The sequence below is a fragment of the Musca vetustissima genome, unplaced genomic scaffold, assembly GCF_032173495.1.
Source record: "Musca vetustissima isolate MV318-11 ecotype Yass unplaced genomic scaffold, APGP_CSIRO_Mvet_v1 utg10372, whole genome shotgun sequence".
Lineage (NCBI taxonomy): Eukaryota > Metazoa > Arthropoda > Insecta > Diptera > Muscidae > Musca > Musca vetustissima.
The window spans coordinates 1-51389 of NW_026883650.1; the positions used below are offsets into that span (position 1 = coordinate 1).

Consider the following 51389-nt stretch of genomic DNA (forward strand, 5'->3'; position numbering starts at 1 on the left):
TGTTTAACTTCTAATAGCTGTCATAGTCTGACCGATGAAAGGAACATTTTTGTTGTTTTTGAGGAGATAAAATAAAAATCAAAACCTGATTTTTTTGAGGATTCGGAAAAAAATCTGGCGTATGTACATTTTATCTGAGCAGGATTACATCAATGTTACCATTATATGGTAACTAAACATTTTATGTTTTGATAAAAATTTAACTGGCCTTTTTTTTGTCTAGACTTCGTATATCCATTTCAACTAATTTCCTTAAACTTATTCTAAGTAAATTTATTGCCTATATCTTTTGTATGTCACAATGACTTAACCTTACCTTAAATATTTACAAATTGAAAATTATATGAAAAATTAAGTAATTCTCAACAATTATACCACAAAATGATTTCATTAATAGCACATATAATTCACATTAATTTATGTCAATTGGGGCGAGTTTAAAGCAATCCATGTCGTAGGAAAAGTAATTCATTAGCAAAAATACTTATTTGAATCTGGCCAACAAATCAAATGGGAATAACAGTCATCTAGTAATTTATATGTGGCTTGATAACAAACCACACACACACGCGCACACAACGACAACAACACATAATTGTAGTTTAGAAAAGCCACAATCGCACACACACAAAATATCAATTTCAATTAATATTTCATTTTAATTTTCTCTAATGAAAGTTTATTGCGTCAGAATATAATTGCAATTAGTGTTTATGTGTGCGTGTGTTACTACGAGAACTACTATTCAGCAGAACAGTGGCACAGATAAGGCTTTCTGTGTAGAAGGCGAAATTTATGAAACCCATAGAAAGACTTTAGCTTATATTTTATGAAATGTGCCTAATCCTCTTTGCCAAAAATAAGCTTTCTACGCCACTTCAGTAAGTCAAGGTAAAAATGATGTCATATCTATGCCACAAAGATTTCCTACTAATAACCTGATTTAAATCTTAAATCATATATGCCCACACATACACACACCCATGCATACAGTCACACAGAAGGTTAAGAACAATGAAATTGTCAAGACATTGTAGCATCAAGATTACTTGAGAAGAAGACAAAAAAAACTTCAAGGTATTTCCCATGAAATTAAATTCCATTAAATTGAAATTCTTGGAAAAGTGCCTAGAAACACACATACACACTCACTCACACCGAACTTTTCTCTCTATTTTCATTTGCAAGAATTCAAATTCAATTAAGATTTTGCACCTGTTTTAAGTTGTTTCGAGATTTGTTCATTTCTAAGTCTATGACAAGGTTTTTGAGCATGTAAAGTTGTGTTGTTTTTTTATTGTTGTTGTTCGTGTAACAAAAGAGGCTGTGTTCTTTCAGACAAATTTTACTTCTGTCTAAAGTTGACCAAGCATTGTCCTTTAAATGTCCAATTTATAGTTATGTAGGTTAGCTTTGAGGTTGCTGCTGTTGTGTTACTATTGTTCTCATTGTTGTTGTTATTGTCAATGCTGGTCCTTGGTTAAACTTAAATGTTGTGCAACAATTACTCTTTTGTCTTATCATCATCGTCGTCATATGTATCCTGGTGTTGTCATTAACATTGTCGTTCTCCTGCTGGTAATGTCCTACTAGAGTGCCTTTAATTCGTTTGTGTGTATAGGTGATTATACATGCGTGTGAGTTTTAAAGGTATTATGCATGTTGCTTAACCTGAATGTGTCAACACCTGATAAACATCTATGCTGTAGCTTATGTGCAGTAGAAGTTGTATGTAGTAAAATATATATACAGTACTTAATTCTTGTATAGGGCTTCGAAAGGCAGATATAGAGAATGAGGTAGAATGTTTGAGAAATTGGGTAATTGATGTAAAGAATATTTTTTCACGAAAATGTAAAGAATATTTATTTAAAAAAACTAATTGAATATTGGTGATATTAATAAAATTGACACCATACCACATTAGTTAGTCAAAATTTAATTTTGGAAGGACTAACAATATTTTTTAATAATTTAGTTAAGATATGCTGGGTTTTTGGTTTTTAAAGGATATATATGGATTTTAAGAGAATACGTGGATATTTTAACAAGTGTTGATATTTTTATTCAAAGGACCAACCATTTTGGATTTTTAAAGAATATATTTTTAAGAGCCAAAATTTAAATCCGTTCTTTTACTGGATTTGGTTGTATGTGCAAAATTCCCTGTCAAATGGACGGACGTGAACAATATCGTATTAAACCTCAAATAAATCTTTAAAATATTTGTTAAAAACAATTTCTATTATCAATTGAATATAAATCGATTTTTGGCATTCCCAAATACCGAATATTCCATAGGGAAGTTTTAAAGCCTAGAATGATAAAATTACAGTTAATTTAGTTTAAACTGTTCAAACTTTCGAAATATTTACATTCCAAACAACTTTGTCTTTGAAAATATTTTCCATAAAAACCCATGCTTCAATTGATCCTTCAACAAATATTCATAAAAAATCCACGCCTCTCGTTGGTCTTGATAAATGTTATTTTTAAAAAGTTTGTTACTTAAAAATATATTGTATAAAACTCCATACCTAAATTGGCCTTTGAAAAAATAGTCTTCTAAAATACACGCCTCCCTTTGGCCTTGAACAATTTGACTTTAAAACCAGTAAGGAAAGTAGTAAAGTCGGACGGGGCCGACTATATGATACCCTTCACCACTATGGGTATATTAAACAGGGCTATTAATATGAAATTGGATGATATAAAATATGTGATATTTATCTAAATGTGAATCCACCTAGATCTATCCATAAAGTATGTAAATCGACTTCAAACAAATATAAATAGGTCATCCGTTGGGCTATGTCTGTACTTCTAGAAAACGCAACTACGTAATTCTATGCTCAATTTTGTACGTTGTGCAAAATTTGCTGTCAATCTGACATCAATCGGGCGAAAATATATATGGAAGCTCTATCCAAATATTAAACGATTTCAAACAAATTTGTCACAGGTTAGGTTATACTAATTTCAGAACGTTTTGTTCCTATTTGTTCCTTGGTGCGTCAATTACTTAAAATCAATCTATAATAAAAGGGAGCTATATCTAAATCTGGACCGATTTTCACGAAACAAGGCAGACATCACTCTAGGCTCAATTCAGTACGTTCTGCCAAATTTCGTGCAAATCGAAAGATATATAGGGACTTTGGTGCACCATTTACATGAAATCGGACGAAACTATATGTGGGAGCTATATAGAAATCTGGACCGATGTTCTCGAAACCTTGCAGACATCACTCTAGGCTCAATTCAGTACGTTATGCCAAATTTCGTGCAAATCGAAAGATATATAGGGCCTTTGGTGCACCATTTACATGAAATCGGACGAAATTATATATGGGAGCTATATCTAAATCTGGACCGATTTTCTCGAAACATCTAGGCTCAATTCAGTACGTTCTGCCAAATTTCATGCAAATCGAAATGTATATACGAAATTTGGTGCTCCATAGAATCGGACAAAACTATGTATGGGAGCTATATTTAAATCTGAAACGATTTTCTCGAAACATGGCACACATCATTCTCGACCTAATTTAGTACTCAATGGCAAATTTCGTGCAAATCGAATGATTTATAGGGACTTTGGTGCACCATTTACTTTAAATCGGACGAAACTATATATGGGAGCTATATCTAAATCAGGATCGATTTTCATGAAACTTGGTAGACATCATTCTAGGCTCAATTAAGTACGTTATGCCAAATTTCGTGCAAGTCGAAGGATATATAGGGACTTTGGTGCACCATTTACATGAAATCGGACGAAACTATATATGGGAGCTATATCTAAATCTGGACCGATTTTCTCGAAACTTGGCAGACATCATTCAGCACCTAATTCAGTACTCTATGCCAAATTTCATGCAAATCGAAACATATAGAAGGACTTTGGTGCACCATTACCTTAAATCGGACGAAACTATATATGGGAGCTATATCTAAATCTGAACCGATTTTTCCGAATTTCAATAGGATTCGTCATTGGACCAAATTAGTGACTTGTGCCAAATTTCATCCAAATCGGATCATAAATGCGACCTGTACTTTGTTTACAATTTAACATCTACAGACGGATGGACATGCATAAATCGACTCAGAAAGTAATTCTATGCATATTCTCAAAAGGAACCATGTGTCTATCTCGTTTCCTTTTGCCTGTTACAAACATATGCACAAAGACATAATACCCTGTACCACAGTGTGGTGAAGGGTATAAATATTTTAAAGGTGTTGGTCATTAGTCATTAAAAAGTGGTCATTAAAAAATCCTTTTAAAATCTTCTTTTTTAATCTACGCCTCCATTGGCCACTTACAAATATTCCGACAGCCACTTACAAAAACATCCCACTAAGCAAACTAAACTTGGGTTTTATAAAATATTTTCTATAAAATATCCAAATCTCTGTTTAAAAATCCACTATTTATGATGGGTGTTCAAATTGCTTTCTGAGACAAATAAACCAAAAATTAGGAAAATATTTTTCAAATGGCAAAAAACTTATTTTTTTTTTAAATTACAAATCTCTGCCACCTACCTTTTTCGTCCAATATATAGATGGTACTGGATTGCCAGATCCTTTACATTCCATTGTGACGGGGCCACCTTTGCGAGCTTGTAAATTACCCGAGGTGGGTGTGGCACGAACACTAGGTGGTACTGAAAAAAATACACGGAGAAAAATTTATATTTTCAAATACATATAACAATTCTATCTTCGTTTTGTTTAGTTTTCAAATACATATAACAGTTCTATTTTCATTTTGCTTTTTTATTATTTTGTTCCGTACTTACCCAATATTTCCACAGTATGCACTTGATCACGATTTACTTTGTCACTAATTTGACACACATAATCACCGGCATCTTGTGGCTCCAAATCGGATATTTCTAAGTTATAACCATCTATCAGTCTTATACGTTCATCCCGTGTCACCATTATGTTGGAGGCTGTTAGGACATTAATGCCACGACGCCACAATAACACAAAGTTTCCTGTAAGAAGTGAAAAAAACAAGGACGATAGTCAGCATTAAAATCTCATGTGATTTATGGGAAGGAGACAAAAAGAGGGATATTTGTAGTTTTTGGAATTTATTTTCTTATAAGAATAATATGTGATATTGGATAGTTAGATATAAATGTGTTGTTTGTGATGATAGTTACAAGCCTGGCGATAACATAAGGGAAAGGCGGCTAGTAAAATAAATCCCAGGACGAAAATATGTGTTGAGAATATTTATGTCGTACAGATGTTAAGGAGTATGTTTTCCTTCAGCAATCCATGGAGTAAATGGTAAAAAGAATCGTATTATTTTTTTACTTGATAAAATATTCTTTAAGAATCCTAGGCCGATGTTAGTTTTAGGAAAATATTCTTAAAAATCTAGCCTTCGGCTTGTTTCCTAAACAAATTTTTGTTTTGGCCCCTGAATAAAAAAATACTTTACCCCGGCCATTATACACAACCATAAGGAAGAGTAAATTTGAAGACAATGACTCCATTGTCAAAAGGAGCTCCGGACAATAAAATACAAATTAATTTAATGCGCTATTAAATGAGGCAAATAAAATTGGCCATTCGGTGGTACATAAAATGTGAAACCGAAAATAATTTCTAAATCGAATGAAAGAAATAAAGGCGATTAAAGGTCAGTGTTTAATTTCCTGCTACACTTTATTTTAAATTCCACACTTTATTTAAATATCTCACACTTTTCCCTATTACCCCCATCAACCATTGATTCCGCTCTCTCGACTTCCTCATTATTTGTGCAATTAATACTAGCTAAATAGAAATTAAAACCAAAAGATAGACACGGATAAACAAAGCATGAAAAGTATTAAATTTCATTAAAATCCAATTTATAGTCGTACAATTGTAGAAGTACAACAAAAAAAAGAAAAGCTACGCGGAAGCAAAATACCATATCCCCTCCTCAACCCATCACACTCGACCCGCAACAAGCTTAAGCTTATGAAAAACCCATAGAAAAACAAATAAAAAAGTCGGCAGTGAGGGATAGAAATCTTCACGATTTGTTGAATTAAAAACACATAAAAAAGGATTTACATGATGGTCATTTTATATCCTCTATTTTATTCCCTGTGTTTACTTTACAGTTTATACTGGTAAAAATGTGTACACAAAAAAAAAGAAGAGAAATCAATGATTTTTTGTCTCCTTCCATTCGCCTTTATCTTTGTTTGCATTAAAAACTAATAAAAGTATTGAATTGTAAAATAGCTAACAAAACGGGTTTGGGTCATAATTCTAGGAAGTCACTCACACCATTTCCTCCGTCTACCATTACAACTCAAAGGGGTAAACAGATAAACAAACAAACCGTGAGGGCGTGGGTGTATTTGTAGTTTGTCTTTGTATTTAATTTCTATATTTGACATTTAATTTGTTTTATTGGATTAAATTGCATTGCAGCCAGTCAGGTGAAATAAAACAGACGCGAACAATGGCCAAACTATTAGCAATGCTTCCCTACATGTTTATTTATAACTCTAAAAGTCATTATCTAGTGTAGGCAGACATAAGTTGTTGGTGTTGTTTTGGTCTTTATATGTTTTAAGTTGTTCTTTTTTCAAAATAAAACGAATCGTTTCTAGTAAACGTATTCTAATTGTCCTTCAAAAAATATTCTTTAAAAAATCTATTTTACGCTTCAAATAATCCTTAAGACTTCAACGCTATAAATAGTCCTTGAAAAAGATGCTTTAAAAAACTACGCTTTTTTTTTTGAAAAAATATTCTTTAAATAATCAACGCTTCATGTAGTCCCTAAAAATATATTATTTAAAAAAAATAATCATTGAAAACTATTCTTCAAAAAATATACGCTGCAAGTAGTCCTGTAGAAAATATTCTTTAAAAATTTTACGCTTCAAATAGTCCTTGAAAAATATTTTTAAATCAGTGAGCGGAACAGTATAGTCGGACGGGTCCGACCATACGATACCCTACACAACTATATATTGACTTCAAAAAAACACAAAAAATTAACTTTTCCGCCAACTTCATCTCAAAATTATTATCTGACCGTAATCGAAAATTATAGGCTTTGTCCTTGACCATATCTGGAACCTCATGGAAAATTTCAAAGCGATTAGCGCTATATTTCCGTCCTCTAGTGTGGTAATGGGTTACTAAATAATCCGATTACATACGATTATATAATTGGTATCAATTTAAAGGCCAAGCACTCCTCTTGGATATACTATAAACTTCTCGGGTCTATGTCCTTCAGGAGTAAATATATACGCTATAGAATACAAATTTTGTAATTTTTCCCACAAAAGTCAGGGTCCTTTTGACCCACTAAATATTGACCGATCTTTATGAAAACAGGCATGCTTATTCTTTGGCCCGATCCCCTTTCTCCATGCAAAAATTCGCGGTGTGTGGGCCATAATTGCGGCCTCTGGAGCGACCAGAAAAGCCGACAAAAAAGTTTTTGTTCCGTTTCGTCCCCTTAATATGAACCGATCTTTACCAAAAACAATAGGGGTCTTCATTGGCCAGAACCGATCCTACATGCAAAATTTCGTGAAGACTGGTCCATAACTGTGGACTGTATCGTGTTTACAAATTATAATGGACAGACGGACGGACACACATGTCTAGATCGAAGCAGCTAGTCGAGATATGACGATCGGTATACTTAAAGGTAGGTCTAGCTCCAATATTTCGCGGCGTTACACACTTTTGACAACATAGTTGTGTAGGATAAAAAAAACTACACTTCAAATAGTCATTCAAAAAACATTCCTTAAAAATCTACGATTCAAATAGTCCTTTAAAACATCTACTTTTTAAATAGTCCTTGAAAACATATTCTTTAAAAAATCTACACTTCAAATAGACCCTAGAAACATATTCTTTAATTTAAAAGCTTTAAATCAGTGAAAACAGAAAAAATTGAATTTGAAAATTTTTCACAAAATAAACGATGCTTCTGTTTGAGCTTGTTTCTTTCGTCTCTGAAAAATATTCATAAAAATAAAGGCTTCAGCTTGACCCTTGAAAAAAATACGCCTACAAAATATTCTTAAAGGATTTATTTTTTTCTTTTAATTCAATCTTCTTTCTAAATCTGACTCGATTTTCTTGAATTTCAATAGGGTTCGCCATTGGGCCGAATAAGTGACTTGTACCAAATTTTATCCCAATCGGATCATAAATGCGACCTGTACCATGTTTACCATTTAAAATCTACAGACGGACGGACAGACGGACGGACATGCATACATCGACTTAAAAAGTGATTCTATGCATATTCTCAAAAGGAACCATGGGTCTATCTCGTTTCATTTTGCCTGTTACAAACATATGCACAAAGACATAATACCCTGTACCACAGTGTGGTGAAAGGTATAAAAATATATGCTCCTGTTTGGTCTCAGGAAAATATATTATTGTGGTCTTTGGAAAAATGTGCCTATGTGTGATCCTTGAAACAATAATCTTATAAAAATCCACGCCTATTTTTGATCCATGAAGCAATAATCTTTTAAAAAAATCCATGATTCTTTTTTGAATCCTTGAAACAATAAGCTTTAAAAAATCCCAGTCTCTTTCTGATTCTTGAAACAATAATCTATAAAAAATCCACGCCTCTTCTTGATCGTTGAAGCAATAATCTTTAAAAAAATCCATGCCTCTTTTTGACCCATGAAACAAAAATCTGTGTGGATCTTAAAAAAATATGCTGTAAAAATCCCAAATATTTAAAAAGTCCATGTCGCTGTTTGGTCTTTAATCCTCCCAAATATTTAAAAAATAATACAAAATAAAAACATTCACGATTCAGTTTGTTCCTGGAAAATATCCTTCTTGATTTTTGTGTTTAGAAATACATTGGCCTCTTTATTATTGAATTTTATGGTCAATTAGTTTGCTGGTCTCAAATCATTTACAAATACTCTCTCGTTACTTTTATGTGGCAGTTTAATGGTCGTAATTCTTGTTTCTTAGCAATAAATGGTAAGAGCTATTGCTTTATTGATGCTTCTGAAAATGTGTGTCTAAAACATGTTGTTCAACTCACTCCCCTCCCTCCTGGCCTTCTCTCTTAAAACCATATTAAAATACTTGTTTATAGTTGCTACTGTTACACACTAAATACATTTAACTCGTACTTTTTATTTAGTTTTCCTGGTTATACAAATCTTCTACTACTTTTATTTCATTCATTTCATTTATTTGTACATTTGATTGTATTCATTCTCTATACTTCAACCAGAAGAAGTACCCTTTTGATTCTTTAATTTCATTAGATTTCTTGTTATTGTTTTTTCTAAAGTTTTTTTTCTGTTTTTTTTTTTATATTTTCCTACTCTACTCTCATGATTGGCAGTTCAGGTTGATTTTTCTAATACCAGTTTCAGGTTGTTGTTTTTTTTTTCTTCCAGGCATTTCTTGAAAAAACAAAAAAAGCAGGAAAAAAAGAGTTGATTTGATTAAAAGTTAATCTTGAGTGTAAAGCAAAAGAATCAAATTGTATTGTTTTAACTAATCCTTTTAAGCTCAATGGCAATGTGTGTGTGTGCGTGTATGTGTGTATTTTCTTGATTACTTAGGTGCTGATGTATGGTGATTTGTTTTCTATAGCAGAAATCAGAGCAAAAAGGAAATGAAAGGATATAGTTTGATTGATTAGTGCTGCTCTGAGTCAACTATTCATCTTAAATCATCGGTGAAAGAAACTCAATTGGGTAAATTTTTTAGCTTCGTAGAAAATGCACATTGAAAGATTTGTTTCGTTTGAAGAATTGATTTTTATGTTGTAAATTGAATTTTATATAAATATATACAGTGAGTGTAATAAGTATTTTGCCTCAATAAAAATTTGAAAAAAAATCCAATATATACGCCTAAAGCCAGCAAACTAAATATGTAAAATGAATGTATAATGGAGTATGTTTGTGGACATATTTAGATCGTATTTCTGCAAGAATCACTGCGAAAGACCTATTGGTCTCGAAGATATCGGCCGAAATATATAACAATCCAAAAATGTTTATCACAAAAAAGTATTTTGCTTTTTATTATTATTTTAGAAAAAATTGTTACATAGAACACGTTTGGTCTTTTTGTGGTTACCATTGCGGGTATACTATAAGCGATTTGGCAACGATTCCAATAAACGACGTCATTTTTCGCGAGTATTTTCTCACATTTACGTTCAATACATTCTGCAGCAACATTTCATTCAATATTTGGTAATTTCTCGTCCTAATCTCAAAATCAGAGCATTAAATATAGTCGTCGGGGCTTCAAAACACCCCAAATATGTTAAGAATAATAAAACGGAGGTTTTACAAAATATATCGCGAGGACAGGACCTTAAAAACTATTAAAACCAAAATCCGACAAACAAATTTTTTAAAAAAATATCGCGAAACCCCATTTTTCTAACTTCGAAAACTTTATGGTTCATTTTTATTGATCTAGGAACCAAAATATACGATGAAAATAGCGATAAGGAGGTCAGATTCAAATATATGGACAGTTTTCTGGCAATAGAAATACATCTTATTTCGAAAAAAAATACATCGACCCGTTTATTCCCTACTGCATTTTATTCGCAACTGATGGTGTTAATCGGAGATAAAATATAGAATGCGTATTCGCTACCAGCAACCAGAGTTTTTCAGAAGACAATAGGATTTGACGAATAATGATGTTTTATCCCAACTTCATGTATTGGTTTTTATTACTATTGCTTTAGAACTGTTCATATCTTTGAATCTGACCCACTTATTGGTATTTACATTGCATATATTGGTTCCTAGATCAATATTACTGGACCATACAAATTTCGAAGTCAAAAAATTTGAGTTTCGCGAATTTTTTTTAAATAATTTGTTTGTCGGATTTTGGTTTTTATAGTTTTTAAGGTTCTGTCCTCGCGTTATATTTTGCAAAACCTCTTCTTTATTATTCTAAACATATTTGGGAAGTTTTGAAGCCCCAATGACTATGTTTAATACTCTCATCTTAAGATTAGGACGAGAAAATACCAAATATTAAATGAAATACTGATGGAGAATGTATTGAATGTAAATGTGAGAAAATACCCACGAAAAAATGCCGTAATGTAATGAAATCGTGGTCAAATCGCTTATAGTATGTGGTTAACCGCAATTGTAACTATAAAAAGACCAAACGTGTCCAATGTAACAATTTTTTCTAAAATAATAATAAAAAGCAAAATATTTTTTTGTGATAAACATTTTTGGATTATTATATATTTCGGCCGATATCTTCGAGACCAATAGGTCTTTCGCTGTGATTCTTGCAGAAATACGATCTAAATATGTCCACAAATGTACTCCATCATATCTAAGTCATTTTACATCTTTAGTTTGCTGGCTTCAGACGTATATATTAGAATTTTTTCAAATTTTTATTGAGGCAAAATACTTTTTACACTCACTGTATGTCAATTGATGGTAATCAACTTCGTTTGGAAAATGTCAATTCATACACTAGAGCAGGAAAGAAAAATCGACACTTTTATTCGAAAATAAATGTTAAATTAAAAAAGGGTCATTTTTATAAGAATATTTTTCAAGGACCAAAAAGAAGCAGTGGTTTATAAAGAACCCTTTTCCAATAACCACTTAAATTTAGAGAATATTTTTTTTAATAACTTAATAGGGGTGTAAATTTTTTAAAGCATATTTTTTCAAGGACTATTTGAATCGTAAATTGTATAAAGAATATATTTTTAAGGAATATTTGAAGCGTAGATTTTATATTTTTAGGGAGTATTTGAAGCATTGAAATTATAAAGAATATTTTTCAAATGACTGTTTGGAGCGCATATTTTTTATTTAAAGAATATTTTTTCAAGGACATTTTTTAAAGAATATCTTTTCACGGACTATTTGAAGCGTAGATTTTTTAAATAATTCTTTTTTTAAGGACTATGTGAAGCGTACATTTTTTAAAGAATATTTTTTAAGGACTATTGGAAGCGAAGATTTTTTAAAGAATATTTTTTAAGAACTACGTAAAACGAAGATTTTTTAAAAAATATTTTTCAAGGACTATTTGAAGCGTATCATTTCTAAAGAATATTTTTCAAGGACTATTTGAAGCGTAGAATTTTTAAAGAATATTTGTTTAAGGACTATATGAAGCGTATTTTTTTAAAGAATATTTTTCATGGACTATATGAAGCGTAGATTTTTTAAAGAATATTTTTCAAGGACTATATGAAGCGAAATTTTGGTCCTAGACCCACCTTTTAATATACCGATCGAGATATCTCGACTAGCTGAGTCGATCTAGATATGTGTGTCCGTCCGTCCATCTGTCATTGGTTATTGGTAAAGATCAGTTAATATTAAGGGGATGAAATGGCCCAAAAACTAAATTTTTGTCTGATTTTCTGCCAGCGGCCTCAATTATGGCCAAAACACCGCGAATTTTTACATGGGGAAGGTGAATGGGCCAAGAATAAACATGCCTGTTTTGATAAAGATCGGTCAATATGTAGCTGGTCAAATGGACCCTGATTTTTGTGTAAACAATTACAAAATTTGTATTCTATAGCGTATATATTTACCCCTGAAGGACATAGACCCAAGAAATTGAAAATATACCCAAGAGGAGTGGTTGACCTTTAAATTTATACCAATTATATTGACGAATGTACTCGGATGTGGGAGTTACACTTAAATATTTACAGGTGCTTACGTATTCATATATTATTTAGTAACCCATTACCACACTAGAGGTCGAAAATATAGTGCTGGTCGCATTGCCGTTTTCCATGAGGGTCCAAGTCCAGATCCATGATCAGATAATAATTTTGGGATGAAGTGGGGGAAAACTTAAATTTGTGTGTGTTTTCGAGTCGGTGAAAATGAAGGGAATTTGGAAAATTAATTAGAAGGGCTGTACTGAATATTAGTAATACTCGGAAAATATGTCATTGTAAGGAGGAGGTGCTGTTGACCTCTAATCGGAAATGAGATGAAAATATCAAGAAATGTTGTCCAGGCTCGGAATAAAAATCCACAGAAAGTTAGAGCTCCGTGGTAGTTGTGTAGGGTATAGTATGGTTGGCCCCGTCCGACTATACTGGTCCGCTCACTGGTTAAAAATCTTTTTTCTATGACCATCATAAGCGTATATATTTAAAAATCGTTTATTCTAAGACCATCATAAGCTTAATTTTTTAACTCATTTTTTAGGAACCCACACGACACAATTAAAGTAAAATTTTTAACGAATATTTTTTCTGTAACTATTGGAATCAAAGATTTTTAAGGAATACTTTTTCAATGACTTAAAAGACTAGATATTTTAAGCATGCATTTTTAAAGGCCGTATAGGACCTAGAACTATTGGAAGTGAACATTTTTTAAAGAATATTTTGTCAATAACTATTAGAAGTCTAGACATTTTAAGAATATAATTTCAAAGGCCGAACATGAGCGCAGATTATCTAAAAATTTTTTAAAGGACCAAACATAAGCGTAGATTCATTAGAGAATATTTTTCAAGGACCATACGATTTTTTAAGTACTATTTGTTCAGAAACCATAGAGAAGCGTAATTTTCTGAACCAATTTTCTGTTTAGACCATTTATATCGAATAGCCATTATTATTTGCCACATTTAATAGAACATTAAATTAATTTGTATTTTATTACCCTAAACTCCATTCTGCAATTAATATATTGCCTGACCTTTTACTTTCACTAATGGTCTAATGAAGATTTGTACAATGGCTGTGGTAAATTTATTGAAAGATTTCGATTTCTATTTTCTCTTCTTTTGCTTCCTAAATGTATTTCTGTGTATGGTGGTTGCTGTTAATTTGTTTTTATGGTCAATTAAAAATTAATTATAATGTATTACTTTTTTTCTGTACAACAAATCATTGTCCATTAGAAACATTTTGTTTTAAAGCTATTTAATTTTTTCAAATCTAAAAATCTTTAATTCCGTCCCTTTTCCATAAATGTGAATCAGAGTCTTAAAATGGAAAAAGCTTTTCCCCGGAATTCATCATCATCATTATTACGCACAAATGAATTGCAGTTTGCCAAATAATAGCTTCTCTTTCTCTGGTTCTCTTCTGCAATGTTCTTGAGAATATTAACTCTTGTACTGCTTGGGGCAATGCCAACGAAATTTCAATGGAATGCTTCGAACGAGTCATAAGCGCATACACTAGATGATGTTAGTGGCATACATACATTCAAACATACACATACATGTGCAGATACAACTGTTCATGCTATTGCATTCTGTCTTTATTGCGTTTGTATTTGCTCTTGCGTGTGTCCTTTTATTAAGTTCCATGTATGGATGTACGTCTAAGTCCTAGTGAAAAATGTCCTTGCCTTTGCGTACACATTTAGACTCAACAGGAAAAAAAGGAATGATACAAAAAATACTTGGCCATCTTTAATACCATTGTTTTTTCGTTGTTGCTGCTGTAGATTTTCCATCACTGCAGATGAACTCCTGTGAAAATGGCAATCATTCATTTCGTTTGTTTATGGAAACGGAAAAGATATTAAGGCAAATTGAACTACTTCTAGCTAACAATTGACTTCCGGAATTCAGGGGGAAAAGGGGACAGCAAAAAAAAAGGAAGCCAGAAGGGAGCAGGAGAGACCTGAAGGAAAAAATGTATCGAAATAGGATACTTTTCAAGGGATCATTTAAAAATATTTTAAAGGACTTGCTAAGAAATAATTTTCAAGGACTATCAAAAACACGGGCGAAGATTTTTTGCGGAGCAATTTTTCAACGAATATGACATGGATTTTTAAAAATAAGGCGTGGATTTAAAAAAAATATTTTTTCAACAACCATTACAAGACATGAATTTTTTAAATAATATATTTTCAGTGACCAATATTTATTTAACCATATGTTTTCATAACCTAAAAATTTATTCTGCCATTATTCTCTGCATTTTGTATAATTTAACCGCAAAACTAAAATTGTAATGTCAATTTAACAAATAACCACATTCTGCATGTCAATCACAAAACAATTGCCAACCAACCAATCTGACGGCCAGCCAGGCTGCAAGCCAACAATCAACTGACCAGCTGTCCAACTACCAAAGTTCACTAAACTGCTAAACTAATCATGGTCATTGATATTAATAGGAAAATTAGTTATGTACTTTAGACGACGACCATCCATTCATTCAACAATCCATTTAGTCGTATTCAGCTTGGAAGTTCCATTTTTTCACAACTTCTAGCCGCAGCAGTTATACAAATTGAATGCAATAACTAACCCACTGGGTCAACCCGCCCTGCCATTCAGCAAGCAAACCAATCATGCTGGCAAATCATTTTGAAATAAGAGATTAACGCGAATTGTAATGACGCAGAAATATTTTAGAATCCATTGTTTTTGTTTTTGTGTAATGGTCCATTTGGAATATATTTGTGTGTGTGTATTTATTCCAAATTGAAAAATGACATCAGACGACTGTAATGTGCTTATCAAGCTTCTAAAGAGAGAAACAGTAAAACACTGTGATATTGGGAAGATTGTCAAAAAGTGAATATGAGCATATATCCTTGAGAAAAATATTCGACGAGAGAATTGAGATTGAGAAAAATGTTCGACGATCTGTCAAAGTCGTGATTCTATATATCCCTCCTTAAGATTTCGAAGTCATTAAAAATTCCTTACAAAAATATTTTCAGATTTTTTTGAAGGGCTTCCTAATGTCTCAGCCCATTACTGTATACTCCAAGAAATATTGCCAACAAATTGTGAAATATATTCTCTATGAAAACCAAAGAAAAACTGGAAAACTTGTTAAGAAAAAGAGGAAACTACTCAACCATACATAACTATAGTAGGACAGAAGAAATACCCATACAAAACAATTGGCTGAGGCAGAGACGGCGAAAAGGGGCAGGCCAGTACTACCATGCAGAACAATGAACTCGAAAAAACTGTACACATAACCACACACACACAAACATATTGACATCCATACAGCACATAAAAACTGGCATTTGTCACTTAACCAAAAAGGAAACGGAAATTTAATACGCAGTCATATCCAATGCACAGTCAAAGTGCATTTTAAGATAATAGATCCCTTAAGACCTGTGACTGGGAGAGAAGAACAGAAAAAAGGCTAGAAAAACAAAACAAAGAAATACACACTCAAACACACTCCCATTAAGAAAAAGGCGTGTAAAACATAAACTAAGAAAACATCATCATATGAATAACCATGAAGACGAAAGAAACGCCACAGAGAGAGATTGAAAGGTATTTAAACATTTTGTGCAATTTTGTTGCATGTCTTTCGTTATGGAATTTGTGTTTTTTTCGTTTTTCTCCATTCTAGACAAAATATATGCACCTCCATTGTTTCTAAGGGTTATGAGTGCAACGGTAGCTGGCATTGGAGACATCAGACACATTATCATCACAAGAAAAAGCATAAAATGGCAAGAATGGTCTATTAACATGGTTCACAACGTATGACATGTTGAATGACATTCAATGTTTCAACACAGAAAGAGAGAGAAAAATTGTCATACACAGAACACAAAAGAGAAAGGAAAGGAACAGGTGGAAGGGGTAAAACTGACTGATTAACACACTGGAACCAAGAGTACAACTGGGTGAGTATTAAGATCTTAAGAGAGGCACCAAATTCAAGTGAACTTGGAGAAAAGGTTAATGATTTAGCCACAACAGTTTAAATACATCTGCCTGTTCAAAGATTAACAGACCACAAAGCGAGGATTATAAACAATATTTTTTATACCTAAGAAAAATATACGGTTGGTTATTAACACAACGCTCTTAAAATCTAACAAAACAAATAGTGCTGTAGGGACTTAGAGACGCAAGACGTGGATCATGGATTTCATGGATCACCATAAGGCGTGGATTTTTTACGGATAATATTTTCATGGACCACCATAAGACGTGGATTTTTTAAGGATAATATTTTCATGGACCACCATAAGGCGTGGATTTTTTAAGGATAATATTTTCAAGGGCCACCATAAGGCGTGGATTTTTTAAAGAATATTTTCATGGACCACCATAAGGCGTGGATTTTTTTAATTTAAAGAATATTTTCATGGACCACCATAAGGCGTGGATTTTTTTTTTTATTTTCAGGACCACCATAGGCGTGGATTTTTTTTTTAAAGGGCCACCATAGGGCGTGGATTTTTTGAGGATAATATTTTCATGGACCACCATAAGGCGTAGATTTTTCTAAAGATAAAATTTTCATGGACCACCATAAGGTTTAGGTTTTTTGAAGTTAACATTTTCATGGACCACCATAAGTCGTAGATTTTTTTAAGGATAAAATTTTCATGGACCACCATAAGGCGTAGGTTTTTTTAAAGAAAAAAATTTCATGGACCACCATAAGGCGTAGATTTTTTAAAGATACAATTTTTATGGACCACCATACGGCTTAGGTTTTTTAAAGATAAAATTTTCATGGACCACCATAAGGCGTAGATTTTTTTAAAGATACAATTTTCATGGACCACCATAAGGTGTTTTTAAGGATATTTATACCCTTCACCACACTGTGGTAAGGGTAGATTTTTTTAAAGATAAAATTTTAAACCCATGGTTCCAGAATATGCATAGAATTTTTTAAGGATATTTACCCGTTATTCTGTACCACACTGTTCATGTATTTTTGTAAACAAATTACAGGTTGCAATTATGATCCAATTTGGATGAAATTTGGCACATGTCACTTATTTGGCCCAAGGACAAATTGGAATTGGAGAAAATCGGTTCAGATTTAGATTACGCTCCCATATATAGTTTCGTCCGATTTTATGTAAATAGAGCACCATACTGCCAATATTTGTCCGATTGAGACAAAAGATTGATGAACGTGAAGTTTTGTTGAAATCGGTTCAGATTTAGATAGAGCTCTCATATACAGTTTACTCCGATTTTGTGTAAATTGTGCACCATACTATCGATGTTTGTCCGATTGAGGCAACATTTTGCACAGAGTACTGGATTATGTCCAGATTACTGTGTGCGAAGTTTTGTTGGAATCGGTTCAGATTTAGATGTAACTCCCATATATAGTTTCGTGCGATTTTAGGTAAATTGTGCACCGAACTGAAAATGTTTGCCCGATTGGGGCAAAATTTTCCACAGAAAAATTTGCTGAAATCGGTCCAGATTTATATATAGCTCCCATATATATTTTCGTCTGATTTTGGGTAAATAGTGCACTAAACTCCCAACATTTGTCCGATTGAGACAACATTTTGCACAACATACTGAATTAATTCCAGTTTGATGTATGTGAAGTTTTGCTGAAATTGGTTCAGATTTGCATATAGCTCCCATACAAAATTTTGCCGGACTTCATACAAATGTTACACCAAAAATTCAAGTTTGCTCGATTGTCATGCAATTTTTTATCGATTTCAGAATATAGTTTTTATTGGTTCAAATATCAATGTAGATCATATTTGTTTTTTACCCGATCCAAATATGGTGTGTTTCTTTTATCAAAAGGATATTGTACACATTATCATTTCTTGTTTGTACCCAAGTGGTGAAGGGTATCATATAGCCGACCCCGTCCGACTTTTGAACTTTCCTTATTGGTTCTTAAATATTTGTTAAAGGACATTCATAGGCGTGGGTTTGTATTTTCATAATTTTTTACTGGGTTTTCATTGGTGTGGTTTTTGTAAAGGACATTCATGGGCGTGAGTTTTTAATTAATTAAGACTCATAGCGTGGATCTTTCTTAAATATTTTTTAAAGGACATTCATAGACGTGGGTTTTTATTTAAATAATTTTGAAAGAACTTTTATAATTTTTAGAGGACCTTAATAGGAATGTCTTCATATTTATAAAATGACCTTCATAAGCGTGGCTTTTAATAAAAATTTTCTGTAATGGACGTTCATAGGATTTTTTTAATATTTTTAAAGGATTTTCCGACTTCCGAAAGAGTGTTTTTAGGAAATTAATAGTTTGGGCATTTTTAAAGAACTTTCAGAGCTGTAGAATATCTTGCTTAAGATACTCACAGTTTTAAATGAGGATTTTTAGAAACAATTTTATCGACAGGATAATAACAATGAATTTTAAGAAAAATGTGTTGTTCTTTAACAAAAATATAACGACCTTCATGATCTTAAGACTATTTTACCATGAGTGTGGATTTTTTAAATTATAAAATCAAGACTTATATTCTTTTAATTCTTGTTATGTATCAAAAATGTTTCAGTTTTAGTCACTGTGATCATCCTCATCCACGTTATCCTAATGAAGACGTTGAAAATAACAGCAACATTAAACTTGCAAAAAAAAAAAAAAGACAAAACGTCCAACAAAAAAAGAGTAGAAACCGTTGAAATTGTTACGTGTCATTTAATGTGATGGTGGCAGATGACTGCTGAAATGCATAACATCAAATGCAAATTCACAATTGTTAGCATAAGAATATAAATATAACGAAACAAAAAAAATAATAGAAGAAAAAATACAATATAAAATTACATGAACGACTGCGGAACATACAGCCACACTCACACACAACCACATCAACTTAAATATATGCATAGCTGACCACATTATACCCGTATCCACTGGCGCGCACACACACACACACTCATATACATATATGTAAAGCCACCTGCAAACATTGTTACAATGTGTTTAAACTTCAACTGATGTTAACCCGGCAGTGCGGTGCTATCCTAGATAGGTCACAACCAGTTAGCCATCCATTTATTTTAACATTTTCTGCACCCATGTTTTATTATATTTCTAATGGTTTTCTATAAATAACGTGATGCACAATTATGTATGTATATACATACAGAGACACTTTATATTTTATATATGTTGCACAGTTTTTTCTTCTTCTTTCTTTTCCATATATTTTATAATATGTATAAACGAAAAGAGAAGGAGAGAGGAAAAATACAACAAATTGATATCCATGCATGAGTGTATGCAACATGTGTTACTGTCATACTAAACTGTGCTGGTCATGTCCATGGACATGCTTGAAATAGGTTTTTATTCCCAGTAGTTAGCATTTTAACAATAGTGACAGCAGGTGTATTAAACCAACAACAACAAAAACAAACGATCTAACGAACAACTGACTGAACATTGTTCAATGTGTATGTATGTGTGTGGCCAATGAAGTGTGTCGATGTGTGCGCATTGAGAATTTTATATATTCCATCATCATTACTTTTTTCGTTGTAGTAGTGTTGTTGTTGTTGGTGTGGGAGGTGTGTTTGTTTCTCTCTTCAAATAGTGCATTTTGTTGGATATGACATAGCATATTATTATTATTTAAATGTACGTGTTAATTTGCTTTTAAATAAATTGATGTAATGTTAAATGTATGATGTTCGTTAATTTAAGGATATGTCGGGTATACTTTTCCATAGACTGTTCAGTTGTCCACACACCATATATAATTGCGGTAAAATATCAATATATCATTTTATTTTGACAGGGTATAATACAACAGTAGAAATATTTTCAGTATTTCAATGGATTGATTTAGGCATACATATACTTCAAGGACTGTCACAAGCGTAGATTTGAAACAACTATTTGAAACGTATATATCATAAAGAATTCAAGGGCCAATACAAGGCGTTGATTTAAAAAAAAAAACATTTTCAAGGACCAATAAAAGGCGTGGATTTTTAAAAAAGCATTTTCAAGGACCAATACATGGCGTGGATTTTTAAAAGAGCATTTTCAACTGACTGAACATTGTTCAATGTGTATGTATGTGTGTGGCCAATGAAGTGTGTCGATGTGTGCGCATTGAGAATTTTATATATTCCATCATCATTACTTTTTTCGTTGTAGTAGTGTTGAGGTGTGTTTGTTTCTCTCTTCAAATAGTGCATTTTGTTGGATATGACATAGCATATTATTATTTAAATGTACGTGTTAATTTGCTTTTAAATAAATTGATGTAATGTTAAATGTATGATGTTCGTTAATTTAAGGATATGTCGGGTATACTTTTCCATAGACTGTTCAGTTGTCCACACACCATATATAATTGCGGTAAAATATCAATATATCATTTTATTTTGACAGGGTATAATACAACAGTAGAAATATTTTCAGTATTTCAATGGATTGATTTAGGCATACATATACTTCAAGGACTGTCACAAGCGTAGATTTGAAACAACTATTTGAAACGTATATATCATAAAGAATTCAAGGGCCAATACAAGGCGTTGATTTAAAAAAAAAAAACATTTTCAAGGACCAATAAAAGGCGTGGATTTTTAAAAGAGCATTTTCAAGGACCAATACATGGCGTGGATTTTTAAAAGAGCATTTTCAAGGACCAATACATGGCGTGGATTTTTAAAAGAGCATTTTCAAGGACCAATACATGGCGTGGATTTTTAAAAGAGCATTTTCAAGGACCAATACATGGCGTGGATTTTTAAAAGAGCATTTTCAATTTTTTAAAGAATATTTTTTTACACAACCAACACAACGCGTAGATTTTTAAAAGATTTTTAGGAACAAATGCACTTTACGGGCACCTTTCAGATAATTTTGAAATTTTTACCATAGGTAGCCGTTCTGATGCCGATTATAGCAACATACATTTTTTCGGGGGGAAATCAGTACTTCCCGAGATATGGGGTTCCAAAGTTCAAAAAATACCCCCACTTTTTATTAAATATATTTAAGAATACCACTCCGAAACGTTTAAATTTTTTACAGCACATAGTCCTTTTGAAGCTGATTACAACCACATAATTTTTTTTTTTTTTTTGGTGAGAACTTCGTACTTCCGGAAATATGGAGTATCAAAATGTAATAAAAACCTACATTTTATACCCTTACTTATTATCCGACAACAAATTGAGTAATGAGAACAAAATTTTCTTTAAATTTCAATTTTTCCTGAATAGCCGGCCTTCGGCCGGGGATTTAAGACTTTGTCCTATGGACAGGTGGGAAATTGGGCTACGCGAGCAGAATTCTCTTTTAATTTAAATTTGTTTAAATAGCCGGCCTTCGGCCGGGTATTTGAGACTTTCTCCTATGCACATGTGGAAAATTGGGCTACGCGAGCAGAATTCTCATTTAATTTCAATTTTTTCTAAATGATTTCCCCCCGAAAAAACGTATGTTGCTGTAATCAGCATCAGAAGGACTAACTATGATAAACATTTCAAAATGATCTGAGAGGTGTCCGTAAAGTGCATTTAAGCCGATTTTTATACCCTTCACCACACTGTGGTACAGGGTATTATGTCTTTGTGCATATGTTTGTAACAGGCAAAAGGAATCGATATAGACCCATGGATCCTCATGGAAAATTTCAAAGCGATCAGCGCTATATTTCCGCCCTCAAGTGTGGCAATGTGTTTCTAAATAATATCTCAATACGTAAGCACCTGTAAATATTTTAGTGTAACTCCCACATCCGAGTACATACGACAATATAATTGGTATCAATTTAAAGGTCAACTACTCCTCTTGGATATACTATCAACTTCTCGGGCATATGTCCTTCAGGATCAAGTATATAGGCCCTAGAATAAAAATTTTGTAATTTTGCACACAAAAGTCAGGGTCCATTTGACCCGCTAAATTTTGACAGATCTTTATCAAAACAATCATGCTTATTCTTCGAACCCCTTCTCCATGTAAAATTTCACGATGTTCGGATCATAATTTCGGCCGCTGGAGCGACCAGAAAAATCGACAAAAATTTAGTATTTGGTCCATTTCATTCCCTTAATATTATTCGATCTTTACCAAAAACAATAGGGGTCTTCATTGGCCAGAACACGTCCTACATGCAAAAGATTGGTCCATAACTGTGGCCTGTATCGTGTTTACAAATTATAATGGACAGACGGACGGACACACATGTCTAGATCGTCTCAGCTAGTCGAGATATGACGATCGGTATAATTAAAGGTGGGTCTAGGACCAATATTTCGCGGCGTTGCAAACTTTTGGGCCTCCACAAAGCTATAATACCCTGACAACATAGTTGTGTAGGGTATAAAAATCCGGACCACAATTGACGATCGAATTTTTCTTATTTTACACCTTGACTTCGGTCTTGTATACCTTTTAAAAATAAGGTTGACGCCAGTGCCGTTTCCGTCCTAAACTATGTCCTAAGAGGATTTAGTTTAGCAAAATTTTAAGAAAAGCTTATTTTCAATTTAATTTTGAAATTTTGTAGCTATTAATGAGGTTTTATTATGGTCCTTTTAAGGAAAAATCACAGGTATCAGTATGAAATTATAAAATGTATATCTGGCGGACTAACTGAGATATATTTAAGAACCGGATCGTTATTTAGGCAGTAGATGTATAACATTAAAATATGAAAAACTATAATTCTAATCGGTTCCAAAAAGATCTTTAGGTGATATGGTAATATTTCTCAAATATATTGTACATTTTATATTAAATATTTTTTTAAAAACTATTAAAGAATATTGTAAGGATATTTTGGGAACGTAGACACTTTCTTAATTATTTTTTAAGGAACTAGAGATTTTACGTATGACCCACATCTCTCACAGTTGACAGTTGAGATCAGAACGAAAAGTTTAAAAATTTTGTGATCGTTTTTCGACAAACTTCAAATGATTGTTATTCATCGTACATTTAATTTTGAAACGAATTGTGTTTAAATGGGAACTGGTAATAGTAGAAAGTACACACATAGTTAAACATTTTCGTTGAAGAGGTAACAAATTCTCTACATAGGGAACTGGTCATACCAATACATTGGCTATATAGATATATGGTTTTTCAGACAGTTAAAGCTACCTATGAATATCAGCTCTTTGTCAAATTACTTTGCAAAACATTTCAACTTATTACAAATTCATATTAAAATTACAACATTGATTTATATATTCTCTCTGGAATATATGGAACCGAAATTTGCTTTTGACATCCCGTTGTTAAGTTTTCATCAAATATAAGTTTCAACATTTCAACATCTACTCTAATTCCTATTGAACACATTTTACATCAAATCTTGCCAATAATTCATTATCATTATTAGGAACATCATAATAATTACATTTATTTAACACACATTCACACAATTCATATTTTTAATAACAATAATGTATTTCAACAACAACCACTGGCTGCTATTCAATTCCATCATCATAATTATTATTAGTCAACAATTAAAGACCATTAACATTTACACAAAAAATAAATGTTTATAAAATGAAAATGAAATTCCCATAGAGATATAGAATATATACAACTAATATACATATGTATTTAAACTCTTTACATGTTATGTGTTTGGTAAACACGCATACATGCCCAGTAAATTACTGGCCATACCAACATTTAAGAGGGAACAATATAATACCATTGTGGTAGTTGGTGGAATTAAAACATCTGGTGGCTATCTGACAGACAAACTGACTATATGGCTCTCTTTGTCCATGTAAAAGTTACCAAAAATGCATTTGAATTATCGCAGCTAGTACGTATTGTTTAAATAATTGTGTTTATTGATGATAGTTTGTTGTCGATGTTGTTGTAGTTTTTGTTGTTGTGTATATGATAATGTTAAACGTGTGACCGAAATTTAGTGTAGGTTTATGATGTTGGTTTGTTTCTGCTTTCTGGGTAAAATGGTACTCACCTAAATTTTCCACTTGGCATGGGAGAACCAATGTATCACCCACAACAGCCCGATATGTATGTCCTCGCGATAGAAAACGTGGCTGATTACCCGATACAGTTTGTGGTGAATTGTTAAGCGGCCGTAGATTAGTGGCTGTAAATAGATAAACAAAATTTAAAATGGGGAAATTAATTTATAATGTTTAGCACATTGAAATGCTATTAAGAGCTATTTAAATAATAAAACATGTTAAATTAATTGATTTTATGGGGGAATTTGAAGAGAACATGCTATAAAACAATAATAGTTTATTAGTGTGTTAATTATTTCATTTGAAGTTAGTTTATTACACCAATTTTATACGGGGGAGTCTCCATAGAATAACTTAATAGAAGAGCAGAAAGTAATCTTCATAGACCAGCTGAAAGGAGTTTCAATATACGAGGTAAAGGGAGTTTCTGAATGAATTCTTTGATAGACGAGCTGAAGGGAGTCCTTCATAGACGATCTGAAAGAAGTCCTTATAGGGTTGAAGGGAAGGCTTTTTTGACGACGTGAAGGGAGTCTATCATAGACCAGTTAAAAGGAGTTTTTTTAGTCTACTTGAAGAGAGTTTTTATTGACGAGCTGAAGGGAATTTTCATAGACAAGCCTCTAAGGACGAGCAAACATGAGTTATTATGGACGTGCTGTAGAGAGTCTTCATAGAAGAGCCGTAGAAAGTTTATAAAATCGTAGATTTTTTACAGAATATTTTTTCAAGGGCCAAACAGAAGCGTCGATTTTTTAAAGAATATTTCTTTAAAGGAACAACACAAGACGTATATTTCTTAAAGGATATATTTTAAAAAATCTAAGCCTGTTGGTTCTTAAATAATATTCTTTAAAAAAGCCTTGGGTTGGTCCTTATAAAAATGTTCTTGCAAAAATCTAAGCCTTCTGTTGGTCATTGAAAAAATATCCTATAAAAAACTAAGCCTTGTGTTGGTTCTTGAAAAATGTTTCTTACAAAATTTGACGCTTCAGTGTGGTCTATGAAAAAAATATTATTTAAAAAATCACACAAGGCCTAGATTTGTTAAAGAATATTTTTTCAAGGGCAAAAGACAAGACGTAAATTTCTTAAAGAATATTTTTATAAGGACCAACCAAAGGCTTAGATATTTTAAATAATCTTTTTTCAAAGACCAACACAAGGCGTAGATATTTTAAAGAATATTTTTCAAGGATAAAAATATATTTTTCGAAGAACTATTAGAGGCAAAGGCGTATATTTTTGAAGGACATTTATCCATGAAGAGACTAAGAGTGGACATTTTCCAAGAGTCTATGAGAACCATAAAGGTGAGTATTTAAAGTATATGTTGAAAACATTAACCGTGAATTTTGTAAAGGATATTTGTCAAAGGCCCATGAGAGGCTAGGATTGGGTTTTTTCAACGACCAACACATGACTTAGACATTTTAAAGAATATTTTTTCAAGGATAAACATATATTTTTCGAAGAACTGTGAGAGGCATAGGCGTATATTTTTTAATGCTAATTTGTCAAAGGCCATTGAGAGACTAGGAGTGGATTCATAAAGGACATTTTTCAAGAGTCTATGAGAGCCATAAAAGTGTTTTTTACAGGATATTTTGAAAGCATTAACCGTGAATTTTGTAAAGGATATTTGTCGAAGGCCCTTGAGAGACTAAAAGTGGGGTTTTTTAATGCACTCTTTTGAAAAGCCATAAACGTGGATTTTTAAAGGATATTTTGTGAAGGACTATCAACTGTAAGTGGTGATTTTTCAAAAAATATTTTACTATGGACTATCAGAACTATAGGCTTATATTTTTAAAGGATATTTTTCGACGGACTATGAGAGCCATAGGGTAGAATTTTTGAAAGGATATTTTTCGAAAGGCAATGAAAGCCATAACGATTTTGTGAAGAACTATCAACCGAAAAGGCGGTGATTTTTCAAAGAATATTTTACGAAGGACTATCAGACCGATAGGAGTGGATTTTTTAAAGGCTATTTTAGAAGGACTATAAGAGCCATAAGTGCAGATTTTTCAAGAATATTTTTCTGATCTTTTCGGGCTGTAGGGAGTGGAGTCCTTAGTATATAATTTTTTATTGAATGCTTCTTTTTTTTTCACCTTTTCCTATATACCCTGGTTCGTGTTCACAAAAAAATATATTCTTTTATTTTTCTTTCATCTCCATAAAACTTAAAATATTATTAAATATTTATTTATTTACTTTATGTGCAGCAATTTTCTTCTTCGTCTTCCTCTTCGCTTTCATTTTGCGAATGGAAAAGTTGTAAATGCAAACAAATACAAAAATTATGCGGGAAGGAAAGCAACGACAAAATATTTAACTTTACGTTAAGTGAAATAGTTTAGTGACCCAATTTCGGGTGCAGTTTCAACGAAACAATGCACAATTCATTTTTGCGTTATGGAGGAGAGGGGAGCGCTCGGTAAGGGCCTTAAGCCTTGAAACAACAGCGAACAGTTAGTTCAGTTTGTGTGTTCAAGTAAGTAATCAACAAAAATCTGAGGCAGTAAAAAAATAACAACAACACCAACTGAAACTGAAAATAACAACAGCAGCAATGTCAACCACCATCAACAGTGGAGGAAAAAAGATTTTTAACCATAATTTCTGGCCCTAAAACTATGCATAACTGGTTGAGGGCATTAAACGCTGGAGAGGGGTTTGGAGGGATTGTCATAAATAGGGCGACTTTATTGTTGGGAGACATAGCATTGTGAATCATGGCGGCAATCCTGCTGTTGATGATGATGAAGACAACCGTTGATAGCTATGAGACAAAAGCCGAAAGGGAAATGAATAAAAAAAAACATGATGAAGACATAAAAATGTTTTTAATAGTCAAGGACAAGCTGTGCAGAAGCACCACAAAAAAAAAAAATTCGAGAAAAAAATGGTTTGAAAAAAGCACGAAGATTTATTTCCCATGAAGAAAAAACAACCAACAACTACTACAACAACAAAAATAGGAAGTGCATTTAATATTAAAAATATTTCACTTAAGCTAAATTGCTGCACCTTCTTCCTTTCCTTTGACAACATCTTCAACATCGACTATTCTGAGTAGTCGGTGGAAACCTTTTAGGTCAGCAGTCATCCTTTTGATGATAGATAACAATTTCCATGCAAGCACTTAAACCTGACATGACATAGGAAGAAGTTCTGTTAATGGATGATGAATTTAATCAAAAGCTTTAAAAATAGGAAATAAGAAGAAGCTGAAACTCAGTTCTACCAAATGGACTTCGACTGCGTGGCGTGCTTGGATTATTTTTAAGCTAAAAGATACTTTTTTTCAATTTTCAGGTGTTTTCCTTCGTTTTGGTTTTCTTTTTTCCGCTTCTTGAACAAATAATTCCTTATCTATTTAAGATTTATTTTTATTGCAGAATTTTACAAGTCCTTTAAAATTTAACAACCCTGAAAATGCACATTTTCACAGATTATTATGTTTTTGTTATTATTGTCATTATTGTGGAAAATCCTTTGGGTATTTTATGTATGCGCTCGGATAGTTTTATTGCACACCATGGGAGAGGGGGCTGCTGCATGTGTGACAATCAAGATTACAGGGAATTGAAAATATTTTGAGATTGGAAAAATTTATGAAAATCAAAAATCGAGGGGAGGGAGAAATTTGCTAAAAACTGGGATGTAAAGCAGCTAAATTAGGTTCCTTTAATGCTCTAAAGGTATTTTTTAAAGACGAGATGAAGGGAGGAGCTGAAGCTGCAAACAAGCTGCAGGAAGTTTTTATAGACGAGCTGAAGGGAGATTTTCATAGCAGAGCTGAAGGGAGACTTTCATAGCCGAGCTAAGGGGAGACTTTCATAGAATCGTCTATAGATGAGAAGAAGGGAGTTTCCTATAGACGAGCAGAAGGGAGTCTTCTATAGATGAGCAGAAGGGAGTCTTCGATAGATGAGCAGAAGGGAGTATTCTATAGATGCGCAGAAGGGAATCTTTCGTAGAATAGCAAAAAGGATTCTTTTAAGGGAGTCTTTTTAGACGAGCCGAATGCAGTCTTCTTAGACGAGCTGAAAGGAGTCTTCCATAGACGAGCTGAAGGGAGTCTTCCATAGACGAGCTGCAGGGAGTCTTCCATAGACGAGCTGAAGGAGTCCATAGACGTGCTGAAGGGAGTCTTCTATAGACGAGCTGAAGGGAGTCTTCTATAGACGAGCTGAAGGGAGTCTTCTATAGACGAGCTGAAGGGAGTCTTCTATAGACGAGCTGAAGGGAGTCTTCTATAGACGAGCTGAAGGGAGTCTTCTATAGACGAGCTGAAGGGAGTCTTCTATAGACGAGCTGAAGGGAGTCTTCTATAGACGAGCTGAAGGGAGTCTTTATAGACGAGCAGAAGGGAACCTTTATAGACGAGCTAAAGGGAGCTTTTCGTGTTAAAGGGAGTCTTTCATAGACGAACTGAAGGGATTCTTATACAGAAGAACCAAGAGACTGAAATTAGTATTTATAGGCTGGCCGGAAGGACAAGTAGAAAGGGAGTCTTACTAGAGCGAGCTGAACGAAGGCTGCATATTCTAGCTGAATGAAGCCTTAATGGCGAGATGATGGGATCCTCTTAAGGGGCTGAAGGAAGTCTCCAAAGCCGAGCTTTAATATGATGATCTGATGGGATTATTGTAGCATTTATCTATGGCATTTTGTATAAGCGAGCCATAATCTATATGATTCCAGTTTCCTTCCCCACCCTCGTTAGTGACACCGTTTAATTCCGCTGATTTCAAATGACTGTTATTGAGAACAGGTTACAAATACACACACAAACACACCTACTATGTGACAATCCAAAACCCAAGCATAAACTGAAACTTAAATTGCGACAAGAAAATCAGAGCAAAAGAAACCATAAAATACATTTTTCACTCTCACCCCAAACCTTTCTCCCTCCAAAAAAAACCGACTACCTTTAATGGCCCTTCGAAGCGAAAAAACGCACAGCACACGCACTCAAGGGAGATGAAGCCAAACGTACAAAAGCACACCAAATTGCTGCGATTGCAACTATGCCATGGTAATGGCAAATAACAAGAAAAAATCCGCTGGAAACCGGATAAAAGTCATGATACAAGTCGCCGGAATATTAAGAAAATCTTCACAAGCAGACAATAGTCACAAACGCTCACCAAGGTGCTCTTTAGCCAAAGATGCAATCCGGAACAATAAAAAAACTGCTTGACTTTCTTACTCTTTGGTGGCTCGTTGACTGCGTGGCTTACACACGGAATGGCAGGAAATGTCGAAGGGAAGAGAAAGGGAGGAAATGTTAAAAACGCAATGGCTATAAATGTCACCAAATGAACATTAAAGTAATTTTTCTTCTACTGCTGTTGTTTTTTTCGTTTTCTTCTTCTTTTACTATAGCATTGCAATCAAGCGTTACTGGCCCTTTTGTCCAAAGATGTTTGCTTTTCTATGGATATACCCTGTTCTCTCTTGGCTGCTTGTTGTCCTTTTGCTTACGTGTCCTGGTCCATTTGTGTGTGTGTTCCTTACTGCATTTCAGATAAGATAAGCGGGGTGTGTTAATGTTGCTCTTTAACAATTTGACAGTTTACACTTTAAAAGTGATTTCCGAAATTTGTTAAAATTAAATTTTTTAACAGATTTAAACCCCTTTATCTGGGATATCTTCTTGAATTGTTTTACCAATAAAAACTATGCCAACAATTTTGGCAAACAAATTTACATATTATTTTCATTGTTTATGCAGAATGTAAAGCAAAAATATTTTTGCACAAAAATTATGTAAAATTGAGATTTTGTATTCCTGTTTATGTTATGTTTAACACACTAATACACACACAGATGTGGAAGGAGTAGTAGTTAGGTTACTTAGAAATATTTTGCATATTTAATATGATGAGCTGGCGAAAGGGTAAGGAATCATAAAAATCTACAAAAGTTATGAAAGAAGTCTTTATGAAAGGGAGTCTCTATGGATGAGCAGAGGGGGATCTCTATAGACGAGCTGAAGCGAGTCTTACACAGACGAGATAAAGGGAATCTCTATAGATGACATGATGTGAGTCTTAAAAGACCTATAGACTACCTGAAGGGAGTTTCTATAGACGGGAGTATATATACTACCTGAAAGGGGTCTATAGAGAATCTGAAAGCAATATTCTATAGACGAGCTGATGGGTGTTTCTAGAGACGTGTCAAAGGGAGTCTCTATAGACTACCTGAAGGGAGTTTATATAGACGGGAGTATATATATACTACCTGAGTATATATACTAGAGGAGCTGAAAAGAATCTCCATAGACGAGCTAGTGGGTGTTTCTAGAGACGTGCTAAATGTAGTAAATGTAGTCTCTATAGGCAAGCTGAAGGGTATTTCTAGAAACGAATTAAGGGAATCTCTATAGATCAACTGAATGGACTTTCTATAAACAACCAGAAGGAATCTCTATCGGCGAGCTGAAGGTAGTCTTGAAGTTGTTGAAGTGAATCTCTGTAAACGAGTTGATGAAAGTGTTCTAGAGACGAGCTGAAGGAAATCTGTGTAGCTTAAGGGAGTCTCTTCAGACGAACTGAAGGGAGCATCTATAGCCAAGCTAATATTTATACAAAATAGTTTTTCCTTAAAGAAAATCCTCAAAGATCTCGTTTCTGGGTATTGAATTATTTTAAAGTTATTTTTCAATGTGTCATCACGTGTGAGAAACATATTACGTACACAGTCACTTCAAACTACATTCCATTTTTGGGGACCCAATGCTTGGGATTTATTTAGCAGTGGCTGATGTTAAGGTCGTTGTTAGGTATTTATTTTGGGCACAATCTTTATTCAAAAATGTTTTTTCTTAAAAAAAATCTTAACCGATTTCGTTTTTGGCTATTGACCGAATTTAAAGTTATTTTTCAATTCTCTCAATTGAAGTCCCTCCCACATGTATGTGTCATCACGTGTGAGCAACACGATACGTGCACAGTCACTTCAAACGACATTCCATTTTTGGGGACCCAATTATTGGGATTTCTTTAGCAGTGGCGATGGCTGATGTTAAGGTCGTTGTTACGGTGGTGGTGGTGGTGCCCGTGTGTTGACAGCAGCTGATGATGTGATGACATTTGCCGGTGAGATATTAGAGTGGTGGCATATGGCAGAAGCCATACCGTGGAAATATTGCAGCCATTTAACCACTACCACTAGATGGAAGAGATTATTGTTGATGCTAATGCTGTTGTCTGCTACATTTCCTGAAGGTGTTGTAGTGCAAATAATGAAATGCAAATGATATGCGTTTGCTGCATAATCATGTTATGCTGCATACAAAATCTACTTTAACAATACCAAGCAGATCCACAAGAATATGAAGAGCAAAAATCTGAATTTTGCAAAGCGTGTGTGTGGGTGCTTGTATGCGTATATATGTGTGAGTGTCTGTTAGATACTAAGTATTGAAATAAATATGTACCACACTACAATATCTTGGTATTGGATGAGATTCAACAAAACGCCAAGCTATATTAGAAGCAAGACAAACAGGAACTGGAGCAGAAACTTGGCAAATTTATACAAGCACAAAAATTTCCAACACAAACAACTAACATTGACACTAGCACATTTGCATATGTTGCTAGTTGAAAGATGCACAATGCTCAAACACACATGGACACATACACACACTCAAAAGCCATCGACACCCATGATTCTTGGATGGAGGTGTGCATATTTTTACATATCCACTGCTCTATATATCCAAAGTGACATTAGCAACATCACCTTTAACAACGCCTCTCTATCGGCTGCAGCTACTGCTTCGATATACGGTGTGAAGCTCAAAATATCAGCCATCGACAGCAGATTTCCTCTTCTACAGCGAGGAGTTTGTTCGTTCGTTCGTTGAAGTGTTTTCTTTTCCGGTTTTTCGACAAACTGCATAGATTGACAATCGACAGGCACAGAACAGACAAGTTTTTCCTTTTTTTCACCAAGCAAAAATTGTCAACAACAACACCAACAGTAAACGAAAACATGAGGGGGGGAAATATGGCATGCATTAGCTTACTAACGGCTCTGCTGTTAGTGGCGACGGGAGTTTGAAGTGCTTTACTCTGAAGAAATCTGCAAAACCTCACAAGCTTTATCAAACTATTCAATGGATCTAAAACGGATGTTGCATCCCAAACTATTTGCATATCAAGTCATGACAGAGGCAGGCAGTATACTCAAATAGCATCACCATGTAAAATCGTTGGCAATATTATTATGAAAAATGTAAATATATATATGAACGGAATTTTGTACATATGTATGTGGAAGAGATTATTTAAAAAGGATTTTGACAGAGGGAGTCCCTATAAAATGAGGCGAAGGGAGTCTCTATAGACGAACTGAAGGAAATCTCTAGAGAAAAGCTGAAGGGAGTCTCTACAGAAGAGCTGAAAGGAGTTTCTACAGACGCACTCTAAGGTTTATCTATAGACGTGATGACAGAAGTCTCTAAAGAGTATCTGAACGTAATTTCTATAGACGATCTAAATGGAGTCTGTATAGGCGAGCTGAAGAGAGCCTTTATAGACGATCTAAATGGAGTCTCTATAGGCGAGTTGAAGAGAGCCTCTGTAGGCGAGCTGAAGAGAGCCTTTATAGGCGAGCTGAAGAGAGCCTTTATTGGCGAGCTGAAGGAAACCTATATATGCTATCTAAAGGAAACCTCTATAGGCTAGCTGAAGAGCGTCTCTATAGACGAACTGAAGGGAAGTCATATACTCGTCATATATAAACTGAAGGGAGTATTTGTGGCAAGTTTTTTTTTAGACAAGCTGAAGGAAGTTTTTATGAAAGACCCGAAGGAAGGCTTTATAGGTGAGATTAGGGAGACGTGCCGAAGGATGTGTTTTTAGTCGAGCTTAAAGAAGTCCTTCTAGACATTAGAGCTGGGATGAAGACCTTTATGGACCATCTGGATTTGTGAGTATTTACAGACGATGGTCTCTATAGGCAATTTGTCTCACAGGCAAGGTTGTAAACCTGAAGATTGGCACTATAGCCGAACTGATGGGAGACCCAATAGTATATCTGCAATGCGTTTTAATATACATCCTTAATACAGTATTTTAAGTCGTCTTTATAGGAGGAGTATGTACATCAGAGTATTTATAAAAGATTTAATGCAAGGCATCCTAAAGGGAGTATTTACAGACGATGATCTGTATAGACAAACGTTTCCAAATACAAGTTGAAGAAAGTTTGTTCAGTCATGTTTAAGGCATTTTATATTGATAAGGTTGGAATCTTGCTCATAGAAGAGGAGGTGAAGTGATCATCTGGGGAACCTAACCAATTTTAATAATAGTAACATTATTATATTTTGCAATAATCCGCAAGGTCATCTGAATTGTTTGAAGTCCCTCAAAAAAATTAATTTCACACACATACAAATACCATCAACACTTCATTCACATTATTGCATTTTCCAACTTATCAAGTACCTCACACATTTATTCAAAACTTAGCCTCTTCAACTATACCTTGAAGTGGTAAAATTTAAATGGCGAAATGTGAATTGCATTGCAATGCACTACTCGTCGAAAATGAACTCACTCTCCCGCTCAATAACTTCAACACTTCCAATATTATGCATTAGTTGACTTCCTTTGGTAAACTTTGCTGTTAGACCAAAATGAAATGCGAAAAACCAATTCATTATGTTTTCCTCAATAAATATTCAACAATTTCCTGCACTAAGCCAAATTAAAGCGGGTTTGCCAAGCCTTTTTCAAAATGTAACTAAACCCCCAACCCCGTTTTTCACTATCGTTGTAACTAGACCCTACACTTATACACATGTGTGTGTATATATTGAGGAGCTTCCACCTTAACACAATAACTGCGGCATACATATTCAAAAGCTGTGACAACAGGAACCGTCGTACCATACCCATTGCCGGCATACAACAGCAACATTTCAATACGACGAACGTCAGCGGCTTCAGGATGCAATGCCAAAAGCTAAATGATTTCCTTGTGTACCTTATTTGCTTCTAATTTATCCACTTGATGGAATCCTCTCTCCTTGTGTTAAGTAGAGGTATGTAGCGAGTGAATATACACACAGACGCAAACACGAAAAAAGGAAACCAAAAAAAGTACCCCATATTCATACCAAGCAAAGCATTCTGGCTTAGTATAGGAAATAGTTGATGTTTTGTTGGGTACGGATGGCAAAATACATTGGCTGTTATCAACTACTGTTATTGTTGTTGTTGTCTAACAGCAGGAATATGAGGAGTACCGTTAGCATTTAAAATCCCTGTATATGTATTTAAGTATGCAAAAATTCGAAATACTAGTAAGTCATCTATTGAAATACTCTTGCAGATGATAACATCAAAATGTGGTAACACAGACAGGGGACGGAATGATGTATGTACAAACTGAGACTTATCAATTTATGGAACGAGGGAGGGGGAAGCTACGTACTTCAATTAATAACTGACAGGTGAAAGATTAATATATGCAGAATAAGCATAGGTATTTATTTTTTAATTGGGACTGCAGGAATTATCATTCTTGATAATTCATCTAGGTAGGCTATCGGTTTCTTGTATACGTTCATAAACCGTCTCAAATACTTTTTTGTATAACCTTCAATATATGATGGAGTGTAAATTCAATTTTGTCATTCAATTTATAAGACCCCTATATATTCATCGTATATTTATTTGGTCAGCTTGGGTTCTTATTGTCAATTATTTCACTCAAAAATTATCAATATCGGTCCACGTTTCGGTATATTCCTTACACTATTTTCAAATATTTGTAACCAAATTGGCTCTAATAATATATTATGTATATTAGGACGTAAGTTGCTTATTGTTTTACCACTTTTGGGCTTATGGCAATTTTATTGTGTTTTATCTTCTATTACTCCTCTTGGGAGTATAGGGTTTCCAAAATTTTTTGTAATCTTACACGATTTATCCTTGTTTTAATTTCGTAAATCATTCTATTGCAATTACTCCATCTGAGTAGTTGATTGGTCTACTGTACCCTTCCTAGGTATTAGGAGTGTCATCTATCGTTGCCTAGAAATAAAACATAGATCAAATTTGAATATTCGTTGGGGTCGTTGCTAATTTAATGTTGCTATCTTCCTCGGGATGGCGCTTTCTCGATGCCCATTCCTATTGTATGTTATCCTAATATGTTGAAAACATCGTAGAAACCGTGAAGTATATACATAAAGGCACCGGTGTTCGGTATTTTTTCAACCGAATTGGTTGCAACTATAAATTAGAAATATCTAGGGCATCCACAAAGCATAGATATGTTACTCAATTTTTCCTTGTTTTATTTTCGATAATCATTTCATTGTTTTATATTCTACTTAAGTAGATTATTGGTCTGCTGCAGCCTATCCTAGGATATTGGGAAGCCATCTATCGTTACCTAGAAACATCAGTCCCTTGAGTTTTGTGCATTTCTTCGAATCCTTGCTTATCAAGTGATGCCATTTCCCTCGAGATGGCGCAATATTGTCGAACATTCCTATTTTACGTTAGTCTCATCTATTGATGCCGGTTATTAGAATGTCAGCGTCTGCATTTTATTTCAAGTGAAATTTAAGCCGCTTTTTACAAATATTCGAAAATTACATTGAAATAATCTGTTTCCCTCTAATGTGATTTGAATCCGGAACCCACCGGTTTGCTGTCAATTACTTTAGCTCAGTGTCTGTAATTTGATATGGAATTTTCTCATTGCAGCAATTTACCATGGAAGAGGTATAAGAACGAGCCAAATATGAAATCTTGTTTTATATATTTGGTTATATATACATATATATTTGATCTGTGGAGAGAGTGCTCGGTTGATGAGTAGAGCTGAGATTTTTTTTAAGGAGAATTATTTTTTTATAGACTATTAACTAGTCGAACAGTGAATAGTGGTCGATATCATTAATTTAGCGAAAGTGAAAAATCAAAGTATAAAATCCCGAAATGTTTATATTGTCAGGTTATTATAGCTTTGTGTAGCTTCAGGAGTTTGTAACACCGCGAAATATTGGTCCTGGAACCACCTTTAAGTCCGTTCGTTTTTCCATTACTATTTGTAAATACAAGCCACAGTTATGGACCAATTGTCACGAAATTTTATATGTAGGATGGGTTCTGGCCCGAACACCACGAAATTGTACGCAGAGAGAAGGATCTGACCATAGAATAAGCATGACAGGTTTCATGAAGATCGGTCCATATTAATCAGGTCAAATTAACATAGGCTTCTGTGTGAAAAATGTCAATATTTGTATTCCTGAAGGACATAGATCCGAGAAGTTGACAGTATATCCAAGAGGAATGGTTGACCTTTAAATTTGTGTGTATGTACTCGGATAGGGGAGTTATACGTAAATATATTAAAATGTCTATGGGTTATGATATTGTTTAGTATTACTTATAACCCCACTAGAGGGCGGAAATGTAGCGCTAATGGCTAGAATATTTTGCATGAGGTTCCGGTTACCTATAATTTTTGATGAGGATCAGATGATTTTGCGGGGATGAAATGGACCGAAGGGGGTTTTATACTAGTACTGTTTGCAGGCGAGTTAAAGGGAGCTTGGTTTTTTTTAAACAAATAGAAAGAAACGTCATGGACGAGTTGAGTGGAGACTGGACTCTATAAACTCTGTAAATACGATATACAGTCCGTCGTAAATATAACATACTCTATATATAACAGCTCACATACACTGTCTCCCATTAGGTAGTCTGAAAGAGAATGTTAAGATTTTTAAATACGAAACTAAGCACATCCAATAACGAAATTCAGGACATAAAGCAATTAATTTCGCGAAACAAGACAATATTTGGAAAATATGTAAACAAATTTATCCTGGTTAAAAACATTCCCTTGTGAGTAGGGTTCATAGTGGCTATCTCTAAAGATTCCGTTTCCAAAAAATGTTATTGACTTCCGTGTGGTAATATAAAACAGATTGTTCAAAATGCTTTGAACAGAAATTTAATTTGTCAGCTCGTTTTGCCAGCCGTCAGCATGTTCAAAATACTTTGAACAGAATTTTGTAGTACAAAAGATTTGATCGTTGGAATGGTTTAAGATAAGAGTCTAAAATCCCACACGCAGCGTTGATAAGACTGTTGTTGTTGGTGGTGAGATTTTATGACGCACACGATGGGAAAACTCTCCACAGATCAAATTCTATTACTAGAACAAATAGTTTACTGATAAGTATTTTGTGTTTGCGATTAGGCTAAGAAAGAGTTGTTTAAGTAGAACCTAAGGATAAATATTTTAAAATAAAATCAGTGTCCTACAAACACTCACATAGAACGGTCGGCTGTCCGTGTCTTCTTATTTGTTATACAGATGAGCTGCGGCTGTCTGTATATTATTCTACACAGATTATGTATATTTTTGTTTAATATTCTATCTTTTCTTAAGAATTATTTTTTTCGTATTTAAATGTTTTGTTTAACTACAAAATATTATTTCTAACACCTGACTACACATAAATCCTTACGGAAAGAAATCCTAAATGATAAAAAACACATTTTCTTGTAATAAAAACATTAACAGACAATATCTTTACTTAACCATAACGTATATTTATGTACATAGATTTGCATATAATTGGTTTATGTCTACCACTGATAGTCGAACGAGAGAATGGGGTGGAAGTCCTGAATGCTTCAATTTTTTATGTGACACATTGAAAATTCTTTATTAAATTTAGGAGCCATTATGCTAACTTTTCTCTCCATCTACTGGTATGTATTTTTATTTGTTGTCGTAGGTAGTTTTTTTTTTTTTTGCAATGTGAAACAATTATATGTATTTTATCTATTTGCATATTTTCACATAAAATTCTTGTCATCGTAGTCCTTTTTATGGCCTGGCACATACATACACGCACACACTCACACACATTTTGTAGCAGGAAGAACAGGCCATAAATGCCATAAAATATTGTTGGTCTGGGCTCCATCCACTCAATTTTATGTTACGCAAAAATACCGATTGCCACAATTACTTGTGACTAACAATATAAAGTTGAAAAGAGGGCTTTTCAGGGAAGTGAAAGAGAGAGAGAGGGGGGAGAAAGAATTGGAGCAAAAAGTGTATGGGAAAGAAAAAAAGAATTTCAGCAAATAAAAATGCAAAAACCCTTTTTTCATTTTGTCGCCTACACACACACACACATGCTCACAAAAAATGTCACATATGTGGGTAGGTCAGCACAGCACAGACGGAGTTTGGAAAACGTTTGCCTCATAAAACAATAAAAAATAATAACAACAAGGAACACGCACACATACACCGACATGTAAATATTTCGCATAAAGGCTTCTCGTCTACATACGATATGAAAATAAATATTACTCCTTTCGTTCGCTCGTTCGGTTTTCTTTTTTTTCATATTCTTGTTTATTGTATGCGGCATCGTTTCAATGAATTTAAGGCCTCCCCCCTCTGCGTTTGTCGCACATGAAGACCAGTCAGTCGACAATTGTGTAGGGCTTTCATTTTGATATATTCGCAAAGATAAAATGGGTCCTTTCCTATTTTTTTCGGGTTGTTGAAGTATTCCTTCCTGTTTGTGTCGTCATCGTCGTTATTACATTTCTTTGTGGAAGGAAACAAATGTTTAAAGATATTCATTTTTATATTTTGTATATTTTTACGTATATCGGGGCTCTTACGTATGATGTATAAATACGTTGTGATAAGAAAATAACATAAATAAAAATAGAATGTCCTTAAAGGAAAGATACAAGAAAGTGTTGGGTGTGACATGTGCGAAATTGCTTGAACAAATATCAATAACACTTTATCGATATTATAAAAATTGCAGTAATAAAATAAACAAATGAATATTTGATCATTTACAAGAAATGAAAAGGGAGATGAAAATTTAAAATTGAAAATTTAAAATTGAAAATTTATAGGTGAAAAGAAGGTCGTCTTTAGAGTCAAGCAGGAGATCGTTTTATTGTAGTCGAACTTCACTTTGTTTTTATAATCGAGCTGAAGGTTATATTTAGAGTTAAGCTAGAGGTCGCTCTTATGGACGAGCAAAAGGTTGAGCTTTAGATATGTCTGTTGTGTAGAGCCGTTATATTGAGGTATTACCTCAATTTTCAGTATTTTGGGGTTCTTGAGTGAGCTTCTCAACTGAATTTGGTACATTGGGTTCTTATGGGATACATCAATCCACACACATGTTCTCGGTATCCTATGTCAAATTCCATTAGGGCAGATTTAGAGTGCTTTGTGTGCATTGGGACAAAATTACGTAAATCGATTTAAACTATTCACTATGCTACAAAACAGAGGACTGTTTAAAATTGTATCTCAATTGAACACCTGTTCATTATTTGGTGAACAATTAACATGAAGACAGTCGAAAATATATATGGCAGCAATATTTTCAATCGAAACAATTTTTACAAAACTTAACAAATGTTACGCTCTACTGATTTCAAAACGTTGTGCAAAATATGATGTCAATCGAAAAAAACATGAAGAGTTCGGTGCACCATTCGTCTAAAATCGGACGAAAATATATATGGGAGCTATATCTAAATCTGAACGGAATTCAATAAAATTTGGCACACGTTAGGCTATCCTAACTTCAATACGTTTTGGAAAATTGTGTGCCAATCGGCCCATATTTGACTCTTTGGTGCACAATTTACTAAAAAACGGACGAAAATATATATGGGAGCTCTTTATAAATCAGAACAGATTTTTACGAAACTTGTTGTTGATATGATTCGAACCTACACTGATTAAAGAATGTCCCTACAAAATTTTAAGTGAAAATCTCAAGAACTCTTGAAGATATATTCGATTTATTGTGTCAGCATCAAGTGACGGCTGAAGGGCTTCTCAAACTTTAAACGCGTTTTTCTCTAAACGAATGGCGGGCACGATAACTCAAAAACTCAAAAACGATAACTCAAAAACGGTTCCAAATTTTGCAACGTGTCTCTGAGAGTGTATAGCTCCTGTATGAACTAGGATAAAGCCAATCGGTGAAGATCTTCCTTATTTTTTAACTTGTTTTTTTTTTTTAAAAAATCGGCGATTTTCCAAAAATATTTTTTCAAAGGTCCACCATTTTGTTAATTTTAGAGCGAAGTCTATAATCCTAGTTCATACGAGAGCCAGACATGTACTCTTTCTAACACCGTTGAAATTTTCGGATTCCGATGTTGCAGTGAGGAGTTATCATGCCCGCCATCATAAAATAATTACAAAAAACAACAACAAAACAGTAACAAAAATTTTTTGTAAATTTTTTTTCTTCTCTTTTAAATTTTCAAATATATATGTGCAAAGTTACAACAACAAAACAGTAACAAAAATTTTGTGTAAAATTTTTACTTCTCTTTTAAATTTTCAAATATATATGTGCAAAGTTACACACCTCCAAATTTTGCAACGTGTCTCTGAGAGTGTATAGCTCCTGTATGAACTAGGATAAAGCCAATCGGTGAAGATCTTCCTTATTTTTTAACTTGTTTTTTTTAAAAAATCGGCGATTTTCCAAAAATATTTTTTCAAAGGTCCACCATTTTGTTAATTTTAGAGCGAAGTCTATAATCCTAGTTCATACGAGAGCCAGACATGTACTCTTTCTAACACCGTTGAAATTTTCGGATTCCGATGTTGCAGTGAGGAGTTATCATGCCCGCCATCATAAAATAATTACAAAAAACAACAACAAAACAGTAACAAAAATTTTTTGTAAATTTTTTTTCTTCTCTTTTAAATTTTCAAATATATATGTGCAAAGTTACAACAACAAAACAGTAACAAAAATTTTGTGTAAAATTTTTACTTCTCTTTTAAATTTTCAAATATATATGTGCAAAGTTACACACCTCCAAATTTTGCAACGTGTCTCTGAGAGTGTATAGCTCCTGTATGAACTAGGATAAAGCCAATCGGTGAAGATCTTCCTTATTTTTTAACTTGTTTTTTTTAAAAAATAGGCGATTTTCCAAAAATATTTTTTCAAAGGTCCACCATTTTATTAATTTTAGAGCTAAGTCAATAAGCCTAGTTCATACGAGAGCCAGACATCTACTCTTTCTAACACCGTTGAAATCTTCGGATTCCGATGTTGCAGTGAGGAGTTATCATGCCCGCCATCATAAAATAATTACAAAAAACAACAACAAAACAGTAACAAAAATTTTTTGTAAATTTTTTTTCTTCTCTTTTAAATTTTCAAATATATATGTGCAAAGTTACACACCTCAACAAGCATTGGTATTGATTTACTAGCCCATTGAAAATCTTGAAAAATTAAAATCGAGAATGGGGGGTTCCCTAAACACATATCATTCCAGTCTTAATTCAGTAGTCTATGCCAAATTTCGAATGATATATAGGGACTTTGGTACCCAATTTACCATAAATCGGACGATAATATATATGGGATCTATATCTAAATCTGAACCGGTTTTCACGAAACTTAACACACAGCAATCTAGACTTTATTCAGTACGCTGTGTCAAATTTCGTGCAAATCGAAAAATTTATATTGAGACATTGGTGCACTATTAAAATTAAGCCGGACGAAAATATATATGGGAGCTATATATAAATCTGAACCGATTTTTCTTAATTTCAATAGGGTTTGTCCCTGGGGCAAATAGATGATCTGTGCCCAATTTCATCCAATTCGGATTATAAATGCGACCTGTACTTTGTTTACAATTTAACATAGAGAGACGGACAGAGGGACGGACATGAATAAATCGACTCAAAGAGCGATTTTATGCATATTATCAAAAGGAACCATGGGTCTATCTCGTTTCCTTTTGCCTGTAACAAACATATGCACAATGACATAATATCCTGTACCATAATGTGGTGAAGGGTATACAAAGGAGATTCCGTATTATATTATATATTATGGAATGAAAAATGATATTCAATATTTTGATATATTAATTTGTCCTCACATTTAATTTTCGTAATTTTAATTTAATTATTTAATAAAAACAAATTAAAATTACTCCAATCACAAAACTATATGACATGACTCACAGCCATGACACTTGTATTACATGACATGACAAACAAAAGCGAACAACAAAAAGTCATTCCTTTTTGATATTACCAACATTTATACATTTTAATGAGACCACAAATGCAACAATATTATATTTCATAATACATATTTTTTGTCGCAACACAAAAAACCCAACTCATTGTATGACAGTCAACTAAAACTAAATAGGATCCTTTGAGGTTGGTTTCACGCTCTTTCAACGGGGTTTTCATTAAAAATAGAGAGAGAACACACTCACCTGAAATTAAATCCCCTTTTGGAACGTACTTACATAAGAACAAAATATAATATTTTCCTGTTTATATTACGTTTTTCGGGCAAAAAGGTGTAAAAACAACAAAACATTGAAATTACAAGCCCAATTCCACACAGACACACACCACATGAGACACACACTCACACATAGGTTTATTTATCTCTTTGCGTCATATTTGAAAATGCACACAGTTAAATTATTAAATTTTATGACTCCGCAAAAAAACAACAACAACAAAAAACCAAAACTTCGAGTTTATTCAGACACTCACCTAGGTGAAATACGAATTTAAAGTTATAGCAGAGCCAACCAACAACTTTTTTTCGGTTAATGGAGAATATGAAAAATACGAAACAAAATAAATGTATATATGTGTGTGTGTGCGTGTGTGCATAAATAGAAAACCATGTTATGCGAACAACAATTTTCTGTCCACATATAAACCAAAATATATACGAGTTTTATACTGAATATATATGTATAGTTTGCATAATTTATACATTGTGAATATGAAATTTATGCATGCAGGAAAAAAATAGTTTTCCTACAGATTTTGTTTTCCACATTTAAATAAGTTTGTTTTACTGGTGAAATTATACAAATTATGGGTGGGCGATGTGAAAATAAAAAAAAATTTTATGAACACGGCCACAAAATCGAGAATGAAAATAAAATTGGGTTGAACAACAAAGGACCTGACATCTGAAATAATGATAATTTAAACAGGAATATCAACATGAATAATTGCCTATATATACAACACCTCCATTAAGTGCGAATATTCGTGCTGTATTTGTATAAATTTAAAACCACATTTCTCCATACATTGTATGGAACTAGGTCTAAAAAATCACCCAGGTCTAAAAAATCACCCATGTCTAAATAAAACCACCCGATGTACCCACACAAACTTATGATATCCACAACCAAACATTGTGGGTTTTAACATTACATTTTTATATGTAAATTCGGAACCGAGAAAACACGACATCTACAGACACCCGACAATGATCTGTCGGGACAAAACTCTGACATCTAGAGTGACTAGAAACTCTAGATGTCGCAATGTGTCCAGAACATCATGAAATATATTAAACATTGAGGGAAGTTACGGCCACGGAATAAGCTTGGCCGGATCTCCCCATTCTATTGATAGAAGACGACGGTTATTAAGTCCACCTCCGAAAAAGGGACTTTAAACATCATCTTCTGCAAAAAATCTTTAGCCACCCTATTACTTATTTTTTGTGAGATAAAAATAAGTAAAAGGTACCTATTCAGCACAGTACTGCGTATGTGAACAATGATGCGAGGATCAAATGGGACCAGGTCCACGTGGTGAACAATCAATTTTATACCCCAGACAGCCTTATAGCTAATGAGGGTATATACATTTGGATACGACAAAAATGTGCCTCATTGAAATATTGGTTTTAGGACCTATGTTTCTTTGAACTAAATCCGTTTCAGAAAACTTGAAGTCGGTTTACAAGTGTCCGTCCGTCCTTCTGGTGCGTACGATAACTCTTGAAAGGAGTAACAGATTTCATTTAAACATCACAATATTTCTTCCAAACTTGGTTTAAGTTCGAAAATGGGGAATATCGGTCCACTACTTGTAATATCTCCCCTACACATTTGTCAAAAAGTTTATAATATCAGACGAACGAACTATATGACTTGACACATTTTTTAATGTATATAAATTAAATATTAGATGAAAGGAATGCCCGATTTGAAAGAAACATTGAACAACCAAATATCTTTACGAAGCCTAGGTCTAGTCTGAGCGTAATCGGAGCACAATCATTTGTGTTCTCTTGTTCATTTTTGAATTTTGCGGAAAATTTTTAGCAAAGGAATATCATTACTGTATTGTGTGAATCCAGCGGATAAGTTTTGCCGAAGCACTGTTGATCACCCGAATAACCTCCGTTGAAGTTGGTTAGTTTTTGACGATTCTCATAGTCGACTATTATTTTGTTTCGGGCTCGTACTCATAGATACATTACTCATAACCTGTTTGAACCTAAAAAACGTCTTTTAAAGCACTGTAATCGTATTTTTCAAAACTTAATTTTTGACTAGAAAAATTAAGAACAAATATATCTAAATTTTAAGGGTCAGTAATATGAGAATGAAACTTAAATTCCTAATTTTACTGAAAATCTTCTACAGAAGATCGGTTAATATTTGGGGATGGATGGACCAACACCTTTACTTTTATCTAATTTTCTGGTCGCTCCAGAGGACGCAATTATTGGCCCAAGGAACGCGAATTTTTACATGATAAAGATTTTTCAATATTTAAGGGGTCAAATTGGCCCTGACTTTTGTGTGAAAAATTACAAAGAAAATTATCCTATAGGTATCAGGGGTAACCCTGATGGACATAGACCCGAAAAGTTGATAGCATATCTTAGAGGAGTGATTGACCTTTAAATTGATAATTGATATCAATTGTCGTATGTATTCGGATGTGGAAGATACCCTTAATTATTTACAGGTGCTTACATATTCATATATTATTTTGTAACCCATTACTATAGCGCTGATCGATTTGAAATTTGCCATGAGGATGCAGGTATGGTCAAGGACAACACCTATAATTTTTCTTAATGATCGGATAACAATATTGTAATGGAGTGGACCGAAAAATTTTTTTTTGTGTTTTTTCGAGTCGATCTAGGCAATAATTGAAAGCCGAACATCAAAGCACAACCCACGGTACAGGGAATATGGACAAATATTAGTAGTATTTGTTGACCTCTAATCGGTCAAGAGGGAGCAAATATCGCGAAATATTGCTCAGAATATAGAACCAAAAATATTATATTTTCGTGTAAGTAGTGTAGGGTATCATATGGTCGGCCCCGTCCGACTATACTGCTCCGCTAAAGGAAAGTATTCTTACCTAATACGGAAAATTCGAATATCTATCGTCAAAAATTGATATATTGTTACTTCAAGCGCTGAAACGTATTATCGAACCTTAATTTGCAAAATTTTTTTTGTTGTTGTTTATTGTTATCAAAGAAATGTCCTTCTTTTTGATGGCGGGCATAATAACTCCTCACTGGAACATCGGAATCCGAAAATTCCAACGGTGTTAGAAAGTGTACATGTCTGGCTCTCGTATGAACTAGGATTATTGACTTCGCTCTAAAATTAATAAAATGGCGGACCTTTGAAAAAATATTTTTGGAAAATCGCCAATTTTTGACCAAAAACCAAGTTTAAAAATAAGGAAGATAGATATACACTCACAGAGAAACATCCCAAAACGCCATTCGCAAAAACGATGTTTGGAGAAAAACGCGTTTAAATTTGAAAAAACCTTCTTGCTGTCACCTGATGCTAACACATTAAATCGGCTATATCTTAAAAAATTGTTGAGATTTTCACTTGAAAATTTATAGGGACATTCTTGAATTTGTGTAGATTCAAAATAAATCAAAATAAGAAAATAAATTTTTTTGAAACCGAGAATGGGTGGGGTCCCCTTAAAGCCAATATACCATTGGAATCAACGCACGTTGTCAATTGTCAGTCCATATGGGAAAACGCTTTATATTTAATTATTCGATACAAAAACATACTTATAGCATCTCTTGTATGTGCCCAATTATAGGAATTCTTGCCGACCTCTCCTTTTCTTGGTTTGTTTTCAGGTCGTCTTCAAATTTCCCTCCAAAAATAAAAATTTAAAAGATTCCACATTCAATTCCTTTATGCTATCCTTTTGTACATTGTTTGCTCATCACAACGTCATTTGATGCACCTTGCGAAAAACAACAAAAAATTAAAACGAAAGACGACGAAAAAAACATCTTAAAAGAAAATAGTGGCCATAATCTTTATCACAGTTTTGTAGTGGCTGTGGCAATGACAGAAATGGGAAATAGGTGATAGCGTCGTCGTTAGTTGGTGATGGTGCTAGTGAAATTTAAGCTGGCAGCAAATTGCACAACAGTATCTACTTTATGCATACTGTCAACAGAGCAAAAGAGAAAGGAAAGAAATACAATGCACACAAAGGCATTCATACACCTATAAATGCAACACACACACACAACCCTACTCTCTATGGCGACTGCACTATTAAAGGACTTGATGGAGAGAGGCTGTGGGTGGGTGTGTGCTTTTGAGAATGTATACATTATGTACACAATTGCAAGTAAACAAAAATGCTGACAAACACCAGCAGAGCAACCCCACCCAGCCATACTAACGCACTAACGCAAAAACTGCATATGCTGCAATATATTTAACACAAAAACCTATTTTGTTGTGCACTTGCATTTTATGATCAGTAGAATAGGGAGGCGTGGTTTCATGATACAGTAGTGGTGCTGTGTGTATGTGTGTCTCCTCTTTAAAACAAAGCTGAATATACCTTGGCACTTGTGTCTGTATTACGTTAAATTATTAAAAATGGTTGGTTAAATCACACGCACACACACACACCGACAGATAACCACACATATAAACTGTTTCACTTATTTTCCATTATATGCTCATTCTCTTTTGTCGTTTTTGATATATAAATGCATGAACACAAAAAAAGAAAAGTATAAAATCAAATGAATGTTGTCACAGACAGATCAGCACCCAAATACAGGGGTGAACAACAAAAACATTAATAAGAAGAAAAATAATAACAGCAACAACGACAACAACAACAACAAAAACTATATATAAACGATTATTTTATGTTAAATTGAGTTTATTGTATGACATCGTTTGGGTTTGACACGAGTGATAATAACGATGCCACGGCTATTGTTGTTGTTGTTGGTTGCTGGTGATGATGATGTTGGCTGCTGCCAGCTGTATTTAAGTGAACAGAAATTCGCTGAGACAGGGCCAATGGTTCAGAGGCGAAGGTGATTGGAGTGCATCGTGTTGAAGGTTTGATTTTGTTGATATAAATTAATTGCAATTAAAAGAATTTTGTAATTTTTATAACAGAAAATTAATGGTAAAATTTAATCAGGTGAATATTTCATTATGTGGCGTTGAGGAATTGTATTTGATGGGGTGAAATGTGCACATTACGGAAAAAGGGTTAGATTTTATAGGACATTGTTTAATGTACATAATAACGCTGTGATGGATTTTTTTCCTACCCAATAATTTGTAACATCATAAATAAAAGGGTGCTCCTATGAGAAAATTCATGTTATGATAAGACGGTGAACATACCGAAAAATACCTGAAAAAATATGATTGAAATTCCCAAAATATTTAATAGTGGGGCTATAATAAAAACCAGTAAGGAAAGTAGTAAAGTCGGACGGGGCCGACTATATGATACCCTTCACCACTATGGGTATATTAAGCAGGACTATAACATAAAATTGGATGAAAAAAATGTGATATTTATCTAAATGTGAATCTACCTAGATCTATCCAAAAAGTATGTCAATCGACTTCAAACAAATATAAATAGGTCATCCGTTGGGCTATGTCTGCACTTCTAGAAAACGCAACTACGTAATTCTATGCTCAATTTTTTAAGTTGTGCAAAATTTGATGTCAATCTGACTAACATGAGGAGTTTGATGCCCAATTTACTAGAAATCGGGCGAAAATATATATGGAAGCTCTATCCAAATATTGAGCGATTTCAAACAAACTTGTCACAGGTTAGGTTATACAACTTTCAGAACGTTTTATTCCAATTGGTTCCTTAGTACGTCAATTACTTAAAATCAATCTATAATAAAAGGGAGCTATATCTAAATCTGGACCGATTTTCACGAAACTTGGCAGACATCATTCTAGGCTCAATTAAGTACGTTATGCCAAATTTCGTGCAAATCGAAGGATATATAGGGACTTTGGTGCACCATTTACATGAAATCGGACGAAACTATATATGGGAGCTATATCTAAATCAGGACCTATTTTCACGAAACTTGGCAGACATCATTCTAGACTCAATTCAGTACGTTATGCCAAAATTCGTGCAAATCGGAAGATATTTAGCGACTTTGGTGGACCATTTACATCAAATCGGACGAAACTATATATGGGAGCTATATCTAAATCTGGACCGATTTTCTCCAAACTTGGCAGACATCCCTCTAGGCTTAATTCAGTACGTTATGCCAAATTTCGTGCAAATCAGAAGATATATAGGGACTTTGGGCACTATTTACATGAAATCGGACGAAACTATATATGGGAGCTATATCTAAATCTGGACCGATTTTCACGAAACTTGGCAGACATCATTCTAGACCTAAATGATTAGGCTGTACCAAATTTCGTGCAAATAAGATATATAGGGACTTTGGGGCACCATTTACATGAAATCGGACGAAACTATATATGGGAGCTATATCTAAATGATTTCTCCAAACTTGGCATACATCACTCAAGGCTTAATTCAGCACGTTATACCAAATTTCGTGCAAATCAAAAGATATATAGGGACTTTGGGGCACCATTTACATGAAATCGGATGAAACTATATATGGGAGCTATATCTAAATCTGGTACCGATTTTCACGAAACTTGGCAGACATCATTCTAGACCTAAATGATTAGGCTGTACCAAATTTCGTGCAAATCGAAAGATATATAGGGACTTTGGGGCACCATTTACATGAAATCGGACGAAACTATATATGGGAGCTATATCTAAATCTGGACCGATTTTCTCCAAACTTGGCATACATCACTCTAGGCTTAATTCAGCACGTTATACCAAATTTCGTGCAAATCAAAAGATATATAGGGACTTTGGGGCACCATTTACATGAAATCGGACGAAACTATATATGGGAGCTATATCTAAATCTGGACCGATTTTCACGAAACTTGGCAGACATCATTCTAGACCTAAATGATTAGGCTGTACCAAATTTCGTGCAAATCCCATATATATATATATTAAATCGGTTAAATATATATATGGGAGCTATATCTAAATCTGAACCGATTTTTCCCAATTTCAAAAGGGTTCGTCCTTGGGCCGAATAAGTGACCTATGCCAAATTTCACCCAATTCGGATCATAAATGCGACCTGTACTTTGTTTACAATTTAACATGGACAGACGGACAGACGGAAGACGGACAGACGGACGGACGGACGAACATGCATAAATCGACTTAGAAAGTGATTCTATGCATATTCTCAAAAGGAACCATGTGTCTATCTCGTTTCCTTTTGCCTGTTACAAACATATGCACAAAGATATATACCCTGTACCACAGTGTGGTGAAGGGTATAATGAGGTCAATATTTATATGTTTTCGTGGTGAGATTTGACAGCCAATGAGAATACAAAATATCAAATTACTACCAATTCTGTTGGAAAAGGTGTCCAAAATCTCCAAAATACCGAGTATTGGGGAGTACCGTTATATGGGGGACACCCTGAATCTTGCGTATATTTTTTGGTACGGATATGACTTATTCAATGAGAACCAATAATAACAAATTACAGGCATTTCTGGCAGAAAAGTTGTCCAAAGTCCCCAAAAAATCGAATATTGGGTTGGTACCGTTATATGGGTGCATCCCAGGAGTACTAACAATGTCTGTACAAAATTTCGGATCTCTATCTTAAATATTGCTATCTCTATCGTGATTTCAACATACAGACAGACAGGCGATGATGTGTAAATAGACATAGATTATTCTGATCAATGATATATATATATATATATATATATATTGTGGAGACACCGGTTTATATTTCGAGGTGCTGCAAACGGAATGACAATTTTCCTTATATTGAGATAATTAAAGGATTGGGTTTGATTTGTTTCCAAAATATAATTAAGAGGTATTAATTATGTTTGTGGTTCTGTGCCCCTTAACATGATAAAATATATAACGTAATATGATTTGAAAATTTTTCTAGAAAACCAAGATTTTTATCAGAACTAAAAATAGACTTAAGCCACTTTCAAATTAAACGAATTATATATTTTCTCCGAAATTTGATCTATGGCGAGTTTTCTCTTATTGGGTCGATTTTGTAGACCTGTAAGGCCGTAAAAAACTAATTTTATTTATCAAAAAACTAATACTTCTCCTTAAAATGTTCTATTTGAGATAATATTGAAATTCAAAATATATTATTTAATTTATTATTCTTAAAATCTCAAATTGCATTTCACACAAAATAACCTATGACAACGACAGTTTACCTAACTAAAATTATGATAAGCTTTTAAATAATATTATAGAAAAGATTTCCATACCACAAACTTAATTCCTCGAATCCACATATATTCAAAGACAAAGGATTTCAACGATTTTATGTCGATCATTTTATGGGCTAAACTTGATGATAAAA

General features: G+C 33.7%; 1 protein-coding gene across 1 annotated transcript; it reads right to left on the reverse strand.

The window, feature by feature from the left end:
* Nucleotides 1-4530: 4530 nt before the first annotated feature.
* LOC133330574 (neogenin-like) lies at nucleotides 4531-24836 on the reverse strand (the record flags this gene model as incomplete). Its single annotated transcript, XM_061539012.1, has 3 exons — nucleotides 4531-4673; nucleotides 4809-5009; nucleotides 24702-24836. Coding segments are annotated over 3 exons (479 nt in total), but the record flags the coding sequence as incomplete, so codon positions are not given.
* Nucleotides 24837-51389: the final 26553 nt, after the last annotated feature.